A 51900-nucleotide genomic window follows, 5' to 3' on the forward strand; every position below is an offset into this window, starting at 1 on the left:
CTCTGCTCTTGCTGGCGTTCTCTGCACCTCTAAGAGTGGCACAATTCCAGTAGTGAGGTTAATTGTGGTCACTCTCTACTCCTGATGCAACGCTCGGGTGAAATGAACTGGTGCCTGCAAGGTGATGCGGATTAAATGCGCTTTGAGGGAGGAGCGGAAGAAGAGAAAGACGAAAAGCAGAGCAGAAACAGGGAATGGTTTCTGTAGATCCTACAGCAGAGGTTTTATCAGGGTTGCTGACTTTGGTCAGCTGGCTAGTGTGAGATTTTCAGTTCGAGACAAGACTGCACACGCATTTAGAGTTTATTACCTTAGAAATAGCCTGTAGGTTTTGTAAACTAAGCCAAAACTTTTGATGTAGCTAATTTTAGGTTTATAATGGAATATTATAGATTTGCTGTAAGACTGCTTGCATAAGCCTGAGTCTGAAAGCGTGAGTGTCACCCCAGATGTGTGAGAGCTGACTGCCCAGTTTGACACCCTGTACACGCTTGTCTCTTCAGCTTGTCTCTAGCTTTCGAGTTGTAGCCCGTCCAGGAGAACCAGAATACCACCATGTGCAAATTGGAGTTTTTAATAGCCAAAACATCAGCAGGTATGACTTCTACGTCATTTTAAGGGTAAAAGATATTGACTATAACATAATTTCATCACAAATAACCAATGATGCACCTACAGGTACCTATCATACGAATGAAAGTTAGTTTAGCTTCTCTTTATACATAATGAGTAATGGAGTGTTTGTTTGGTGAAGGCCACGCTTAGATGCAGAATAAAAATATTGCTGAATCAGTGAGGCTGTGAGTATTAATAGTAAATGCTTTGGTAACACTTTACATAAGGGTAGCATACTCTTACTTAATGGATTAATTAACCAGAAACTAAGTGTTAATTACGTACTGATTCCATGTTCGTTCATCATTAGTCATAACGGTTCATGTATTTCATGCAGTTACTATATTTGTTCATGATTTGTACTTGAGTAGTAAGTGAGTTACTAAGGCACTTGTTCCCCTCAAGTCTCACTGATACTTCTGCTTGTTTGTGCTTGAACAAAAGCTTCTCTGTGACACATACAATTAATCTGTCACTTTAAGGTTTCAGTCATATCTCACATAACCTTTCACAAGCTGAAACTGATAATTGCAAAGCAACTCATTTCCGGCTCTTAAAGACAACCACAAGGAATGTAATATAATGCAGAATTGCACAGAGAACTCTATTAGGAGGTTTACAGCTGACAGCTGAGGGCAGGTCAGATTCTTCAGCCTTTTTCCCACTGAATGTGACATGTTACAGGCTCCCCTCACTGGAATACCAGCTATTTCCAGTGCATGGATTGCTAAGCACACTTTTCGTTAACACTGACCATAATTATAGTTTTTGGTACCTAGAGCAAACAAAATGGCCGATCTTCATTATACATGACAGAAACATCAAATTTATTTAATTACATTATGGATTATTATCTCGTTTGCTTTATAAATGGATATCACATATTGCTTATTTGTCCAGCTGGACATTGAATGAAGAAATATAAATGGCACTGGGTGAGACTATGGGTCTGGGGCAGCACAATACAGGCAGGGCTAAGGGGAGAAACCACCCATATCTGCCAGCTCTGTGTAAAAACGTGCCATACAATGCGATCTCTCTGCGACCTCTACCACAAGAGCGGCTTTCATAATTTTTCTTCTCACACAAGGAAAGGGGGATGATCTCTTCAAAGGAATGGAGTCAGTTAGATCTGGCAGGAAGGTGGGGCGTGGGAGCCGTTGGATGGAGGCGTTAAGCTGCAGCCAGTGGGGGGGCTGTAAAACCGGACAAGAGACAAACAACACGGACAGAGGAGCAGTAAAATGACCCTGGTCGCAATTGTAACTCCATCACAAATGCAGGAAGTAGAGCAGATAAAACTAATGCGACAGCATTCAAGAAAAACAAGGGAGGACGGAAGTAAAGATGGTGGACAGATATGCTGGAAGCGAAGAACAGAAGTCAGGAGGACATGGAGATGCTTCGACAGTGATCTACGCCTTCCTGGAAGTTACGCATAACAGAGGAACAGGAAGATTTAAAAAAGAACCACTGGTATTGTCATAAATCTAAAACAAATCCAATTCATCCTCACAAGAAGTCAAACATTTTTAAGGAAACCTCATCCTCCCACTTTTGCCAAATCTTTGGACGTACCAGTCCACCGTTCAGGGGTCTCTCACACTTCCACGGCGACATGCTAACTCTGGCCTCTGCACCCAGTGTCTCTGAGCTTCGACCAATCACCTGTCTTAACTCAATTTGCTTCCGGTGTTATGTTCAGTACCTGCAGCATGGAGGTTTGCTATATGAAATTCTGGTCTGTAATGTTTCGTTTAGTCAAAATTACCTTTAAAACGTTGCTTCAATCTATCAGAAATAGCACATTCCTGAAACATGTTTATTTTCCATTTCATCATTGGTCTATTTTCAATTCGCTTATCCAATAACCTTGAAGTATGTTATTGTATTATACAAGAAATTCTAATATGCATCAACAAATGGTTACAGTTAAAAGTCTTCTCAACCACATTGATTACACCAGTTGTTTGCCAGCTTTCTAATTATTTTACAGTGACACAGAAATTTATTTGAAATATACAGTATTTCAGATATATTTGTTTATTTTTCGATTCCAGCTGGCGGGAACCCAAGGTAGCTTAAAATAAATCGTTTAGCAAATTGTCTGTCACTGTCAGTCCCAAGATTCCAAAGCAGGCATGTGTAGCTCTCAGATCTAAGTGAGAAGGAGAGGTCGGCCCTCCTAGGGACCTTCTGCATGTCAGACACATCTGGCAGTCAGATGGGTCTGCAGGAAAGGAACCAAGGATGTCAGCAATGCTTAATATTATATTCAGACTGCCCACACTATCAGAAGAAAGCAAAATCTTTGTATTAATACATGATCCCCCAAGGAACATTGCAAGAGGAAATTCAGTTCAGGGTGTCCCTGTAAATCTCTGTTTTGGTTTCTACAAATTTTAACTAAATATAAAGAATGTAATAATCCGAACCCCCCCCCCCCCCATCCCTCTCCTCAACCCTACATAGACCCCACACTTGAGAACCCGAACTTCAGGTTAATGAATAGGAATATGGCAGAAGTCCAGTGAGAAAGGTTACTGAGTCTGAGGCCATGGCAGTTGTGGGGCACTGACACAGAGGTGACTGCTGCTCTACCGGAACATTTGTTCCCTTGAGAACTTTCCTTTGGAGTTCTGGGTTTACGATGCAGCGTTCTCAACACTGGACTTCCCCGAGTGGATTGCCATGTCTGTCTCCCATTCAGGCAGCTTTCTGTATTTTTAAGCCACGCCACAGTGAGCTAATAGGCTCGGCTCCACGCGTGTCAGCCGAGGACGAGGAGGGTGATGCAGTTTCGGCGGTCAGCTCGGTGGATAGCGGCCACTGGCTACATTTTCACGCTGGTATGTAAATTGGTATTTCGTGTTCTTGCCATGTTGTTTTGAACCCATTATTCTCCCAGAACAACCCTGGATCACCCCCTTTAGTGGTTTCTGCCACATCGTCCCCATCGCCACAAAAAAGAATCCCCTTTCCGAAATCCCGATTCAGTTTGTGTACACGCTATCCACACACGGCTGGTAAAGACGAAAGTGGTCCATTTTTAGCTGGATTCCTTGGAATGCCTGTATTGTCTGCCATACCATGTCATTCCCAGGGGATTTCACTGCACCCTTAAAAGACTCTTAATCTTAACAGCAGTGGTATGAACTCCCTGCAGTCCACAAATTACTGGCACAGAAGCTGTTTCTCAGGCATCTAAAACAGTGAGAAAAAAAAATCTGGCGACCAAAGAACTTTGCACCCTAGTATATGTGGCTCGTCAAGCAATTGACCATAATCACTAGCATTTATTGTTCACTCGACCAACTTTTTACATCAACGGTAGCTGTAGGGGTTCGTGACAAAAAAGTGGTCAGGATTTTAATCCCATTTTAGCCAAACATTAAATTCTTTGAGGTCTTCGGTGCCCAGTTAGCTTGAAACCCCAAAGGACGTTTTTCGGTTTTTTAGAATTACGTGTACAGCGTTTCGCAACAAGGAATCTCAGCAAACATGCTCAAGGCAGCAAAAATATGCAGCGCTTGGCTTTCTGTAGATACAAATGTAACAAGCCTGAAAAGACCTTTATCAGCCTTATTAAAACGACGGATGTCTGTCTGGCTGGTTCACAAATATTTATGTCTGTCAGGTGCTTAAACGACCAGCGGAAGCTGTTTTACTACCAACTATTTAAACAGAGTAGCTCCTTTAGAAGATGCCGACAGGTAAACAAGATAAGGGTTAAAGTGCTTTTTCCAAGGCAACAAGAGACTTATGGTATGTTTGCTCCAGGCAACAGATTTATTTGAATTCCATGTTTCCTGATAGAAAAACAGCAGCACCTCCGCCTGACCCCCAAAGACACCTGTATTTGTGCAACCTCATCACATTTCATAGCCTGCTGGAACAGTCACGGACATTTCCACACTCGTCCTGTTTCACTACAGCCAGCTCCAATCGGTTTCAGGAAGAGAGTCACACACTTGTTTAATAATATAAACGTTGTGATGCCTATGAAACTAAATCGCTGAAGGGATGCCCGTATTGTATTGTATCTGCCCTTTCTGAAATTAAAATATGTGCCACAGTAAATTAATCGTGGTCAGAAACATTCTCCCACTGTTGCTAAGGAACTAAGTCATTGCACAGGTTCCAAAATATTTCAGGAACCAGCACGTGCAGCCATTCATGATGCCTATAAAACATGATAAAAATTGTTTAATCACCAAGAAACTTTCCAACCAGATGTCCAAAGAAATATCAGGAAAGATACAGGAAGTGGGAATCCTTGATAAGGATAATTACTAATTACTCTGGTTATGGTCCTAGGGGCACTAAGTTATGGTCATAGGGGCACTAAGTTATGGTCCTAGGGGCACTAAGGGGCACATATTTAGTTTTGGGGCAGGTTTTGAATTATTTTGAACATGTGCAAAAGAACTGTAGAATGCAGTTACCTAGGAATGTTAAAGACATGGTTTTCCCCCCATTGCTTGTGTAATTTCATTCCTTAGGGAATTCGCCATAACCTAAAAAGATCAGTTTCTGCAGATGGAGTCTCCCAGCATGTGCTGAATACAGACATGGACTGGAATTAAAAGGCAATTTCTGCAGTAGGTTACTGATTTCTGTACAGTTGCTTTTTCACCTTCCGTGTCGAAACAGTTGTCTGTGGTTAAGCACGATGGTACTATGCTGGCCGGGCTCGCCATGTGAAGCTGGTTAATGCATTAGTAGCCACGATGACGTGACAACCTGAAATAGCCAGAACTAGACCTGGCACAAACTGAAGAACACTTTTAAAATATTTAATATGTCTTTAAAGGGATATAGAAAACAGACCCTTTATTATATAGAATGGGAGACCGGCGAAAGGAAGATGACATCTCTCGTAAGGCAAAAGTGACATTGTTTTGATTATTTCAATTCATTAGTGTTCCGGTAGGTAATTATTGTGTTCCTTCTTTTCTTTGTGCAAAAATGATAATGCCCCCCCCCCATTCAGGCTTGTAGACAGGTAGTAAAATTACGAGTTTGAACCTTACCCCCCACGCTCCGAAATTTGTTAGAATCCCCTTCTCCCCAGTTCCAAAAATTAACTGACAGGGACCTATCAGTATGATTACAGAACACCCCAAGAAATATTTCTAGCTATAAGCCTGCCCCTATTGAAATGAGCATAGACTGGGTAGTGTGGTTACATTTCATAGGTGCTGTATCTCGATTGTCCATTGAGTGTGAGGGTCTGTGTGCAAGAGTGTCCCCTACTTTGTATCCAGTTTTAGATGGGATAGGCTCAACCCCCCCACAACCCTGTACTGGATAAGGGGCCAGAAGCTGAATGGATATTTTTTATGTGTCTTTTACAAACTGGCATATATGAGAAATTATCATTATATTTACAATCAAATATTATGATAAATGAATAGATGGGATTTTGCATGTGAGATAATGGATCTTTGAATGTAAAGCCTGGGAGTGACAGTGCCTCTCATGCAATCTTTCCCCGCATCCTGTGATCTCCACCCTTTTCTCCATCTGTTTACTGCAGATTGCTGTGCGCTAGCCATTCCCAATACAACTGCCTGTCCTCAGTGTTTATACAGAAAATGCAGATTCATTGTTTATATTACAATTTCCTCGACTGAAATATACTTGCTATTTCATGCTCATCCATGACTGAAATGACGATGCAGGTGAAATTAATGTGCTTCTCAACTCCCCTCCCCCAACGTACAGCTGCCATCTCATTGGTACAACAGTTGGGCATCTCAGTTAAACCAATAAGCTTCAGGTTCCTGGACTGTGTCTTTAATTCTGTAAATATCTCTGCGTTACCTGCAGCCTTTACAGTTTCTGATAAAATATCCCAGTAAGCACTTATGCAGATGGTGTGATGGTGGGTAACTAAGGTTCAGAGAGTCCAAGCCCAGACCAAGATTTTGTTTCAACCATCCAGCTGAGTGTAAAGAGTCATAATCACAGAGTACTCATCTGGTTGGCTGAAACAAAATCTTGGTCTAGACTTTTACCCTCTGGACCGGAACTACCCACCTCTGGAGCCTCACAAGGGGAACATCTGGGCAATTTATTACCCACAGTTCAAACTAAATAACCTTAGGTGTTACCTAGCAACATTCCTGTTGTTGCTGCTTAAATTATCCCACTGGGATCTTAGATAAAGTGTAAGTAACAGAAGTGTGGAATCATCTGCTTAGCATGGTAGTAGCAGACATGGGCACCATGTAGGAACCGGTGTGACGTTACTGCTTGACTTCTGTTGTGTATGATCAGTCTTTTCCAATTAGTAATGCAGCAGACTCTGTGACAATACAAATCACATCAGAGAGCCGTAGTTTAGGACATCCTAGGCACCGGGAGTCAGGCCAAGAGGCAGGGCAAGCGGCTCTTTGGGTTAAGACACCGTACCTGCGTTTGAAAGGTTGCTAATTCAGCACCCGTGTTTGGCTGAATCATTTCATCAGAGGCTCCTAGAGCAAGGCCCTTGATTCTGAGTGCTCCAGGGACTAGCTGACCCTGCTGACTCAACTGTACATCCCTTTGGATTAAATCATCTGCTTTATAAATGCAGGGAGTCTCACAAGCAGGCAGTTTCGCAGTTTCAACATGACCAGACTAACCGCGAGTGCAGCTGTGTGAATGGACATTTATAGCTTTGGTTATGAGCACTTAGCTAACCGCTTAGGATTTGTCGTGTATCTATTGTTATTGTTGCAAAATGAAAGGGTTAGAGGTTGCGCAAACAATGGCGTGTCAGTGAGAGTCGTGAAGCAAGTCCCAGTAACGGCAGATCATTCACTGGTACATTTATGACTCACTCAGAATTTAGTTACAGCTTGTTTTCGTGCCCTCTAGTCCTCGGCCCCCTGCTCAGGTTTGATGTCACTCGGCATTGCCAGCCTATATTGAATGACCCCACCCACATTCATCATCATTACCTTCACCTCTCCCTAGCAGAGACTGTGTATGAAGGTTCCTCAATCTCCCATAGACTTTGTCAAGTTTCTTATCTGTCTAGCTGAGTTTCTGGGCTGCGCCCTTTTCGATTCCTATTTGTGTCTGTGTCCCACACTTGGCCTGTATATTTCCATTCTGAGTCTGTCTTGCCTTTAGAATCCTGTTTGCATCCTGTTTGACCTTGGATTGTTCTTTGTGGAAATTCCTGCTTTTTGTAAATGGATTTCTGTAATTGTATCCTGTTTCTGGCAGATCATCCAGGTAATTCAGTGTTTTTTTTTATTATTTATTTAATCTTATTATTATATGCCTCCAACTATTGTTCACTTTTCCCATCCAGGGTTACAGTGTGCCCAGGCATCAGTTCACCTAACTGGACTTAGGCGGAAACCTAACTATCTGGAGGTAACCTTTGTGAACATGGGTAGTACATATAAATTGCACACAGATAGGGACAAAAACTGAATTCCAGACACTGTAGGTATGAGGAGATGGTGCTACCCACTGTGACTGCAGCACTCTCTGCAAGTTTTACTTTTGTGAACCAAACTCTCTATGGAGTTTTAGTATATCTATGTATAATGGGTCTCCAGGGCAAGAAGGACTCGTCTGTTTTCTGTAGAAAAACACTTCTGTATGTTTGGGATCATTTCCTTTGAACAGGAAAAGGCATTCCTGGGCAGGATCCAGCCCCTCTGCACAAAGAACGTTATTTGACTGAAAGCTCACTACTTGATGCAGTTCTTTTGAAGTTGGGGTTAATTCCGCAATGTCAAAAGAAATAATATATGAAATATCCATCCATTTTCCAAGTCTATCCCGGAAGCAATGGGCACGAGGCAGGGAACAACCCAGGATGGGGGGCCAGCCCATCGCAGGGCACATTCACACACCATTGACTCACACATGCACTCCGGTATATGAAATATTATAAGTCCTATATACTTAAATATTTCAGATGTCTACATACCCTCGTGATACACACACCCACCTCACAAATGCCCCTCCCATGCAGGTATGGGATAACTTCTTTAACTGTCCCCCCAAGACAGCATGCTCTGTAAATTTACTGAATTCAAGACACATGGTGGCAGTCCTCACAAACGTTTTTTGAAGGCCATCGGCATGGCTGTGATGGTGAATAATGGCTTTTCAGACCCCAAGACAGGTTCTTGGTTCAGTATGTTTGCATTGTTCCCCAAACTACCTGTCATGGGGGGAGAAAAATGCCCTCCACCTACAGTACCAAAGGTCTTCAGCTTTCTGCTAATCTGTCCAATGTTGGATTGTAGGAGATTTTTAGCTTTTGTAACCATCTTCTAATCGATAGAGGGACTCTGTTCTGCCTTGTATTCACATGATTCTCCAAGGTTGCCCATGCCGATGGTCAGCAAAGGATTTTAATTTGTAACGCACATTTATATATTCCTGGGAAATAACACATCAGTGCAGGCCGCTACGCGGTTCCATTAAGCCATGGAGAACTTGGAGAACAATTTCTCCAAAACCCATTCCCCTGAAAAGTATTCAAATCAAATCCCAATCGTTAAAAACTTTAACTATAACAAAATGTTTTGATGCACATAATTTTCCAGTTTTGAGCAGAAAATGTAGCCAACAACAGCCTGCCTTTAATTTTTTATAGCGCTATTTGTTCATTATTTTCAATGGTATAAGTTAAAATGGGAGCCATTGTAGATGCCAATGGTCAGCCTTAAGTAGCGTAGCGTCAGACATTAAATTACAGGCAGTCCCCAAGTTCCGAAGGAGAACCGTTTCCCAAGTCTGCCTTTAAGTCAAATTTGTAGGTGAGTTGGAAAAATAATTATGCAGTACATAACACCAATAATAATACATTACCTAACAACAATAATTATGCAGTAATAATAAAAATAACTACATACGGTATGTACCTCAAGCTGGCGAACCACTGAAGCCGCTCAACGTTTTCGCAAATGTAACAAAATAGTGCGTGTGTTCGTTAATTCTGTCCATTGTATTTAACTCAAAATTTTAACCTAATAGGTTTTATGGCAGCCCGTGCATAAGTACGTGTAATCCGTCAGTCAGACGTTATTAACTTGTACAAGCCAGGACACAATTTGCTTCTCATATGTGGAATAATATATGAGCTGTCTAAAAACGCAGGCTGCATTATACAAAAAAACAAACAAGCCTCTAATTTGTCAGCAGTCTTTTTGAAAGACATGTTTCAGAAATATTTTGTATTTTTGGCGTCTTTCCAAAGCAGTGGCATAAGTAGCTAGACGCAGAATTAATAGCTGAGTGTTTGATGATTTGGGGACAAAGCACTTTCCTTCCTCCTGCAATATGATGTCTCTCCTCACGTTGCCATAGTGGTGCCTGGCAGAACTACGTTCCCTTTGAGCCGCGATAGCACTGCGCCCTCGATGAATTACGGCAGTTCTACTAGCCACCCATGTTCCATGTGGACACTCCTGAAAAGCGTGAGGTCTTAAAGGGGCTCCTTCTTAGCTTTTGGGTATTTAGCGCACTCTCGTAATTTGGCCATGTCTGTTTTAAACATCCCATTAATAAAGAATCGCAGTTACTTAAAAGCAATTGTTATTGGGTGTTTCAGAGCTGGATCGACATTACATGGAAAAACAAATTAACGAAAAAAAAAAAAACATAAAAAAACATTTATGGCTTTGGCACTGAGGATAGTTAAGCATTTTGAGTTAATTAACTTTTCATACGTCATGTAGAGATGGAATGCATAGGATTCAATTATACAGCACAGAGTATTATAGAATGGAGTGGTGCTTTAAATATACTCCTGTAATTAAACAACGGTTTACTCATGACCTAAGCCCAGCAGCCACTGGAATGGGACATACTGGATATGTGTGCTGTAGATGTTGTAGGACAACAGAGTGTGCTGCACAATCCAGTGTTCAGTCAAATGCAGATGTCTGTCAGTCCAGCTCCACACCATAGGGTCACCCAGTAAATTCGTGTCTCCTTTTATGTACATGAAACAGGACCCCTTCCCCCGCTCTGTGAGCATGAGCTCAGTGTTTTGGAAGCAAAGCTTGTTTTCTCTGCTTAACCCCCCCATCCCCAGTGCTCTTATGCTGGGCTCCTGTGGATGCATGCCACAATGAAAGTGGTTGCCGGGATGGGGGGGTGGGGGGCAGCCACTGGAGACCCACCCACTGGAGAAGTCAGAGTTGCGCGTTGCCTGATTGTTGCAGCGGTTTCAGGTATAACATCATGTTAACAAAGGTAATAAACAAAGGATTGAGGATGGAAAAGCAAGTAATTCAGATAAGAGGTGAGTTTGACTTTCTCTGGAGTCTGAATCTGGGTGATTCCTATTACAGCCCTGACTTAGCCTTCTGGAGGTGCAAGACAAAATTCATAACCATCGTGTTATACAAAAAAACCATCATGTTTTAAATAAATAAATAAATAAACTGAACCCAGCTCCCCAGATGGCCGTTGTCATTGTTATTGCAAAGCAGTGGAATATAGATATGCAGGCTAAAATGATAGCATTTTAACAGCCTGTCGCAATTCGCAGGGAAATGCAAAACACCAATGGAGTGTATTTAAAAAAAACATCAACGAGTACTATGGTGATGAGACCTGAGACTTTTTCCTCCAATGGAAAATATATTTGATTAGAAAAAAATAATAGGGGCACTGGACTAATCCCCAGTGCTAAGCGACGTTGTAAAGCAAAATGTGCAGTGGTACAAACATCACTTAGCGAATGTTACACTGCCTACTGCAGTGTAGCTTTGTTTGAAAAGCCATATGACACTCTAAGCAATGGTCCAGCGCAAATGGAGAAAACATTTTCACAGTTCAATCAAGGTCATATGCAGGAAAACACAGCACTGTAAAATATGTCTAAAGTTAATCGACGGTGTCTTTTGGCTTAATCGTCAGCATGTTTTCTATTCAATTTTCTCAATACGGTTTTTCAGTCCAGATACCACAGCAGACAACTCTAAGACACAATCTCAGCGTTCCTATCCAACAGCTCGGTCTTCTCCTAGGGTAGTCTGTCCTCCATGCGAATGAAAAATACCGAATTTTCTTGGCTGCCTGCTTGCCTGAAGCAGATATACCAGAGAATGCCCTTGGAAGAACAGGGGGATGTTGGAATGCTGGAATGTTCACCAAAGGCACAAAGCTTAGGACATTCTTTGTTCCGATTCAGTCCTTTCTCTCTTCATCTGTGCCTGGTCAGGTCTCAATCCTACGACCTCAGAGCAAGACCTATGACCCTACAAGATCTTTTCAGTGGTCTTCAGGCTAGGCAAGTTTGACTAAGGCCAACTCAAACCACATGGGGTCTTGTTGCTCTCTGAGTTTTGTCAGTTTGACTTTGACAAATAACGGACAAATAATGACAAACATGCTGTGCATTTTCTTACCTTTTTTCCTGATTTGAAAAAAGACAATTCACAATGAAAAATGATTATATCAAAAGTGACCCCCCAACCAGAAAAACTCCTGTCCCTCATCCCAGTGGGGTAATGAAGAACCTTTGAGCCACACCCTTTAACGTGAAATGATGTTCCTACATATTCCATACCGGCAGGTCAAAGACAGGATTTATTAGAAAAGGACCTATTTGTGTCGTGAAGCCTGTCCTATGTAGTATAAAATACGTGAAATATAAAATAACAAAATTATTTCACAATAATCAAAGGCCTGGGGGATTTCCAGCAGCTGTGTAAAATGAGAATTTGGCACTCTTCAGCGTTGGAAAATAAATGCATCATTAGGTTACAGTCATAAAGTTGAAATAGTATAAAGAACTTTATGCCTGGGGTTCGCCCATCATGAAGCGAAGAGAGGGCATGACCATGCATTCAAAAAGGCTGTAATGTTCGAAATCCTGACATGAACTGCGAAAACTTTACACTTCTAACAAATAAACAAAGGCTACGCCTTCATAACATTTCCTACATGGCATGAGAGTGGAAATGTCCCACAGGAAGCTAGTAGCAGGAGTAATGTAGCAGCACTAAAAAGGGAGAGCTGGAAAGAATAAAATGTAAATTCTGATCTCCAGCCGTGCTTTGCCACTGGTACTCAGAAGAGTTTGGGCTCCTCTTACTGCTACACCTTAGCATCCCGTGAGGTCATTTCCAATGGGTGCCTTAATGTTCTTTGACATTCAACAGTCCATTTATTTACTTGGGGGTGGGGTTAAAAACAAATTAAACAAATTAGAATGAAAAAACAAGCTATGGTCATGATCTGTCTCCATCAGCTCTGTCATGTTCCTGGTTGGCCAGCAGAGGTCTCTGCTGAGCCATCCCGTTTCCTACCCCTGTGGTTCTTAATTACCCTCAACTGTCATTCCTAGTGTTAACTAGTGTGAACCTAATGTATATATGCACCAGCCCTTACTCTTTTCCTTTGTCAGTTATAGTGGAAGTCAGTGTTAGAACTGTATTTCATACCCAGTAAACTGCGGTTACACTTCACATCGTATAAATCTTTCGCCTTTTACTAAAGATTTCAGTGGAGAGGAACATTATGAGTATAATCTAATTTTCTTATGCTCTGCTTTATAGCAGGGCTTCCTGTGGGCAGTGGTGGTTTAATGGTTAGGGAAGCGCACTTATAATTGAAAGATTTGAATCCCCGACCAGTAAGGCACCACTGAGGTACCCTGAGCAAGATACCCCCCCCAAGCACTGCTCCCTGGGTGCCGGATTAGCTGCCCCCTGCTATGTCACATATGCGTTAAATGCAGAGGTGCCCCGGTTTCAAGAAGAGGTTCGTGGGACCATCTGGAGCAATGGAATCAGACAGTCAGTTTACAGATTTCAAGCCACCTCCAGAATATATATATTAAAAGATCTCATTTTTGGACAGAGCAATAGACCTGCAAAACAAATGGAATTTCCTCGCGGTACAACTGGCAGAGAATAACGTGAAAACCAGGACAAGGGAATGGAAAAGCTGCCAACTGAGATGGAAGGTGGCGGAAGAGAGATCATGGGCAGGGATGAAGTCCATCCACATAGTGGTTTTCTCCTCTGTTGGCAAAGTGTAGCTTCATTGAATCCATAAACCGTGACGGCCGCCCGGAGATGAATAACTGTCACCTTCATCTGTCAATGAGGACAGATCATCACAGTGACCGCCTTTAAAGTGATATCCAACTGGCCGGCCTGTATGCCACGGGAATATATGTCAACTGTCTGTATGTGACCCTGATGTATTTACAGCTCTGTAAACAAAGTTTGGGGATGCTGAGGAACTGGCAAAACGCCAACTAACCCAGAGAGAGCAAGGATTAGCCTCACATGTGAAATTAATTATGTGCTTAGAAGGTGAGAACAAGACTGACATTGAGGTTTGGTGAGGAGAAAACTCCGATATGGTGCTTTGCTGCGTCCACCACTTGACAAACCACTTCAGGGATAAGATCCTGGTTGCAGCTGTACAGTAGGTGAAACCTCAGCACCACACGTGTTTCAATGGAATGGACCAGTGTGACTTTTTTTCCCCCAGTGGCTAGAATGCCAATCCTGCCATCAAACCCCAAAATTTCCCTGAAAGCTGGAGGACCTGCTTGCAAGACTGGATGTAGATGAACGTCATACCCAGGACAAAGCAACTGCAAGATAAGGGCCTTGCTTAAGGGCCCTAAGGAGTAGGGTCATTCCCAGCATTTCCTGGATTTGAATCAGCAACCTCCACCCCAGCCACCACTCCACCCCAGCCTGATGTTGAACTCCAGAAAAATGGGAAAAAAAGTAATAAAAAACTGCACATCTCTACATAATTGCTATTAGGCAGCACTGTTACCTCGACATCCCGTAACGGAAAAATAAACATAAACGTTTCAAGCTGTTCACTGCAGCATGACTTCGGATAAATCATACATAGAATGTGCTGAGGATAGAAGGTGGCCCCGCGTCTCCACCTGCCAAGCGAAAGGTGGAGGAAGGAAAGAGGCGCATGTCCAGGGAAATGCCGCCTTGCCCTGCATCCCACTCTTTCCTGTCATCAACAGGCAGTGTTTTCAAACCCGGTTCTCGCGGACCCCCGGACAGTCCGCGTTTTTGCTTCCTCCTAGCTCCTGGAAAAATGTGAACTACTTGGCAGGGAGCTGGGAGGGAGCAAAAACGTGGACGGACTGTCCGGGGGTCCGGGTTGGGAAACACTGCCTTAAACTATAATAGAATTGTAGCTTAAAATCCAAACATAAATGACAACCATTTTATGTAAATAATACCTTTCTCTTTTTTTATATAAAGATATTCTACTGATCATTTGCAAATGACACACAAAATGCATATTGAGGTTGGTTGGAATGTTAAAATCGTTACTTTTTACTTGTTTCTGCCTAAGTTTTTGTCATTTGAGTCCATAATCTAGCACAAGCCTATAGTGATTACAGATGAGTGGTTAAATCATTAATGATTATTTAATTCTCGATTTCAGGAGCGATATCTTTTACAATGGTATCTATGAGTCTTCTCCATTAATCTCACAACATCCTTCACAGATTAGCGTGTCCCGTGAGATGCTGGCCTAATGCTTTACTATTTGAATGGTGGGAACCCTTTGATGCTCTACATTTTAATCCAATTAGAACAGCATTTTTTAAAGGAGGACACCCGGGATCTCCAGCAGGGCTGAGGAGCAGAGGTGCTGACTTTCATGTCCGCTAAAATCCCCCCTTTCCTGCGTGCCCCACTCTCCATATCTGTCCACCCCATGCCCTACATCTTAAGAACTTTATGAAGTTTAAGTGTCTTGGAAGGCAGTCTCCAGCTTACAAACAAGACAAGTTTCCTGAGTCTGTATTTTAGTCGCATTTGTAGGTAAGTGGGAACAATAATAATTTGTATTATTATTAGTAGTAGTAATAGTAGAATGATTATTATCATTATTATCATAACAATAAAAATAACTAAATTACAATAAAAATAACTAAATTACAGTACTATACCTCACGTCGACCAACCACTGAAGCCAGGCAATGTTTTCCCGAGCTTCACAACATAGCACATGCATTTGCTGTTACGAACCATTTGCACTTAACTGAAGTTTTTAATAGGCTTTATGGCCTTTCATACGTACAAGTTGTCAGGAAGTCAAATGTTCTTAACTCAGGAACGGCCTGTAGTCGGATTTTGAGCGACTCAACTCGTAAAAATATTTTGAACAGTACAATTTTGATCTATACAATTATCTTGTGTCTTCTCCCAGTAGCAGTAATGAAGATATAATAAAATATGCTGAAGTCTTTAATTTAGTCCTTCGTCTAAATTGGTATTTGTTGTTGTTGTTGTACTAATTGTTTTATATTAGCTTGGCGTTTATTTAGCTCATGGGAAGCACACAGATCAGGATTTTGTTACACCATGTACACATACTAGAAAAACCCTGAACTTTGAATGATATATTTATTCCACTGTTATAATGGATGAAGGCTGTTATGCTTTGTATCACATGGAATCATTGCAAAAGACGTTGACAATATTGAAAATTCATGCATGGAATGAAACATTAACAGAGATGGAGGAAATGTGAGACATTACTCTGTTTTTCTTCAAAAATACCCACCTCTGCTCTGAACTCCTCGCGTGAAATGCACTGCATTGGTTTGCATGATAATAGTTATTACCTGTATTATTCATGCATCATTTTTTTTAACCTTGGAATACTCTTGCTTGGTCAATGAGTAATGGTTTAAATTATGGTCCCCAGGAGGTCATAAACATGCAAAGATTCGGTACACTAGTTGCCAGAATCGTTGTTTGGCTGGCTCCTGGTCGCTAGATGCATGCTGGGAGTTAGCTGTTACCAGCAGAATCAGATGGTCTAAATCTGGTTGTTCTTCCAAGCAGATCTGAGTGTCACCATTCCTGTGAGTCTGATGAGCTAACGGTGAATTTACAGACCTACTAGCTGAACATGACTCACCTCCCACCACCCACGCACATCCATGTCGTCACTCACTCTATCAGAAGCAGCCTCCATTCTTTCAGTAATTGGATAGTTACGCTCCACCCTAGCATGAGTTAAATACAGGATGCACAAAGTAGCCAGCTTGCCAGAATAATTATGCTTGTTTTTGCCTTTTGTCATCTTATATTAGATCGGAGCTTTATACCATGCTTCCATTAAGCATATTTTACTATAAATCCGGTGTGTGCTCCTCTTTTTACCACAGAAAGAGATCACATTTCTGTCACCCCCACCGCATCGCCGCGTCATCCTGGCAAAGGCTTTAACAGCCAATGACGTCACTTTCGAGAAAGACAGGGCCTTCCTTTCCCTGAGCACCACCTCCCCCAACTTTTCCTGCCTTTTCACCCCTACAGCAACCATTGCAATGACACTGAACTAATGAATTTCACCTCCCACCCATCAGAACATTTAGCAGGCAAACACTGTCCTGGTTATGAACTTCCAGAGATCTGTTGGTTTACATTTACTTGTGGTTTTTTTGTGTTTTCTTCCTATACAAGAGATCCTATCAAGGAAATACTGCAATAATTCTTCATTGCTCAAGTAAATACACGTTTGGGGCTCAGTAACCAGCAACAGTCTGCTACTCTGCTCCTGGGTTAGCCAAAGTGTCCCTTTGAAAGGCAAAACCACCCTAAATTTACTTTTGATTCTTTATTTTATTGTACAGTTAGATTCCCCTCTCCCTGAGTTCAAAGTCATTTTGCAAGCAGAGAGCTCCCAGTCCTGCAAATCACTCGGTTTTTGCAGAGTGTCAGTTTCCTCCAAAAAAACGCTGCGAATGATGTGAATGGAATGTAGAGGAAAAATACAACTTTTCCCATCTGAGGAACATCACGGCCGCCGCACTAATCGCTGTGCGAAAACAACACGTGAAAATCCTGATTACTTCTGAAAGGTGGAATTCCGCACCTCCAACCCACTGACATGATATTGAGTACCAGTGTTTAGGCGGAGAACATCTGAATTGAAATTAATCACTGGATGGTGCAGAACGCCGAAACACTGAAAGGAAAAGCTAAAATATTTCTGGCTTCAACTGTGCATTTGCACATAGATAACACAGTGACCCGGCTCTCTTTCAAAAGAGGTAATTTTATTAATTTTCAGCCACATTTTCAGAACATTTACAGTTCTGTCCTATCTACTCAATATGCATAATTTATTAACACTCATAACAAATAATAATGCATTCATAAAGCGTTATAAACATGGCTATAACTGGTGTAGGATTTATGGATATGGAGCTGCTCCTTTAACCCCCCAACATGGATACTATTTAGAAATCACAGAACAGTGAGCACCTCCTTAACCACTCCGGCTCTTACACGCCTCCCTCTCCCCAACTTCTGGAACCCCTCTTATTTACCTCCATGGTGTTTTAATAAAAAATGACGCCAAAAAAAACTGGAAGGAAGGAAAGAAAAAACAGCCACTCAGAACGTGATTCCTTCAGTCTGAGCGCGATATTAGCATGAGGCAGAGACGTTTATTGATAATGGCCCCACAGTGCTCAGACTCGGGAGCACATCACACCAGGGGCCAAACACAGGTCACAGCTACTTTGTTCTGAAAATGAATAGTGTCTTTCATTTCAAGGTTCATTTCATGGTTTTGTTTCAAATCGTTCTCCAGTCCAATAAAGGCTTAAGCTGTGAGCTAAGAAAATGACACTAAAAAGAACTGCAAAGTCACATCGATTTATAACACTATTGAGTACGATTGTTTTTCCCCTTTTTCGGTGAGCTCTTCTCTGTGTATGGGCCCCTTTTCCCCAATAATTTCTGTACTTCTTTTTGACTGCAAATACTAAACTACACTTGGGTATTCCCAGTGGTTCCAGGCTGGCAGGAATTACTTGAGGCCTTATCCCTCAAACTTTCAGAAAAAAAAGTTTGATCAAATCAAACTTTTTAGAATAAAATTTGATCAAATCTTATTCTAAAGCTGTCCTGTCCATTTCACACTGTACTCACAAAAGACCTGCAGACCACAAATTGTGGCCAAAATATTAGCCAAATACCCCATTGTCAACGTTTCGGTGCTGGCTGTCCGTTACCCAAAGATATTTGGAAATTATGGCAAAAATAAATATCTTTATACTCCTTGAAGTTTCAGAGTAGGACCAGCAAAGAATTAGCATTTAGCATTAATCACCGTCGGCTCCTGCGACCTCGAGCTGCGGATTCCTAGGAGTTTGCCTGACAGGCACCCCCTCCCCCGTTACCAAAAGGCCCTTTGAACTCCTTTAAACGCCCCACAGCTCAATACGTCACAGTGACTGATGGGAAGCGGCCCCCACATGCTTCCCAGTGCAGTGGAATGCAAGGAGACCACACTGAAGAGTCAGGGGCCGGCCGCCCCTCCCCCGAGCCTCCCACTTGCGTAGATGAAGACATCAGGCATTACATGCGAGTGACCTGGCCAATATTCATGGTGTGGACAGAATTTTGAAGAAAATTAAAAAGGCTTATATGGACTATTACTATATAATGATCTATTATTATCTGATACTTTGGCCTCCCAAATTTCCCCTTGCCATCATGCGGTCCTTCCCATTACTGTGCTGGTGATGCAGAATTCATTCACTGTGGTCACTGGGGATCTTCTAGAGGAGGGGTGTTTACTCCCCCTCTTTCAATGGGCCAAATGGTTTGTTCCAATAAATTCCACTTAAAAAAATGGTACTTTGTGAATTAACGTTTGGGTAAACATAAATGTAAGGGCACTGTTATGCCTCCCATGATATGACAAAAGCAGTCAAAATCTTATATTTTTTCGCACTTTTGCTTTATAATTATTCACTCTATACAGTGCAGTTGATTTCCACGGGAGTTAAACATGCCCAAACTGGGACAAGATTTCAGCAGCCCAATATCCAGAGGATGTTTTTCTTTAAAATAAAAATTTACTTAGTACTTTAGTTCAAGTGTAAGGACTGCGGCTCTCATATATGCCACCTGACAACCCATTTAGAGGGCATGCAATGCATTTTTAAGTTGTTTGAAGGTCACAGGTGTACAGTTCACCCTCTGCTTAAGCAGCCCTGAGTCTGAGCTGCTTGTCCCAAAGCATCACTCTTGTTGAAATAACTATAATTTGTTTTAAATCACTTCCAGAGAGAAAGAATTTAACATGAAACACCTTCTAAATAAGGTACAGCAGTTGTCTGATGTATTTTAAGTTCTCTGATATGATTCTATATTGGGGACAAATATCAGAACAGCTGTGATCATGTGGAACAAATATTTTACAGTGATTGACAAATGAACTGCATGTTTCTTCAAAGCAAACGCCAGATCAGATATTGTTGCAAAAATACACATTGAGAAAGCAAATAATGCTCTCCATTCCTCAGCCTTATTTGGAGGGGAACTGAAGGGGCAGAGGAGGCAAACGCTATGCCGTGTGTTTTCCAGAAAATATGGTTCACTGAAGTCTTCTGAAGCTTTTCCTGAGCACATCCACTTAACACATGTGCTTCCAGCAGCCAGTCAATATCAGACGTAGGCTGGAGGCACACCTACATCTGCCCGACTGAGACAAAGACCCCTCTCTTTGCACGGAGGACTTGGGAGTGCCTGACTAGAATAGTAAGTCGGCCACACCTATATGACAGATGAGTGCAATTTTGTACGGCCCTTTATGACTCTTTAAATGCATGCTGCCAGGATGGAGCATTAACTCCAGCCACCTTGAAATGCCCAGCCACAGTAATAATGTGTGATTTGCTACTTCAATTATTCTTACACGGGCACCGTAGGACATTCTTCTCTTGAGTACTAAGCGCTGCATTTGACGACCACTAGATGGCAGCCTTGTGGATTTTCATAAACACTTTCATTCTTCTACAGCATTGGTAAATGCACCATTGTTTGTTGGAGCTCAATATTAATTTTGAGACTAACTGCCTTCATAGGAGCACTGACACGTAATACCACAGCAGCAAGTGCTTCCTATCAGATAGACAATCTCAGGCTACTGACTCAACAACATCAACTCTTTCCATAGGAACGCAATTACAATAATCAAAATATTGCTGCAAATTTTTCAAGTGAAAGTTCAAACATTCTTCCAAGTACATGTTCCATGTACAACATTCTTGATCTTTGTTATATCTTAGATTTTCTGTTAAAATCTGCTAACTAAATAATTTAAATGAAGAATTTATGCACTTTACTTAATGCCATGTTTTTAGTAATTTATTAACACTCATAACAAACAGTATTGCATTCATAAAGCGTTATAAACATGGCTATAAATTCATAGGACATTCATAAGCAGCATGCAAGTACACCTTAACAGGTGCACATCCCTTAACAGCTTTAATAACATTACATGATTATACAATTATAATGTTTGTCATTATTATACAATGTTTGTTATTAATATATATTATAGCTGTTAAGGGCTGTTAGGATGTTAGGCATGCATATGTGATGTTTATTAATTTTTTATGAATGCTTAATGAATACATTATGAAAGTGCACTGAACGTTTTATGAATGCAATATAAAAGCATTATGAAGGTGCAGGTAATGTAAAGCGTTACCAAATATTTATGCTTATGTCCATTGCTCCCAGGATAGGCTCTGCCCCCCCCCCCCCCCCCCCCTGCAAGCCCAGATGGGATTAAGTGACTTCAGAAAATGGATGGATGGATGAGTGACTTATATCTATGAATCCTGGTGCCACAGGAACTCAGCGCAGAATACAGCTTCTCTGCCTGAAGGTGCAGGTTTGTAATGCACTTGCAGTGGGTGTATGGTTCATTCTGGCAAGTTCTAATGGAGTAAAATAAGTTCCTGCTTGCCAGGGAGATACTTTTGATTTAAAAAAAAAAAAACTCTCAGGAAAGGATGTGTTTAGAATTTTGCTCGGCAGTTGCTGTGCAAGTATTTCAGTGGACCAGCAGGATAGAGGGTGGAAAAATCCAGGAAGCTGGGAGCAATTTAGTAGTTTGAGGCTCATGGCACAAGTGTGACTTTACGCCAGCAATGATTTTCTTGTAATTTTTGCAGGTGAGAGAAATGCATGCAGCAAGTGGAGCGTAGCAATCGAACAAGCGCTACTGCAGACTGACTGTGCCAGTTCGATAGCACCAGTTACGGTACAGCTACTTCACCTGCTGTAAGGCAGTGCTGCCAGTCCGCCTGATTCTCTGCTAGCTTCCTGTCTCGCCAGCATGCCTCCCAATCCGTACGTGCCTCGCTGCACGCCCTCTCCGCCGCATTTCATCTGACAGCGCAGTGCTTTGGCGCGAGTTCCCATGCAGTGCGCTGACACGGCGGCAATCTGTCACTGCATCGTCTTCTGTGATCCAGCACAATTTGTTAATATGTACTGGCTGGGGGAAATGCGTACAGGCTGAACCGCCTCACATCTGCTGCCCTTGCCTGTCCCGGGGGAGGGGGGCTAAATTATTCAGCACATGGGACTGTGTCAGTAGGATTCTGCCATGTGTAACTAAAGTGTGAAATTCTCGATTGATCTCTTGGCATATTTAGCCTAAGAGACCACTACCAACCTGCAGAGAATCCTGGGTAATAGTTTTCGGCACTTAAGACCACTGTCATTCATTATTAATTGTTAGCTCAATCATTATGTTAAATAAATATCATTTGTATTATGAAATACGAAATACAGATGTAAATATGAATAAAATCTTGAATTTTTACAGGAGTTTCCTAAAATCTTGTATTTGAATTTGATTCAAATTTTGCTCTAATGACACATAATAATGATAGAAAGAATTGTAATTATTAGCTAATTATTATAGTTGAACTTAATTTGCTTGGCGAATATGCTCGGTAACCACACGCTCTTTCAGTATGTCAAGGTTTCCCAGCAGGAGAGCTTACAGGATGGAGAACGTTTGATGGGTTTCAAACCATAACTATCAGCTGACGGCGCTGTCACAACCACTCCCATGACCCTGACCAGCACTGATGCACTTCACCCACAAGGCAGAGGCAGACATGCTGGGAATGCGACTGAGAAGCAGCAATGAAGAGGTCACCATCTCACCAGAAAATCGATTTGTTCCCAACTGAACCAGAAAGTCAATATTTACGAAGAAGCCTGTTATCCAAAGGATGCTTCCAACACAGCAAAGATCCGTGTGATAATCAAATGCCCTGTCAGGGTAAGAGAAGCTATATTGAATCGTTCCTCTGTGAATTGCTTCCCCTCCTGGATACAGTCGATATTAAAACCCCCAAAACCATAAGCTTTTCAAATTGTTCAGTCTCCGTTTTCCAGAACCAGGGGATAACATGCTCCTGCTGATCGAGTCAGAGGTACAGTTTAACTGTGATGCAAAAGTGGAATTAGGACTTAATGATATTATGGACAGGAATCCATTAAGCTGACATCATCCACTCAGTTGGCTGAATATAATTTTCAGTGCTGGACGAAGGACTCGTTTACAACAGCAAGTAGGAGTCGTAGGATGTGTCCGCACCCATGGTAGCAACACAAAGCTTGAGAGCAGTTAGCATACGTAGCTTTACTATCAATAGATTAACATTTAGTTTAGCACATCATATGCCAGGTATCGCAAATCGCCTATGGCTGCAAGGCAGGGAACAACAGGATGTATGGGGTGCCTTCCCATGGCAGGGCTCCCTCACACCAATGGACAATTAACCTCCAATTAATCTCAGTATGTTTCTGCTCCGAGAGGTGTGACGCAACAGCGCTAACTATCACACCACTATGCCGCCCCTAACATATAATTAACTATTACATAATTCAAACTGTTAGATTATCTATTCTCCCATTTTGTATTTTGAGCACATGGGGTTCAAGGGATTCACAGGTTTTAATGCCACGTGTCCCACACAAGAACACAGCAGACAGTGGGCATTAAGTGCAAACGTAAACGTTGTGCAGCACCAAAACAGAAGGTGAGATGAAGCGGCGGGTGAGTGCAGCAGTAGTCAGATTATGTAACAATGTCGCAGTATCAGTAAACAGAAAGAATGAAAAGTGCCTGTGCAGGATGACTAGAGTCTGTCAAGATGTCAGTGATCTGCTTTTCCGAGGCAGTGTGTGGTGTGAATGGGCTAAGCTGCTGAGGATGCCGTGCCTGTGATGTCCGGTGCTGCTTTCACTGCTTCCTGCAGAGCTTGCGGTCCTGAGCTGAGTAGCTGTCGTACCAGGGTATTATGCAGCCTGGGAGCATGGACTCCACAGCACACCTGTAGAAATTTGTGAGGACTGCAGGTGCCAAGATTCCTTAGATGCCTGAGATGCCGGTTGGCCTTCTTGACAGCAGCAGTGTCTTGTGGCCATTACTGATGCTGTCTACAGCTTCCCCTACAATCACAATGGGAATGTGAACCACTTTCTCCATCCTGCAGTCAACAACCGGCTCCTTGCTCTGGCTGACATTCAGAGAGATGTTGTTTTCCTGTCAACGGTCCGCCAGGATCCTCACCTCTTCCCTGTAGACCATGTCGTAGGTGTTAATGATGGTGTCCAAAGTGAACATGATAATGAAGTTGGAACTGTGTATGGAAACACGACTGAGAGTGTGCAGCACACAACCACGCGGAGGGTTGGTGCTGAGGACCAGTTCCAGGGTTCCAGGTTCAAGAGCTACCTACAGCTTTTACAGTTTAAAATCCACAAATAATAGCCCAGCTTAATAGTTTCCCTTGTCCAGAGTGGTGTAGAATATAAGGGATATGGCATCGTCAATGGACATCCTGTGGTGGCAGGCAAGCTGAAGAAGATGCAGACTGTCCAGGATGATGTCTGTAATGTGTTCCAGCACCAGCCAATAAAAGCACTTCACTGCAACGGGAGGAAGTGCCACTGGGTGGTAGTCATTAGTGCAGTTCACTTGAGTTTGGGACAGGATAATGGTGGTTTTTTCAAAGAAGGTGGGGCCTGCTGAGATACCCAGAGAGAGATTAAAATGTCACTGAAAACAGTTGCTGATTGGTTGCTGTAGGTTTTAAAAACACAGACTGAAACTCTGTCTGGTCCAGCTGCCTTGCAGATGTTGACTTGTTTGAAAGACCCCATCACCTCATCCACAGAGACAATCCTCAGAGACTGAAATCATGCAGTGCTGCAAGAGGTCGCTCTGGGGGATCTTTCGTAGCAAGCTCAAACTGGCCATAATAAGCATCAGCATCTGGGAGGGACATTCTGGCGGCTGTAACTGGTTGTGACTGGGGTTTGTAAGCTTTGAGTGTCTGATTACCTTGCCACACCCAGCGTGCCTGGCAGGTACTGCTGAACTAGAGTTCCAGTTTGTTTCATGCCTTTGACTGTTTGCTGTAGTTCTTACTCGCACTCTTTGCATGTCAGTTTGTCACTCATAGGCTTTGAGGGACTCGGAAAATGCGTGGTCTGATTTTAGGTACTCAGTCATTTGTTCACTTCCTGATGAAGTCTGCGACAGCAGTGCTTGTTAAATGAACAAGAGAGCAAGTCTGGATTTGCTTTCAGAAACCACCCTTGAAGAAGTGAGGGCCAAAGACTTTTGGAAAGGTAAAGGAAACAAGAATTTGTGCAATGCGCTCTGTACCATTAGCTTAGAGATCAATACGGGGGTGATATCACCATGAAACAGACAAAGGATGATGTCAGACTTAATAGGTCCTGCCTTGCTTATACCTGAAGATGCCTTCAGGCTACACTGTGTTTGTAATGGACATTTTATTAGCACTAGCTAATTGAGTATTCGGCTTAGTATCACTGCAAGCACAAAGGCCATATGAGATCGTTTGGATGTGAGTCTTAAACTACTGAAATCACTCTAGCAGATCTGAACTGCACTGTTTTTATACATCGTTAATGTCACAGAATTAGATGCTGCGAGAAATTCAGATAGCGATACCGCACAGAGCTAAGGAAACCAGCCAGAATCCCGTGAACTGATTTTCAATTGGCTGGAGATGACATCATTAGAGGGTGGCTCTCAGCGATGAGACATATCTTCTTTCTCTTTCTTTCCCATCTTCTGGTAGGTAAGCGTGTCAGGCGGCATATTTGTGTCCTTGATATCATCCACGGTACCAGTAAAGGGCTCATGTTGTGTGTGAGTCAGTGGCATGTGTGCAGAAAAGGTGGGAGACAATGACAATGAAAGCAGACACCACCCCTTTTAAGCATCCCCCCCACAAATGCTTGAATTCTCCATCTGCTCTCCATCCCTTGTTAACCCCCCCTCCCTCCCAGATCTCCCTCCTTCCCAGATCCCCCTCCTCTGCGCCCCCACCAATCCTCCGTGCCCTGCTGCTCTGAAGGCGTGGGAGGCATTCTGCACTCATCCGTCTCTGGCCGGCTGGATGACCTCACCGGCACTGGGCAAGCGGCTCTCTGTGTGTCATGAGTGTAAAGCTTCCAGTTTCCTCTCTACTGTGCATCCCATGTGCTGCACTGAGATGCAATGATAACACCAGTCTGTGACATATAATACTAAGCACTAACATCTGAAACATAATGGTAAGTTCTGCACTCTGGAAAGTAAAGCTAAGCATTTGCTAACTGCTAGGACATGTACCGTAAGCTCTCTGTTATAATGTTAACTGCTATACTCTAAAGTCTCTGACATAATGCTAACTGCTATACTCTAATGTCTCTGACATAATGCTAACTGTTGTACTATAAAGTTTCTGACATAATGCTAACTGCTATACTGTAAAGTCTCTGACATAATGATGACTTGTACTATAAGGTCTCTGACATAATGCTAACTGCTATACTCTAAGGTCTCTGGCATAATGCTAACTGCTGTACTCTAAGGTCTCTAACATAATGTTAAATATTATACTCTAAGGCCTCTGACATAATGCTAGGTGCTGTACTCTAAGGTCTCTGACATAATGTTAAATGCTGTACTGTAAGGTCTCTGAAATAATGCTAACTGCTGTACTCTAAGGTCTCTAACATAATGCTAACTGCTGTATTCAAAAGTCTCTGAGATAATCCTCGCTGCTGTACTCTAAGGTCTCCAACATAATGCTAATTGCTATACTCTAAGGTCTCTGACATAATGCTAACTGCTATACTCTAAGTTCTCTGAAATAATGCTAACTGCTGTACTCTAAGTTCTCTGACATAATGCTAACGCTGTACTCTAAGGTCTCTGACATAATGCTAACTGCTGTATTCAAAAGTCTCTGACATAATGCTAACTGCTATACTCTAAGGCCGCTGACATAATGCTAACTGCTATACTCTAAGGCCGCTGACATAATGTTAAATGCTGTACTCTAAGGTCTCTGAAATAATGCTAACTGCTGTACTCTAACGTCTCTGACATAATGCTAACTGCTGTATTCAAAAGTCTCTGAGATAATCCTCGCTGCTGTATTCTAAGGTCTCTGACATAATGCTAGGTGCTATACTCTAAGGTCTCTGACATAATGCTAACTGCTATACTCTAAGTTCTCTGACATAATGCTAACTGCTGTACTCTAAGGTCTCTAACATAATGCTAAGTGCTGTACTCTAAGGTCTCTGACATAATGCTAACTGCTATACTCTAAGGTCTCTGACATAATGCTAACTGCTATACTCTAAGGCCTCTGACATAATGCTAACTGCTATACTCTAAGGCCTCTGACATAATGCTAACTGCTGTACTCTAAGGTCTCTAACATAATGCTAACTGCTGTACTCTAAGGTCTCTGACATAATGCTAACTGCTATACTCTAAGTTCTCTGACATAATGCTAACTGCTGTACTCTAAGGTCTCTAACATAATGCTAAGTGCTATACTCTAAGGTCTCTGACATAATGTTAACTGCTATACTCTAAGTTCTCTGACATAATGCTAACTGCTGTACTCTAAGGTCTCTAACATAATGCTAACTGCTATACTCTAAGTTCTCTGACATAATGCTAACTGCTGTACTCTAAGGCCTCTGACATAATGCTAACTGCTGTACTCTGAGGTCTCTGACATAATGCTAACTGCTGTACTCTAAGGTCTCTGACATAATGCTAATTGCTGTATTCAAAAGTCTCTGAGATAATCTTCGCTGCTGTACTCTAAGGCCGCTGACATAATGCTAACTGCTGTACTCTAAGGTCTCTGACATAATGCTAACTGCTGTACTCTAAGGTCTCTGACATAGTGCTAACTGCTGTACTCTAAGTCCTCTGACATAATGCTAACTGCTGTACTCTAAGGTCTCTGACATAATGCTAACTGCTGTACTCTAAGGTCTCTGACATAATGCTAACTGCTGTACTCTAAGTCCTCTGACATAATGCTAACTGCTGTACTCTAAGGCCGCTGACATAATGCTAACTGCTGTACTCTAAGGCCGCTGACATAATGCTAACTGCTGTACTCTAAGGTCTCTGACATAATGCTAACTGCTATACTCTAAGGTCTCTAACATAATGCTAAGTGCTATACTCTAAGGTCTCTGACATAATGCTAACTGCTATACTCTAAGTTCTCTGACATAATGCTAACTGCTGTACTCTAAGGTCTCTAACATAATGCTAACTGCTATACTCTAAGGTCTCTGACATAATGGTAACTGCTTTACTCTAAGGTCTCTGACATAATGCTAAGTTCTGTACTCTTAGGCGTAATCTCTGCACATAATGCTAAGCGCTCATTTCTGACAAATACTCATCACAACACTTTCAGCCCTATCTGATCTACCAAAGATGTGATTATAATATAGGAATGCTAATTCTAGGTGGGGGGGGGGGGGGTAGTTTACACTCGTTTTATAATGTGTACCTCCCCCATTTATTGCATACTCACACATTTTCACGTTGCATATGTACTGTACATCCTTGCTATTTACATCTTGAGCAAGAATTCAAAGGGTAAGTAGAAGGGATAACCCCCAGTTACCGTCCAGGGTTCCTGTGTCCTTCATACCCGTCATTAGGTGGTCAGTAAGCATATCTTGCAGTAGTGCATATGTTCCTGGGTGATTTAAAATTTCCACATGCCTTGTCTCCAAACATACGTCTGACATATATTTACTCATTCATCTGTCAAACCCAGGCACATCCCTCAAACACCTACACTGAACGGGCTACACCCATAGGTTTGAGCCTTGACACTTCCCTGGGACGTGATCTAGAAGAAAAGGCAGAATCAATGTCATTTCGCCAGCAGCTTCATGTCTGGCCTGGGCACTTAATGATTAAACCACTGTGGACAGGTGGTACCAGTAACCATGGTTACTTACATCTTTCAGAAAGTCAGTTAAGCAGTGTGTGCTCTGAGGTCCGTTGAAGAAGGACATACACATTGTTTTCTTAAACCATAATCTCATGCATATAAAAAATATGTATGCATAATAAGATAACAAAAATTAGAAAGTTCAGTAATATCACGATTCAACCAGAATCATTTTGTGTACGTTAGGAATTAATGAATGAATGAATGCTTTTATTGTCACTATACACATGTATAATGAGATTAAGAGCACATGGCACACACACACACAAACACACAAATATAGTTTGTGAATCTCATTTATTTTTATTATTTTAAGTTTAATCCAGTAAGCATATATGAATTGTGAGAGCATTAAAAGCCTACTGTTCGGGACATATGCAGTAGGGTGGAGTATATGCTAAATACATTGAAGCAGGGGAGATGCATTGTTGTGGCAATTAGCATGACATGAACAATACATTCACATTTTGTTTTAATTTGTAACAGTAATATATTTCTGGATGATCAAAATGAAAAAAAAATCCATAAAAAAGTTATTGCTTTGGCTGTCGACTTGCTGTTAAAGACTGGATCCAGATTGCAGATTTGCTGGACGTTGTTATGACGGTATGTGTATAACAAAGTCATACAAGCTGAAGACACTGGCAGAGAACCAGGAGAACAGATGGGCAGCTGTAAAGGACTATTCAGAGGCTGTACAGGCATGCAGTCTAATCACCCAGCTATCAACCATTTCACATTTATATGGATCTGAAGGGACAAACTGGTTGTGAAAAACATGTATCATAATCTTACAAACACCCCTCTAATAAATTTGATGACTTTTACACGCTCGCACAAACCATACTCTTATCTCAGTACATTGTTTTTTAAGCATTGCATACCTTATATTTTGCACTGTATAACTTTAATATCTATATTTGTTATTTTATGAAAAAAATACACTGTGCAGTAATACTTCAGATGGTGCATTTGTGCGGCCATTTTATGTAACCCTAGATATGAACATGTAGGTTGCTATTGCTAATGTACAAACCTTTTCTCATTCTCTTAAATAACCCTGCGGAGGACAAGAAAGGGTTAACAGGCAAATCCCTTTCAACTCATTTTGTAAAGGGTGGCTGCCGGCCCATCAGGAGTCGGCATCCTCCTCGTCCAATGGCAGGACTCGGGGATGATGTCATGCAGTGGGACTGGTGGCGGTGCTGATGCTGGGTAGCTCTGTATCCGAGCAGCAAGAGACAGAGAACGAGAGCAAAAGCGAGGAGCTGAGGACTGTCACCTAGGAGGGGGTAAGTCAGCATCTATACGCAAAGACTGGGAGGGGAAGCAGCATTATTCTCCCATGATATTAATAAATAATTTATTCTAACTGATATATCAGAGAGGGAGATTTGATAGCAATTCCATGCATTCTTGCAAAACAGCATCTTTCCTACAGCTTGCGATAGCCATAGATATTGCATTCTAGAAGAGGTTAAACGGCAGGCAAGTTACTTTTAAGACACTTTGCAGGTAATGCATACTTAATGCATTCCAGTATTATGGCAGTGTATGTATTCTATAACTGGGGTGGGTGACATTTCTGTACAAGGTGAGACGGCGTACTTCCTGCACAAAAAAACATTACTACATTGCGTTGCGCATAACTGGATCTCCAAAGGCGAACACAGCATGTGATCCTTGTCTGTGAAGGACGTTCGGCGTTAGACGACGTGTTGGTAAACAGGGCCAGGCCATTTGGCTAGTAGGTTATGACAGAGCCGTTAATGCTGAAAAATCCTAATGCAGAGATTCCATGAAACAATCCCTGTCGCCAAGGAATGAATTAGTTGCTTCCGTTCGGCTGACAGGAAACAAATGAAGGGCTGGCCTTGCAGGATGTCTGTATTGATCTGAGCCTTGGGTGGCTCCGTGGAAGGTGTGGCGGGGGGGTGTCGATGCTTGCTTGCCATGGTTCTCCCCTGGGGCTCCGTACAGCACAAAGAGGCTAGAGAGCGATGAGGGTCTCGTCGCAGTGTCACGATTTGCCATCAGATGTCCCTGCGATCCGTGAGGTGCCGTTTGGTCAAGCTTGGAGGTCCTAAACGTCCTTAACGTCCTACAGGATGTTGAGTGACACATCACTTTGGGCACCATATACATTTTGAGCCAAATGGCATAATATTAAGCAAAAGCTGATGACCTCTGGGCTCTTAGGTCTAAAACATAGTTTTAGGTTAACAGTGATAATGGAGAAGAGCTTTGTAATTTATGTGGGAGAATTACCTGACATTTTTATTGCAAACTACCGTCCCCCAGACTCGTGTTTTTCATGTTTTGTGAAAATTCGCCACCTTTCCAACGCGCAATTCAATAGTGGCTTTCGAGCACATGTCAAGCTGTGATCCCAATCACGGCGTCCTGCCAGGACATGACATTAAGTCAGAGGCAGACGGGGGTGTGCACATGCAAGAGTTAGGGTTAGTTCCCCTGAATAAAAAAATCTGTTGGCTAAAGGGCCACAGGGAACAGGCAAATCCCCTTTTCCAGTTGTCATTAGCCAGTTACATTCGTTTGGTAGATGTAATTTGTTTACCGTTGATTCTGAACAATGCTACTGTGCCTGAATACATCATATGAATGGGAATATACTGTGGTGGACATTTCAATGAGACAGAGCATTATTTTTCCAGTAATGAAATGACAAAATCTGTCCAGAGAGTGAAGAAAAAGAATCACTCTATAATGAAGCTGCAGTAATATGCACATTTATGGATTTATACATATCTGAAGGCCATAATTTGAAGACAAGTCTGACCGGTTTTTGTCTGTGCTTGAAGCATTTGTGTGGAGAAAAATCAGTGGGCAGTAAGATGCCAGGGGGGTAGGTGGGGGGGTCGGGGTTGGAGTGGGCTGGTGCTGGGTGGGGGGATTAGCATGACGGCAGGGACAGGACGTGTGTTGCTCCTTTCTTTGCTCCTAAATTATTCAAAATAAATCAGTTAGACCCAGATGGTCTCACAGCTGATGCACAGTAAAATCCTAGTTTTTGTAAGAAATAATTCCAAGACTGAGGAAATAATGAACGAATTATTTATATATTAATTTTAATCAATCGTGTTCTTTTTCTGGTGTTTAGTCCAATTTCACCAGTACTTAAAAAGCCCTGTATTAGTGCATAGGGACATCATACACTATCTCCACGCGGTTGGGTGTATATCGGGGGGTATGTGGGGAAAGAGACTCCTCCTGTTTAGGTTTCCTAACAGGCTGTGAAGAAGGGTGTAGATCAGGGTGTAGGGCTGCTTGCATTGAGACAAATGCAGGGGGACCATTTGTACCCAATGGCGTTCCAGCAGCATATGCATTCACTGCAGCTCAGATTTATCACAATGTATCCCTGTCATGCGAGCCTTTACTCATTTAAGCCATATACATCAAAATATAAAATATAATAAAAGCTGACAGCATTGACCCTTTTCAGAAATGTATCCTTGCATTACGCAGGGCCACATTTTCCTCAAGATTATTGCTGTCACATCATAATCTGAGATCTGGGACAATGGAAAAAATGGGACAATGTGTCTTACTGTCTCTCTGCATGATTAGATGAAAGGGAATGTTGGAATAATTACATGTTTGCAAGCTTGCCACCATATGCCTGCAACGTAAGTCTGAGGGGGGGCGGCTAAGAGATAGTCATAAATCAGAGCCAAAGGGCGCCAATTTGTCGTTTTGCATCCTCCGTAAGTTTCCTGAATTTAACTGTGAGGAAGTTTGATTGGAAGAGCCTGGGGAATGGGGTGCACATTTTACTCTAAATCTACACCAGCTCATGACCTCAGTCTCAGCAGAGACAAAGAGTCTGAATCTCATTTTCACCGTCACACCCCAGAAATCAATATTCTGAAATAAACGCTGATACTGTCCTGAGGGGACAGTGAATAACATTCATTAATGCACCTGAACACCTTTCCTGTGAACTTGTTGCATCCTGCATTGTGTTAGTTAGACAGTAAGGTGGAGACCTATGGTGAATGTACCCCCCGCCCCGCCCTCCCCGCTAAGCATCACCACTGATTGCATGGTACTGTTAACTCAGACGACACAAATAAGTTCTCCAGTTTCCGCAACATCTTCTGCAGTGAAAATTATTATAAGTGTAAAACTGTGGCACTATATAGACTCAAAGCAACTATCAAGTTGATTGCATCAGCATTTGTCTTTGGACACAAGTAATTAATGTCAGAGGTAACTGACCCATTTGCAAATCAAATGACACACCATTACCACCAAATTTATCAGGTCCATTTAAAGTATTGTTCTTGTTTGGTTTAAAACATTTTTGTGACCCGTCGCCACAAAATGAGTCTGAAGTCGCACTGGTAGAACTGCACCCATAAGACTCATTTTGTGGTGATGGGTCACATTTGATCTCTAAGTCCACCCATTCTGTATAAATTGCTGGTTATTCTAATATGTCATATTTATTATTATTGTTATTAATATTATTATTGTTCTTCTTATTGTTTTGCTGCTGTAGTCGTTGTTGTTAATAATAATAATTTATATTTAAATTGTGTAAATTCCTAGTTACAGACTCATCTGATCATAGCAAACCTTTCTGAATTCCTCCTTCCCTTCAGGTCCAAACTTGCAGCTCTTCCTGACGTCAGATGTTTAGTGTGAGTGCCAGAATGACCCTTGCAGGTAGGCAGAGGACATAGGAAAAGTGATATTAATTACCCGCATCACAGAGAAAATGGTCCTTAATGCTTAAATCACCATCATTACTTTTACGCCGTCGTTCTAGTTCTGCATACTTACTCATTCCTATTTTTCACTTGCAAAAAGCATGCTGCTAAACAGATGCATGACTTCCCATAGCCTACAGAGAGAAGATGAGGGAGCTTCCCCTGGTGTCCATCCTGTGCTCCTGTCTGCGTCCCGACGTCCTGGAAAAACCCTCATATAAAGCCGAAGGTAAGAATTAGCAGGAAAAAAAACACAACAGGTCATTCGATGTGGATTTCATGGGTAATGTTGTGGGGTTTCCTCTGGGTCCTCAAATTCTCTTCCCCTCCCCCAATCCAAGAACATGCTGAGGCTGATTGGAGTTACCAAATCGTGTGAGGGTGCCCGGGTGATGGGGTTGTGCACCATCCTTTTCCCTGCCTTGCTCCCATAGCCACAGGGATAGGCTCCAAACCCCCCCCCTCAACCCTGTATAGAACAAGCAGTTACAGAAAATGGATGGATGGATTTGTTTAATTAAACTAGCCTCTAATGCCTCCTACTGGTCAGTGTCCATATACCCTCAGAAGTTGATTTGAAGATCACACATATACCTACTTCTAGATGCTGTGGACCTCAGCTGGTGCGTAATCAAAGACGTGGAGGTCATCGAGCTAAACAAGCGGGCGTCCGGACAGGCCTTTGAAGTCATCCTCAAGCCCCCGTCCTTCGACGGTGTGCCAGAGTTTAATACCTCCATGCCCCATCGCAGGGACCCCTCCCTGGAGGAGATCCAGAAGAAGCTGGAGGCAGCAGAGGAGAGACGAAAGGTGAGGAGTGAGGGAAATGAGCAGAAAAAAATCTTCCTATCATAAGATATCAATTCTGTTTTTTTAGCTATAGAGTCTGCTTTCCACAAAACGATTGTTTCTGATAGTTGGGAATGAGACAATTGACACTAAAAGATTCAAAAGAGGCTTTCTCAAATGGGCTTCAAATGTGAAATGTGTACATTTTCTTAGCCACTATATCACAAATACCCTTTGGACATTACAATACATTCATGTCTACATGCGTGTTGTGTATCATTTGGCCTGATGAGGTAGATTTTTACATTGATCTTAGGTGGGCAGAGTGTGGCTCTGAGGCTAGAGATCTGTACAGGCAATCGAAAGGTTATTGGTTTGAATCCTATGAATTCCAGCAGAGATCCTACTCTGTCGGTCCTTTGAGCTAAGCCCTTAACCTGCAATGGCTTCATCCAGGGTATGAGGCTAATCTACATCCAGCCCTGCAAGCAGGTTCTCCAACTTACAAAGAAAATTTGGGGGTCGGTGGGAGGACTGGCACACCAGACACTGAAAAAAAACTCACGCTATTCCATTTGGATGAGTGTGGTGCTGAGGTATCGGCTGTTGCACTTGGGTCTCATCCCTGACGTGGTTTGTCATGTGGTGGGTGTGGCAACACATAATGATTGCATGTCCCTTACTTCCTCCTCCTTGGATGATGATATAACCTCAGGGATCAGCTCAGTGTCCAGCATCTCTGAATCCTCTTTTTTGGACTCACCTTCTGCTTGTTTTCTGTAATGAAGGCCTTTCTTCTGATGAAATAAAAAATTGCAAATGTACAGCTATTGGATTAAGACAGACAGCTACCGATTTAATAATATTCTCATATGAACTCTGATCACATGAGGTAATTCCAAAAAAAGTTTAATAAATGTACTTACAATGATGTTTATTGCTACCTTGAAACTTCTTGGAAGTTATTTGCTGGTTAGCTGGAAGTAATTTAATATATCATTATATATAATATATTTTATGTAAGAAGTGAAGGAGAATTTGCAAAATAATTTCCCCTGTGCGACACAGGGCAATTCTAATCCTACATGCAAATTGCTCGATTTTATATGCAGACAACAATCGGCAGAATTTGATTTCTTTTGACCTTGAATTTCTGTCTCCCTCTAGTGTCAGGAGGCAGAATTGCTGAAGCACCTAGCGGAAAAGAGGGAGCATGAACGTGAGGTGATCCAAAAAGCCGTTGAGGAGAACAACAACTTCATCAAGATGGCCAAGGAAAAACTGGAGCAAAAGATGGAGGCCAACAAGGAGAACCGGGAGGCCCTTCTGGCAGCTATGCTGGAACGCCTGCAAGAAAAGGTACCCCTGCGTCCCCACGCAGTACTCGAGAGTCTCTTTATGTCTCTCCCCATTGTTCCTTTCCTATTATCCTTTACTTCTCATTTATCTTCAGTGGTTGCATTTCTCCACCATTTCATTCAGGACAAGCATGCGGAGGAGGTGAGGAAAAACAAGGAGCTGAAGGAGGAAGCCTGCCGGTAGACGGTGGATGAGACAGACCTTGTTTCGCTAGCTCAGGAAAGGGAAAGATGAAGAAAACGAAAGACCGACATGAAACAAAAAAAATTAAATAATATCCCCAGGAGTTAGCAGGATATGGTTTTTTTGACAAAGTATTAAATATACTCTTGAGCGTGGTGAAAACAAAACATTGTCCAGGAAGGTCCCGTCTGGATGGCAATGCAAGGTGCACTGGGGGGGGGGGGGGTTGTCATGACGGTTTCCACCGCAGCTGAAGGGTGAATTTCTAGGTCGCTCTCCTGAGTTTGGTTTCTCAATGTCATCATGACGTGGACAGAGAGAGGTGATCTATCATCCATTGCTGTTTACTAGCTGACTTTGAAAGCGGCATTTTCCAGCACATATTTATTAATCCCCAAACAGGTTTCAGTCATTATGCACTCTCACCCCCGCCCCCTCCCCGCCAGGTAATGACCAGTGTGATGTACTTTAATTGTGCACACTGTACCCTAATGTGGCTGATTATCCATTCATAACGGCAGTCAGTTAATGAGACAAACTTGTATTAACTATGATAAACCAAGTTGATTACAATACACCCTTTAAGATGTATAATAGTCAATATAACACATTCGGACTGGCTTAAATTTTAGAAATCTTTATTGATCAGTATAATCTCAGTCCAATGTAACGTTCTCAAGCAGGTGTCAAATTTTTTTCAGCTATGCGACTTTATTCGCGCACCTATGTAAATAGAAAAGGCTACGATTAAAAAAAACAGCAAAGAATATGTAGAGTTAGCCAAACTAAATAGGAACTGATGTGACTATAGACTGTTCATTGATTCTCCAGAGCCTGATAGGTATGTCATGTTTGTAAAGAGAAGACCGACTCTGTAATTGGTGTGAGGTAGACGGAGTAGGTCGGTACAGGGATCAGGTTAATTAGGACGTTTCAGGCACAACTGAAAAGCACAGAGCCGTTAACACACAGACAAAGCTAGGACCAGTTGGAAAGGCTCGACCCACTGTTAACTGGTATGGTTAACTGGTATGGTCAGCCGGTATGGTCAAGCTGAGAGACTATCCAGCCTCTATGACAATCCGCAGTGCACTTTGTTTTGGCATGTTGTCGTCCCCTCCGTTTGTCTTCTGTGATTGATGGATGTTTCCCAGAAATGATGGAAGGAAGGAATGTTGGTACTTTGAAGTAAAAAAACAAATGATTGTGACAATACTTTCTGGGAAGTCATGGAACCTCTGCTTACTACTTGTGCGCGTAATGTTTGAGGCTAAACCGTTTCTCTTTGGCATGGTCAGTAAACGCTTTTCTTGACAATTCCAGTTGGTCCTTGCAGTTTTGTTTACCATTATTACATTATTATTATTGCACATTTACAGATGCAGAACAGAACCAACCTAACAACTAGAAAATATATTTATATTATGGATGTAACGATACACTGAACTCACGATCTGATACAATTTACGATACGATTTTCTCACAATTTATATATATATATATATATATATATATATATCCATCCATCCATCCCTTTTCCAAACCGCTTATCCTACTGGGTCATGCAGTATGTGTATATATATATATATATATATATATATATATATATATATATATATATATATGATATATATATGATAATGAGGAACAAAAGAAGAAATGAAAAATGCAAATGCAATCGTCAAATATATTTTATAGCTACAGCCTTAATATTGCTTGGCTGAAAGTAACTTCCCTTGCAGTACAGCTACTAAAATAGTCAAAATAACATGCCAGTATGCCAAAGTTATAAACAGAGTTATTAGAGTTTCGAGTGTGAAGGAGTGTTTCTTGAGTAAAATGAGTAAAATCTGTACTGCATGGTTGTTTAATTCTCATCATTTGCAAAAATGCTGCAAAGGACTCCTACTCTGCAGCCTTTTGAAAAAAGCAGGTGAAAGATCACAGCCTGCATACATGGTTTAGTACTAATATTTTGCTTATCTGTATCTAGGCCATTCAGTTGCATTGAAGGCTCATTGCTTAAATACTGCATTTTTATTGATCCAATTCCAATCCCTCTGTGGCTTCCTGCTTTGCACATGAGGGTTAAATGTACAATTTCCAATATATCAACACATCTTCTAAGCCAAGTCAGAGAGGTACATGTCCTACATTAACAGTTTACGTCTAGTGCTGCTTTCATACGTAAAATAGGAAAATGCATTTTATTGAAACCATAAGCCTGGATTCAGGTCAGGCCTGGTCTTGACAGGTAAAGAAATGATTTTCAGGGACAGGTTGAATCGATCATCATTCCAAAGGCAGTGGAGCGAATCTGACGCAGAGCCAGGCAAGGATTTTAAAGGGCGGCCATTGGGCTCTAGCTGAAATGCTTCCCCTCCCACTATTTGCTGAGGTTGGCGAACACCACCAACGCCAAGAATACTTCACTAACATATATCCTGACCGGGAGGAAGGTTTCCTCAACACAACCAATATTAAGAATGACATAATAAGATTTTTTTCTTTGCTTTTCAAACAAAGAGTAAATATTGATGTATTACACTCGAATTATTCACTTTTATGAAACTGCTGAGTCGACGGTCTCTTTGTTTCTGATGCTTAGCTGCATAAAATGAAATATATGGATACAAAAGCAAAATTCAGCCACCTCACACTATCAGTGCAAAGATTTTTATTTATATTAAATCTAAATACTCAATAAATACAACAGAAATAGTTACTGATAATAAATATGCTTGTAATGGAATGAATACTTACAACGGTGTACATGACAATAAATTAAATGAATATAAATTAAATTAATTTTCAAAAGTTTAAATAAATAAAATTTCTGCACAGCGCCTTCACTGCCTTATAAGGGCTTGCGGCGGATTAATCTTGAGACAGGACAACTGGGCGGACGCAGGTACAGCCCACGCTGATTATCTTTTTTTCCATCTTGAGGACAATGCGGCTCTTCTGGTACACTCTCCTCAGGACCATGATCTGGCGAAGGATGGGCTTGGAGATGAAGTTCATGTCCTCCTCTCCGTTGACATCCAGACAGCCTTCTTTCAGGCAATTAGCTTGGGGAATGACTTCAGGAATCAGGTCGACATCCCTGATGTAGCTGCAGAGGACAAAAGAGGACGAGCGGCATTCCTGTTAATACGTTATAAGGTCACCAGAGTTAAACATTATTATCCATAACCTGGGCTGACAAAAAAAAAATCAGCAACATTTTTAATCTACTTCACAGATACATTTTGACTTAGAGTATGTTTTGTTAGTATAGTTTTGGATATGCTTACCAATATTGTGGTGAATTAAAAATAGAAATAAAGGGGAAATAATTAATTAATTGAATTAGGTACTGAACAAGTAATTTGCACATTGACATGAGTAATTGGGCACAGAAATTTTTCAAGAAGGAACACTGAGAGCCCTCACTGTAATACTTTGCACTGTTCTATTTCCCAATACAGTATTACTTATTATAAATACACATTTGCGTGATAGATTATTAATTATTAATATTTTATGCTGTAGGAAGGGCACCAGTGCTGCTCTTCACAGATGCTGAATACACAGGGTTTCGTTACGCCGCATGGATACTCTTGTACTGGAGTTCATTGCAACACCCCCACCTGTAATTCCACGGTGATATGGAATTCAGCGATGGGTCGTATAGCACTGCCTGGGGGGTCGTGGTGTCTGTGTCATACACCAGCTTCACACAGTCCATCACCCTCCTTGGCACCCTGTCCAACACGGCCCCGGTCTTTTGATCTTTGCTCCGTGATGAGCTTTCCTGCTTCCTGGCCCTTCGCCGCACCTTGTCATCGGCTCCATCCACCCCCAACACAAGCAGCAGGATCCCAAACATAAAGAAAGCTTTCAAAATCTAAACAAAAAACAACAAAAGAGATTAAGATTTCATGTCTGGTCAACATTTGTGACCGATACTAATTACCAGAAGCTGAGATTTCAGGTCACAGTCACAGAGTACTAAACTGGTTGGTTGAAACAAAATCTTGATCTTGATTTGTACTCTCTAGACCTGAAATCTCCACCTCTGGTAACTACTTTGGCAAAATAGACTACAAACTTTATCCATGTTTAACTATGCAGCAAGTCAAGCTTTCACTAAACATTTTACAGAAACACAAACACCAGAGTTGAGTGGAATTTCTTTGCATGATTAACAAGTGCTCAATGTTTTTTAGTGCATTTGTATTTAGAATTAATTGTGCTGACAATTAATTGCCTGTTTTGAAATGTATTTGAAGTACAATTTTTTAAATTTATGTGACAGTTAATTTCTATATTATATTCTATTTTTGGCAGTTTTATTTTTTTACAACATTTGTAGTCTTTTCTGATGTATGAGATTTTCTACATTTGCGTGTTACTCACTTAACATTTACTAAAAATACACTCAGTATTCTTTGCTAACAAATATATTTCTAGTATGTTCACCATTTGAGTACCTTTATTAGCAAGAAAATGTCATATCAAAGTAACCTCTAGGAGTTGTAACAGCAGAGAAAATTCAAGGCTTTCTGGACATTAAATACTGCAGTGTTTAACTAGTTCATTTCAAGTTAAAGGACAACCTATAGTTTGACTATGCCATCACCACACAACCAGTTAATAGGATGCCAGACATGTACTCAACGTTCCAATGATTAACAAGAATAAAAAAATTCCTGTTTATGAAATAAATGGAAAAATGGTAAAAATATGTGGCATGCAAAAACATTTGACTGGTAATTCACATATTAATTAAGTAGCCAGTATGACGCAAAACTGTCTCGAGAGTATAGAACAGCAAAGAACAGTGAAAGGATCTTTTGATAAATTCAACAACATACCTGTTCAAGAATTTGTTCGATATCTGAAATTTATGCACCCCCAGCAGAAATGTTTCTCCCTCTAAAACCCAGTATCCAAAGGCAAGCTTACAGTTTGTAAAATAAATAGGCCCCAGTCTTACAACATCTATGTAACATACGCTTCTACCAATATCGACCTATACTGTACATATGAGCCAGCATAGCACTTAAAGAGTAGTGTTGCTGCTTTGATTAATTTCTCAAGTACTGCGTTTTGCTTTCATTTTTTACTGAAAGAATTTCTTTATCTTTTTTTTTCGTCTCGCACTTTTATCTATGTACAGCAATTTACAAATATGCCATACAAACAAACTTGCCTTTCCTTTCCTCACTTTGATGATTCACTCAAAGAAACCTGAGTTTGCTGGTTCGAGGAGACTTTTTTTTTACTTCAAAGAGATTTAATTGAAGACCCACACGTCTGACAGATGTCACACCTTGAGTAATACTATCAAACACATCAGATAAAAGAATATCAAAAGATCTGCTGCCAGACTGGGCAGAAACAGGGACTCACCGTTGAGTGTTGGGTGCCGTGCGCGGGAGCCATTCTCGCTGACCTCTTCAGGTGTCTCTGCCTGTAAGCCGAATGTCTTGCGAAGAGATCCCCCGCAGGTTTATATAGCTGCTGATTGGTATTTCCAGAGGTGCATGCGTTTCCGACCCTTGATGATGCAACAGGTAGAAGAATGCTAGATGCAATAGATCTTTTAGCATTTTTTGAGCTTTGTTTATAGGCAAAATAACCAGGAATAAGTTACAGACTACCATATTTTACATTTGATGATGACATACACTTCAGAGCAATTTTGTCTGAAAAATATTTTTAAAAATCAAAAGTATCAAAAGTAAGAATTAATGTTTTATTTTACGAAAACAGTAGCTGGCACTAGGGAACTGACAGTTGGTTGTTTGAGGGATCTGTTCCAGTGTCTGGGAGGTTGTAGGTTCAAATCCCAGATCCAGGCAAGTAGTCAGATCACTGTTGGGCTCTTGGGCCCTGAATCTGCTCCAGGCACGCTAGATGCTAGTTGATCCTTGCTATGATCCTAAAACTTGCTCTTACTCTTATATACATGTATCTTTGTCACTCATGGACAGCAATATAAAATGTATAAAAACTACCGAGTTTCTCATCAAGGATGAATAAAATACAACTATTGTGTTATATTTAGTTGAGATTAACAGTTCTTGGCAATATCATTGCCACCTCTGCACTTTTTGCATATTATGGGATTCAGTGGTTTCAGATGGATGGATGGATGGATGGATGGATGGATGGAAGAGGTGTTGGTGGGGCCAAGAGGAAAATGAAAATGTACCAACTTTGTATCATCAGAATGCTTTAATAATATGTAAAGTAATTTAGCAAAGAAATGCTTTTTCCAACTTAAGTGTAGTGATTTTCACAGGAAAAAGGTTCTTGTAGGTGTCTGTGAGCTTCCAGTACCTGTCTGCTGGAAGTGTCTCCTGCTTTTCAGTTGCAGTTTGTTCCAGCTCTTGAATCTTTGCAGGATTCCTTTTCCCGGTGGCAGATTTCAACTCTTTCTAAACGATTTTCACTCAGATTGACATCAGGACTCTTTTCTGTACACTTTGAAACAGTTTTTTTTTTTTTTTTTTTCACAAACAGTAACATTTTAATTAAAATTACGTGCCAAGGTCTTTGGAGATGCCCTCAGGATGCTTAGTAAATATAGCATTTCCGATGCTCTATAGTTTTATCATTGTGAAAAAGGAAAAGGGACTTAATGTGGCCCTTTTAAGCACTAAAGTCAGCACTCATTGGGCAATTCAAGCCCTAAAAATTTATCACAGGTCAAACTGATTTCACTGTAATGACAGACTAATTCACTGCACTGTTCTTATGTAATGTGAATACATCAAGGCGTGCCAACGCAACACACAAACTGGGAACCCCATGGACGTATGTGTTACTTGATTCTGTAATTGGAACTTTAAAGGCGGGACAGTCCCAGGTTCGAATGACAGCCCCTGTTATTGCATCACGGGGCAACCAGAAGCCGGAATCACGTTCCGCAGTGGCAAAAGTGAGGTGCGGTTGCATTTTGCACGCATAGATGCCCGTTCGGAATTGCTTCCAGATTGAGCTTTCTGTCTGCTATACTCCCCACTCATTAACGTGTAAGTTAGTGGTGTGTCTGATTTGACTTTCATGTGTGCTGGCAGGGGGGTCATATCCCCCTGTTACTGATTCTAGCATTTCCGCTTCTATGTTAACACAGAATGGCTTAGTGTGATTGGAAGAGTTGGAGTTGATATCAGGATAATGGGTCTGCGTTTTCTGCTCGAGCTTCAGCGCTTTCTCTTCAGGTAGATGCTCTTAAGCCCACTGTAGCAGTAGACCTTGTTTAGTATGATCCTTCTCCATCTGCTAAGATTGTGTTGCTGTACCTCCTTTAGCTAACTTCTATGCCCTCTTAGGCTTTTGTTGATTCTTATTATTTTGATCTGAGAACGGCATTAAGCTTAATCTATTTCCAGTCATCTAGTAACCAGCTATCACTAATTTCGTTTATCACCTCTAGTCAAAGATCTTCCCGTTCTTTTGCCACAGAGACGGGTTATATGCTAATATGCTGTTTTGGAGTAGCCACTTAGTTTCGGGAAGTCAGACTGCAGGTCTTTTTGCCTGATCATTCTGACTAGATCATAATGCAAAAGGTACGAGGGTTGATCTCTGCTTTTTTGTCCTTTGGTCGACTGTTTGGGTTGATCTCTGACTGTTTCATATCTCTTTCAGTTTTCCCTTGTAGTACTTCTTCTATTGCTCAATGTTATTCCTTTTCTGTCGCACATTCTTGGGAGGCAGAATAGTTTAGTTTACCTTCTTTTGGATTTATTTACAGTGATGTATTTGCGTGCACTTAGGCGGGTGTTGTGCCTAGCTCTATGGCGACCCGACTTGCACGGGTATCGTCTTAGTGTAAGTGAGGTGCTTAGGGTTTCTTAGCTACGCTCTGGTTGTTCCAAGTACACCTTCCGGTACACTTACCGTGTTACAACTTGTCTCTACTGGAATAACCATTTGTTATATCATTTAGTTTTGGGGCTGGGTAACGGGTAACTGGGTGAGTGACAGGTCGCACCCCAAGGTCGGCTTCAAAATGAGTGGCTAAACATGAATCAGTCTTTGACCTAATTTTACATGAGAAAAAATATCAAGATTTAAAGCTAATTTTTATACTGTATTTGCATATTTATTGCCCCAAACTTAAATTTTGCTGTGAATCTACACTAATATCTTCAAAGGTGGAAAAATTCTACATGCAATTTCACAATAATTGCAAGCAACACCTATTAAATGTCAGTGGAATCTTGAAACCACCAGATTCATTATTATAAGATGCAAAAACAGCATGTGTTTGATCTGTGATTTCCACACCAGAACAGGATGTGCTAGTGGAACAAGGCAATGACACATTATAAAGAAAAACTGAACAGCTCATTTTTCTTTTCAAGAAAACCAGACTTTATAATTGCACCTTCATATGCAGTCATAATGCTGTCACTCCTTACTTGAGGGGATATGAATAATGTAGTAGTACATGCTTACTCAGTGTATTAATTAAGAATGTCAGTTCATGTATTCCATTTAGGTACTACATTAGTTAACTGCTTGAGGAGGCAAAATTTACTTTACTCATTTACTACTCAAGGCCGAATCATGGACTAATATAGGTTTCCCTGTGAAATACATGAACTGTCATGATTGATTTATAATGAATGAACATGCGATCAGTACTTAACACTTACTTATTAATTAATGTATTAGGTAAGCATGTACTACAACATTACTTGAGGGGATGAATAAAGTATTACCTGTTAAATTCAAATTCAATTCAAATTCAAAAAACTTTATTAGTCCCCGAGGGGCAATTTCAAAGGCACAGAGGAGCAGCGCACACACATATCAGATGTAACATTTGACACAACAGATGAACTATGCATTCATAGAAGAATCATAAGCAGCATGCAGTTATACCTTTACATCCTAACATTCTTTAACAGCTTTATTATACACTATATGGACAAAAGTATTGGGTCATACCATAATCATTGAATTCAGGTGTTTCATTCAGACCCATTGCCACAGTGTATAAAATCAAGCACCTAGCCATGCAGTCAGGTTTACAAATATTTGTGAGAGAATGGGTCTTTCTGAAGAGCTCAGTGTTTCCAAACATAATACTGTAATAGGATGCCACCTCTGCAAAAAGCCAGTTCGTGCAATTTCATCCCTGCCAGATTTTCCATGGTCAGCTATAAGCGGCATTATTGCAAAGTGGAAGCGTAAAAGTTACAAATGCCGTTTGCTCAACAACTGCAGAGTTCCAAACTTCTGCTGGCATTAGCCACAGCATAAACACTGCGCACCAGGAGCTTCATGGAACTGGCCATTCAGTTCATTTATGAAAGCCTCACATCACTAAGCATAATGCCAAATGTCTTGATGGAGTGGTAGAAAGCAAGCCACCACTGGACTCTGCAGCAGTGGAAACGTGTTCTGTGCAGTGACAAATTACACTTCTCTGTCTGGCAGTCCAGTGGATGAGTCTGGGTCTGGCAGATGCCAGGTGAATGTACCCTGCCTGATTGCACTGCCCCTTAGTTCCAGTGAAGGGAACTCTCAATGCTTCAGCATACCAAGACATTTTGGACAATTCTAACGTTGTGGGAAGGTCCTTTTCTGTTTCAGCACGACTGTGCCCCAGTGCACCAAGCAAGGTCCAAAAAGACATGGTTGGGGGAGTATGCTGTGGAAAAACTTGACTGGCCTGCCTTGACTGGCCTGCTCATAACAGAAACTGGTGGGTTTTTTTGAGTGTGTCACCCCGGTCTTTGTCTATTTCTTCGTTTTTTATCTCGGGTTTGTATGGTGTTTTTTTTGTGGATAGGGGTTGAGGGTCGATGTAGCTTAATATAGCTCAGTTTGATCTCCTTGAGTTCACCCAGTGCCCCACACAGGAACAGCTTCATTGCTGCAGGAAGGGTGACTCGTTAGCTATTGCAGGCTCTTCCAACGTCACGATTCCCGCTGATGCCTCCAATCGGGTTATTAGGCGGTTCCTGCAAGATGAGTCGCACAAGGAATCCTGCCAGAGCCAGGTGATCTCTCGGGTGTCGCCTACGACAGCGAAGGCCAGAGTATTGGTCATGTATAAATAGCAGGGATCCCACCCACAGAGGATATCCTCCTTACGATTCGGCTTAGGAAGCTGGAACTGGAGATTAAGAGGCAGGAATACCAAGCCCAACTCCTATGGGTAAGGGCTTTAGAAATGGAGGGAGATGCAGAAGCTGGCCTGCAAAAGGTGAGTGTGAGCCAGCTGCAGCCCATACCTCGCCCCTAGTCGGTCCTCGTCTCGCTAGCCCACCGCACGATGCATCTCAGCCAAGCCCTCAGCCTCGTTTAGTTCTGCCTGTCTCTCTTGAAAGAGAGAATTTGGCATTCGATGTTAGTCGCCATATTGGACTAGTTGAATGAGGTTGATGTCTATTTTCCCATTTTTTAGTGCATTTTGAAAACCTTGGATTAGCCTAAGCACCTTTGGTCACTCTTGCTGCAGTGCAAACATGTGGAAAAGGCTCAGTCTGCTCCACTCTTGCATTAGAACAGATTCTTAATTATGAGATTGTGAAGGGTTATGGACTTATGAATTAGTGTCTGAAGGCCACCAGCAAAATACCTGGAAGTTAAAGAAATACCAATTCATATATATACAAATTGATTTGATTGATTGATTTGGTCTGTGTTGATTTGAAATCTGTGGCTGCACGCATGTGTTACGTTGAGCGTAATATCAAGGGAGAGAAATATTCAGTCGGCTTCCGATTTTTCCACAGCACATTTGTACGAGAGCTATGGGAGCTTCTCAGGGATATGCTGGTTGAGTAGGTGAAGAAATTGATTGATTGATTGATAGTACTTTATTGATCCCACAGTGGGGAAATTGCGTGTTAACGCAATGGTGTTAACTCAAATGGTGAGTGGTGGTTCCGGTTAGAGAACACAGAGAGTGCAGCGGACTTGTGAATATTTTAATAACGGAAAGCAGATTGATAGCTGGTAAACAAGGTTACCATTATGATCTGTTACATGGGCAGCTGTGATTAGTCTGCTGAATATAACTGGCTGTGGTCTACAACGGAAACAGATGTAATCAGTAAATTATCACAATGTTACAGTTGGCATCTGCAATTCAGTGGATACTCGGATCGTTACATTGCAACATTCATTATAATGCAAACTCATTATAATACAGACTCAGATCACAATATATTAAGTCAGATTAATAATATTAATGTCAGTTAGTTAGATAAATCTGTCACCTACTAAATATATATGGCACGGTACATTAACAGGCAACTCCGGAAACTTAACTCGCATTAACATAACACGATTGCGTGTTAATGATTGGATCTCTGGTTTACTCTAAATTAACAATTTTTAAGTTCTATTATAAAATACAAACCAGGACTTAACATATAAGTTACTTACCCATCAAGTCAATCACACACAGCAACAGATAAAGGGTGTAACAGACCTTTTAAGATCCTGCAGGAACAGTGGCTGTCCCCAGACCACATCCCCTAACCAGGAGTGTGCTGAGTTATGTGAGCACAGTGCGCGATTGCCTTGGTGTGGCTAGGGAGCTGCTCAAGCATCCTTTAAGCTCGACTCAGGAAGAAATGAAGGCTTGTTATAATAGGGCTGCAAGGGAAAGAACTTTCCAGGAGGGAGATTGTGTTCTTGTCCTTCTGCCCCTGTTTGGCTCATCCCCTCAGGCCTGGTTTTCGGGACTCTACAGGGTACAGGAGAAAGTGAGCCCCACAGATTATATCATAAAAACCCCAGACCACAGGCAGAAAACCCGCATATGCCATGTGTGTGTGCTCAAACTGTGTATTAACCACTCGGATTCAGTTCCTCCATCCACCCGTTCTGCTCCCCGCTGTTGTTGTTAGTTACACGTTTTTGTGAATAGAGCAGGTTTTTACTTACTTACAAAAGGCTTTTTTGGTTCTCAATTTAGAAAAATGTGAGTTTGATCATGGCACCGTTACATACTTTGGAAAACTAGTGGGTCACAGTAAAGTTAAGGCTCTGGATGCTAAGCTCCAAGCTATTTCCTCCTTCCTGATTCCACATGTGAGACATGACCTTAGATGGTTTTTCGGAATGGCAGGTTACTAACGTTGTTTCTGCCAGAATTTGTCTGACGTTGCATTGCCCGTAATTCACTTCTTCTGTAAGAATGCTGCCTTTGTTTAGTCACCCGATTGTCAGTCTGCCGTCGATTCAGTTAAGTCCCATCTGACTAGTTCCCCTGTGTTAGCTACTCCTAACTTACTAAGCCCTATACGTTGGAAGTAGATGCCAGTGGTACGGGCACGGGTACTGTCCTCCTCCAGGAAGGTAATGATGGCTTCGTCCACCCTGTCTGCTATAATTCAAAAAAGTTTGTCAAGCACTAATTAGCTTACAGCACCATTGAAAAGGAGGCCCTTGCTCTTTTAGTTGTCATTCAACATTTCAAGGCTTACTTGGGAGACAGTCTCAACCCTAACACGGTCTATACGGATTACAATTCCCTCATGTTCTTACAACTAATATTCAATTCCAACCTGCACCTCATGCACTGGTCATCGATCGTTCAAGTATTCAATCTGCAAGTGGTCCAGAAGGTAGGACCAACAACCTTGTGGCGAACGTGCTCTCGCGAGCCGAATTTATGCTATCCTTTATTTTTGCTCTGTATGTTTTGTGCATCTGTACTGTGCTTATGAACACCATGGGAGTTCACACTTGTATGCGGTATATGAGTCATAAATTCTGTTTCAGTTCTCCATGCCGTTTGTTGCATGATTGTCCCACCTTGCTCACTGTTGTTGGTCTGCCTCCCACAACTCCGCCCACATCTGCTACGCCATAATGCTCATCATCCCCAGAGATGAGAAGAACGCTGGATACCCGTGACAATAGCTCTTCGCTCCGCTTTTGCTCTGTTCTGTTTCCTTTTGCTCTTTGATTGTGTTATGGTGTATGATTTTGGTTTGATTATGGTTTTCGATTCCTGTCCAGTCCTTGCTACCTTCACTGACCTCTGTATTGTCATTCTGACGTTTGATTTTATTTCCTGAATTATTTCTTCGCTCGCCCCTCAGACACTGTCGCTTGGTTTGTATATAGGTTTGGCATGTGTGATTGTATCAGTGTGTAGGGAGTGATGGCCACATTGTTTTCGAGTGTTTTTTTTATAATCTTGTTTGGTTAAGGAGTCAGGTTGAACATCAGCCTTTTGTTTTCTTTTCATTTACACTCTGGTGAAATTAGCTTTGGGTTGAACCTGGTAAGTGGGGGGGGGTTTTGGTTGTTATTTTGGCCATGGTTACTCCTGAAGTCTTTTGCACCATGTTATTTGATTAGTGTCCGTGTTGTGTGCAAATAAAAAATACAAAAAAATATCCCTTTGTCCACTGGTGTTCCCTTGTTCCCTTACCCTCTTTGTCCCTTTATCCCATCTCCTTTCCTTTTTACTCTGTTATACTCCAATCTTAGACTGGAGCTCATAACAACAAAGCCCAGACCTCAACCCCATCAAACACCTTTGGGATGAACTAGAACAGAGGTTGTGAGCCAGACCTCCATGTCCAACTTCAGTGCCTGACCTCACTAATGCTCTTCTGGATGAATGGGCAAAAATTCCCACAGACACACTCAAGAAGGAGAGCCTTCCCAGAAAAGTAGCAGCTGATATTGCTCCAACTCAATATTGATGCCTATGGACCAATATGTCATAAAAGTTCCTGTAGGCATAATGGCCAAGTGTCCTAAAACATTTGTCCATATAGTGTACAAACATTATACAATTATGAGTGTGACATTTGTTATTGTTAAATATAGTTTATTATTAATGTATATTAAAGCTGTTCAGGTATTGTTAGGATGTTAAAATATACTTCTATACTGTTTATGAAATGCTGTATGAATGCATTATGAATGTGCACTTTATGTTCTATGAAGGCATTATAAAGGCATTATGATGGTGCAACTAATGTAAAGCGTTACCATTTATTTTATTTAAAACAGAATCATGAAGGGAGCATTTTATGTACGAGAAACAAGAAGGTTGATCAGAACAAAAAAAAAAAATCAGTGTAGGACTTGCATGAGATGTTCTTCAACTCAGATGCATCACAGCTCAGCTTCAAGAAGCATGGAAACCACTCTGGGCCAGTCTGACAAGTGACACAAAGAAGAAAATGTAAGTGTGAATGACTCAAACGCCGATCTAAAGCTTCTCAAGCGAGAAGTCTGTGAAGAGGGAGATGTATAAACACCATTGCAGTATGGATAACGAAAATGTGAACTAAAACTCTCATACTTAGAATTTTCACTGTTCATCTGCACTGTCTGTATTTAAGGCTCAAAATACATACTAGAGAAGGGAGATTCTGTAATTCAATATTATTATGAACTGTTGCAATTCTTACATTCACAGCAATCTAAACTCAATAATTCTAATAATTATGTAATGTATAATATAATACAAACACACTAAAACTCATACTTATGAAGTATGAAGAGCTGTGCAGGTTAGTTTAAGGCCCACACTGTTTTACCTTAGAATATCTTTCTTATAGGACTTAATGTCAGTTATTTTAATCTAGAGCTGAGGTCTCAAACTCAAATTAGCCGGGAGCCACTTGCTAGATGGTGTTTAACTGAAACGGGCCACTTTGTTTGTTGTATTTTACTGAAAGAGAGAAAAAAAAAACATTCATAATCTACTAGCAGCTGACAGTAAATTTGTGGGCCGGGGCAGGTGTGGTGATGGCAAAATCTGTCGACTGGGGTGGGCGGGTGTGTGTGGGGGCAATGGCATACATTTTCTGAGCTTGGTGCTAGCAAATTTTACTGCTGCTGATTAGCCTCACGTTGCTTTTAAAGATTAAGATGCAAACCATGGGCAAGACAAAGCCTGTGCTTTGAGAGGCCTGATCAACAGTCCGCTGCATGATATTCTATGCATCACGTCATACATGCTGTTTAAAGGGGCAATGAGTTCAGCTATGAGACAGTAAACTGAATCATGTTTAAAAAAAAATTATTTACGATATTGAGATTTAGTTAAATGTTATATATTCTCACCAAGGACTCAATTTTGGCCCATTATAACATATATTAGTAACGCTAATGTAGTATTAATCTAATGCTATGTATATATATTATTAATGAAATGGAAATTATATTTAATTTATATTAAATTATGTATACTCTGGGGATGGTGCATGGCTCAGGGGGTTAGAATGTTGTGCCTGTGAATGGAAAGCTGCCTGTTCAAATCCCCAGATGATGTCATCATTTGGGCCTTTGAGTAAGACCCTTAACCCCAACTGCTCCAGAAATGTCTGACCCTGATTTCTCGTAGGTCGCTTAAAACATCGTTTAAATGAAATGCAATAACTTTGACGTACGGGTTCTATCAAACCTACACATCGACGTTAAAATAAACGTAGGCGTCCCCAAAGAATTAAAGGAAACTGAATGACTGACATCTGTCTTGCACAGTCAGGACTAAATACGTCAACTGTGCTTCTGATGGTGGATCGGCGAGGATGAACCGGCTCACTTGAAAGGATTACAGCTCAAAGCTGGAAATTTCTGAAAAGTGTGAGCAGTGGGCTGTACCAACACCTATGGTCTCTGGGAGGCTAAGTGACAACCACGACAACACTTTGCCCCAAATGCCTTGTGAGTCAGTTATATTGCCAAATACTACAGAAACTGCATAATGGCAACAGGAGATGCTTAATACACTAGATATTCTTTTAAACAGGTTTCTTTCTATAGGCAGGTCCTCTTTGATGTGGTCGCAACTTTCGAGTATTTCCTTTGTGATTGTCCCTTTATCAATGCAGCAGAGATCAGTGGGATTTTTTGTAAATTGTAGAGTATGAATGGAAGAGACTTTTGCTGTGGATCAGCTGTAAAGAACAGGTTGTTGAAAGATTTAGGTATTTAATTTGTATATATATAGGTCTATATATGTCTATATTGCCTGTTATCCTACAGTCTCGGCAGCAAGCAACAAATGTTACTTGTTCCATGTAAATATAGTAACCGTTCTTACCGTTGGTTAACAGCCAACTCAGTAGTATGTCAAATTTGGAGATGAATTGTTCAAGTGAA

At 41.5% G+C, this 51900-nt stretch overlaps 2 protein-coding genes, 1 long non-coding RNA gene and 1 other non-coding gene across 21 annotated transcripts; 3 read left to right on the plus strand and 1 right to left on the minus strand.

Moving 5' to 3' along the window:
* Window positions 1-3191: 3191 nt before the first annotated feature.
* Window positions 3192-21137, plus strand: LOC125714919 (uncharacterized). Its single transcript, XR_007383885.1, has 3 exons — window positions 3192-3464; window positions 7922-7986; window positions 19980-21137. It is a non-coding gene; the product is annotated as an uncharacterized LOC125714919 (long non-coding RNA).
* LOC125715280 (U5 spliceosomal RNA) lies at window positions 13034-13149 on the plus strand. Its single transcript, XR_007383992.1, has one exon. It is a non-coding gene; the product is annotated as a U5 spliceosomal RNA (small nuclear RNA).
* Window positions 21138-21161: 24 nt separating the features above from the next.
* stmn4 (stathmin-like 4) lies at window positions 21162-37121 on the plus strand. Of its 18 annotated transcripts, XM_048986007.1 has the most exons (12): window positions 21162-21291; window positions 21581-22704; window positions 25755-26423; window positions 26458-26559; window positions 26933-27068; window positions 27137-27272; window positions 27953-30027; window positions 33364-33427; window positions 33605-33700; window positions 34076-34281; window positions 35428-35619; window positions 35743-37121. In XM_048986007.1, the coding sequence occupies exons 8-12, from the start codon at window positions 33394-33396 to the stop codon at window positions 35800-35802; spliced, it is 588 nt and encodes a 195-aa protein (XP_048841964.1). In that variant the 5' UTR covers window positions 21162-21291; window positions 21581-22704; window positions 25755-26423; window positions 26458-26559; window positions 26933-27068; window positions 27137-27272; window positions 27953-30027; window positions 33364-33393; the 3' UTR covers window positions 35803-37121. The 18 variants fall into 18 exon arrangements, with proteins under 18 accessions (XP_048841964.1, XP_048841959.1, XP_048841963.1 ...); XM_048986002.1 differs by having other exon boundaries at window positions 25755-26525; window positions 26899-27068; XM_048986006.1 differs by having other exon boundaries at window positions 25755-26525; window positions 26899-27068; window positions 27137-27204; window positions 28055-30027.
* Window positions 37122-38548: 1427 nt separating this feature from the next.
* Window positions 38549-41379, minus strand: il17a/f3 (interleukin 17a/f3). The gene is made up of 3 exons (XM_048985684.1): window positions 41200-41379; window positions 39435-39691; window positions 38549-38917 (listed from the first exon to the last, which is right to left on the minus strand). Exons 1-3 carry the CDS (start codon window positions 41230-41232, stop codon window positions 38680-38682), a joined length of 528 nt encoding a protein of 175 aa, XP_048841641.1. The 5' UTR covers window positions 41233-41379; the 3' UTR covers window positions 38549-38679.
* Window positions 41380-51900: the final 10521 nt, after the last annotated feature.

The sequence above is a fragment of the Brienomyrus brachyistius genome, chromosome 19, assembly GCF_023856365.1.
Source record: "Brienomyrus brachyistius isolate T26 chromosome 19, BBRACH_0.4, whole genome shotgun sequence".
Lineage (NCBI taxonomy): Eukaryota > Metazoa > Chordata > Actinopteri > Osteoglossiformes > Mormyridae > Brienomyrus > Brienomyrus brachyistius.

Bases quoted from the DNA above. Each gene is read 5' to 3' on its own strand.
- stmn4 (XM_048986012.1), top strand. From the start codon at position 33,394: ATGTTTAGTGTGAGTGCCAGAATGACCCTTGCAG. The intron at 33,428-33,604 runs GTAGGCAGAGGA...GACTTCCCATAG, and splicing joins TGCCAGAATGACCCTTGCAG to CCTACAGAGAGAAGATGAGG. The intron at 34,282-35,427 runs GTGAGGAGTGAG...GTCTCCCTCTAG, and splicing joins CAGCAGAGGAGAGACGAAAG to TGTCAGGAGGCAGAATTGCT.
- il17a/f3 (XM_048985684.1), bottom strand. From the start codon at position 41,232: ATGGCTCCCGCGCACGGCACCCAACACTCAACG. The intron at 39,692-41,199 runs GTGAGTCCCTGT...TTTTTTGTTTAG, and splicing joins ACGGCACCCAACACTCAACG to ATTTTGAAAGCTTTCTTTAT. The intron at 38,918-39,434 runs GTGGGGGTGTTG...TGTCCTCTGCAG, and splicing joins ATATCACCGTGGAATTACAG to CTACATCAGGGATGTCGACC.